We start from the raw sequence: 69,021 nt of genomic DNA, 5'->3' as shown, positions 1-69,021 counted from the left end.
TCTTCCCAAAGGCTTTTAGGTTTCTGATCTGAATTCAACCCAGCTTCCCAGTTCTGAAATTCTGCTTGCAGATCTTTAAGGAAATCGGCTGCAAAAAAGCACAACCACTATGGCCTCAAATTTCCAGTAGAGGCGAAAACATTTTGTTGAACTACACTAAAAAAAAAGCCTTATATCTCATTGGTCTCAAATTTCCAGTGGAGCACTGGAACCTCACTTGACACCTTTTTAGGTCACATCAACGATTTACGATAGCAGAAGAGGAGAGAGATTTCCGTACCAAACCCATAAAACTGCTCTTCTGCAGCAGTTGATTTGCTCTCCCTGGAGCTGGAGGTCCAGGACGAATCGGAACTGCTGTTCGCGTACTTGGACCGGCTCTCCGAGTTCATCAAAGTGTTGTACGCGTGCTTGATGCGCAGAAACTTCTCCTGAGCATCGGCCTGCTTTGACAAAATTGACAAAGTTCACAGTACGCCCAGTCTCCATTGCAACCCCCCATTCCTAGAGGTCGAGTAGAGGCCAAACGGAATGCGAAGGGATAAGATTGCGAGGAAGAAGGAGCGGCCGGCACACCTACCTCCTTGTTGACGTCCGGGTGGTACTTGAGCGCGAGGCGCCGGTACGCGCGCTTGATCTCGTCGGGTGCTGCCGAAGGAGACACGCCGAGCACCTCGTACGGGGACTCCCTCCGCCCTCCGCCGCCAGGCCCCGCGCGCGCCCTCACGCTCGCACGCCGCCAGTTAGGCGCGGGCCCACCACGGAAGAGGAGGTGCGGGAAGGGGCTAGAGCGAGCGGAGGTGACAGTTTGGCGGAGGAGGGGAGGCGGCGCTGGAGTGAGATGGTGTCGGGATGCGGCGAGTTGGAAGGGCGGACGCGGAGTGACGGTCTGCAGCTGTGGCGGTGGCGCCATGGCGTAGCCGGGGAGGCAGAGAAGAGAGCTGGATTTGCTGCCTTTTGAACGGCTCGCGACGAGCCTTCAAGGCTTCGACTCGAACAGGCAGGATCATCAGCCGGGGGAGAATCGGACGGCCATCATCGAAGTTGATAATACATACTCCAAAATTGTACTGGGCTAGTTCAACATCTCCAAAATTGTGAAACTACCACTGCAAATTCAGATAATCTAGAGCAGTCATAAAATCAAATCATCGTGCTAAAGATATATAAGTTGCTTTAAATGGGACGACCATCAGAGAATACAAATACCTATCAGCCTCGTGCAAGCAAACTCTGAAATCAAAATGCAGAGCATATCGGCAGAATACAACTGTAACATTAGGAGCGTACAAGATGTTGCAAGAGAGTTTGCACAGACCAAAAACCAGACTTCCAGCCTTCCACACGGTCTTCACTTTCAGCCTTCCACAAGGTCTTCACTTTCAGCCTTCCACAACCATTACCAAGCCTAAGAACTGGAATTGGCATTAGATGATGGTCCAGGGCCAAGCAGCAACGGTGGATCCTTCTTCCCATCCCCAGAATCAGAATCTTCTTTCGGAGCAGGTCTTGCAGCAGCCCATGCGCGAAGAGGCGGCTCGAACATCTTCCCCGCAACATCTGGTGGTGGCTGTTGGGGTGTGTCCTCTCCAGGAAGCACCACGAGGCCCTTCTCCCTGAGGGACGATGGCTCGTTGTAGCACTCCTTCCAGAGTGAGTCCACCAGCTGTCGCTCCTCGCGAGCAGCATGGAGATCATCTGCGTCCATCGTGCTAATCCCTTCGATTCGGCTCATGAGGACGTCTTTCAGCTTGTCTTGGTCAGGTAGAGCATTGCCAGCATCAGATGTCTTGTCCCGTGCCAACTCAAGAAGACCGCCTAACGCTGCCTCACGGACTAAGGAATCGTCACTGGATGCAAGGTGCATCAAGTGCTTTGGAAGACCAAGCTCTGTAGCCACGCTTCTATCTGTCTTGTTGTTGTGCAGCAGGTATTGTATGAGATTGAGAGCTTTCCTGGAATGATACAGAACTATGTTATGGACATTGCAGTTGAATACTTTGACCAGCAGAAAACTTTGACTCGGTACCAAAATACCAATTGGACTAAAAGTTCAGCAAAATAAACACCGGCACACCGCAACTAAATAAAATTACTCTTTAACACAACACTCAGTGTCAGGGCGCACCTCATACACCAAGCTCTCATGCATGTACACTACAATTAGCAAAGAAAAATTCAATACCGCATGAGTATTATAACCTGATATGATATTATGGTTCTGTTAGTATATGATGACTGCTTGTTCATAGGGTCCTTTCAGGTTCCAGGAATAATTTTTTAGTGAAGTGCCTTGTCAGATCACTCCATTTACCCAAACTCCCCTGCCTTTCAGACACTGAGTTCAACCAATCAAAACCATTTAATTGGAACAAGCATGGGTCTACATGGTCCTAGTGTTTAAGAACATACTGCAAGGTCAACCAAATCATAATTGAGTCTTACAGAATGCTGGGTCCTCTGCTCCTTGTTATCATATAACATACCTCTGAAGTCTGGCATCATCAGAACCAAGAGCATCTTTCAATCCAGCATAGCCATTTCCCAGGCGAAAAGCAGAAATTCCTGGTTGGTTATGACGAACCAGAGCTGCAAACAATTGTATAAAGTATATTGTTAGCAAGAGCAATAGAAGACACTGTGTGCAATTAACCGTACAGGTCCAGCAAAGCATCATACTCCATATGGTACTGAGTGATATCATTACAAAAGCATATGACTTACAAGATATCGCTCCTAAAGCTTTTGTGCGTGCATTTGTACTTGGATCTGATCTGAAGTTTGACAACAGTGGCTCCAGTCCATTGGATTCCATGACAAGTTGCTGGCTCTTGGGATTATTCTGCACAATTGTACTCACAACGTCTGCCGCCTTTGCTCGGATGCCAGCATGTGAATTTTTCAAGTAACCAAGTAGAGGATCTAACCCACCAATACAATGCAGATCTGTTTGGGTAATTGTATGTGTTAGGACTCTTATACAATCATCACCAGAATAAGCATTTACAGGTAAGTCGCTAGTTACAACTATGAATCTTACCATTTGCCATGTCAATGGATTCCACATGCTCTTGTAACTCATCCAACATATCTGAAAAATGAAGCAAGTAAATTGTTATTCTGGGCTCCGCAACCTACTCTAGGACTTAAGGTGAGAAATATGAATGTCCACCGAGGCTGATTATAAGGAGGACACACAAAAAAAACACTGAAAAGTCTGGTTAACTAGCAAGCGGCAACATATAAACACCATCAATGATGAATTCCACAAATGACCATCAACTGCAACAAAATTTGATGACAGACATATAGCTCCGCTGCAAGCAAGCAGATCAGACTTCAACAAGACACCTGGCAGAGGATTAGCTCAATCTGTAAATGTCAACCCCGCCATAACCACATCAATGGCATACTCAAGCCATAAGTTACTATGACCATAAACAATGCACACATAAAGGTAAATGATCCAGAACACTAGACTGTGCCTTTTCATCCGAACAACAATGGAAATCGATTCAGAAAGAATTGGAACACTCCAATCAATACCTTCAATGTTCTCCAGGGTCACACCCTGGGACTGCAAGACATCTTCAGGAGTTTTCATCACCTGAGTGATCTCCTTCATCCTCTTGACAACATCTACTGTGTTCGCTTGCATGGCCTCCATGAACCATCTCTTGTCTTCCTCACTGCAGCCAAAACAATAAAAAATATGAACAACACGACAATTTGACGAGTCCAAGATCGATTGATTAGAGGGGAAAAATTGGGGAGGGGGTTATGTTTGATCACACCCTGATTTTGTTTCGTTGCAATGTCTTATGCTTGATGGGTTGCATCAATTCGCATAAACCAATACAATGGCTGCCGTGACTCTGGTTCACTTAAACTAAACACGGTAGTTTTCGCCACAGGTACTAAAGCTGCTTGCCATACAAACAATAACAAAAACTAAGCACATTGGCCTCCGTTGCAGTAGCCCTAATTTGAGTTCTATTGCATAGCCGAACAGCAAACTCTAAGCATACGAACACGAAGGATCTATTAGGGTTTAGCAACAGAATGATCGCACAGGGATGGAAGGAAGCTGGGGGTCTGGACGCGGGGCACGAACCTGAGAGCGCGCGGCGGGTTGGTGCCGTCGCCGTGGGCGAGGCTCCACTTGAACAAGCCGTTCCAATCGGGGCCCCCGTCCTTCGACATCTCTGCTCCCCGAAGAGGCCCCGCTGTTCCTGCTGCTGCGCACGGTGCGGCGAGAGGAACGGAACGGGCAAAAAGGACTCTTGCTTCAGCCTTCAGGCGACGGTGGAACTTTCCAGATGCTCTCCGTCTCCTTTTATCGGGGGAGCTGCGGCGCGGCGAAGGCTCGGGGGCTTCCCCGTCGACAGGTCAGTCGGGACGGAGGAGCGTGCTGCGGCAGCGGATTCTGGAGTAGTCCGGACTCCGGAGGCTACGGTGGTTGGGGCCGCGGCGCCTCCTCCTGAAAGCATCTTGGGCCGCAAGGAAGCATAGCGCTTTGCGTCTAAGGTTTTGTGGGCCGCCTTGTGCGTTACGGGCGGCGATGAGGGATGCGGAGTGCTGGGCCTCGGTCTTTTAAGCAGCCACCTTGTCAAAGCTGAGCTGGCCCGTTTTCTCTGTTCTGATTGGGCCGTACACGTGGTCACCTGTACTAGGCCGCACTGCTTCGTCCGTCTAGACCGATCGTTCTCGAGCCACGCCGTGCGCCTGATTTTTTTCTTATTTATATATTTTTATTTTTCAATATTTACACAAATGGTAAAACTTGCTACATGACACTTTTGAAGTGTGACTTTTGTTGCAGGACATAATTTTTTATTTTGCTAGTGGATACTAAAAAATGTGAATATTTGCTTAAAAATATCATGAGTATTAAAATAATCGTTTTCGGCTGAATAGGAGAGAGAAACATGTGAAAAGGTCAGATATCCCTTAGCCCCACCAGTCCGATGAGAAAAAATTAGAAAAAATAAAAAAAATAAAAAATCAGGAAAAATTAGGTAAAAATAGGACAAATCATAAAATAGAAAAAGTTCAAAAAACAAGAAATTAGGGAAATAAAAAATAGAAAAAAATCTGACATCAATTGTAACAATGGCTAAATTTTGATTTGGAATTTTGACTTTTTCGAAATAGAACACGCCTTGTATTCTTAATCAGAGAGAATACTTCGCTTTCTTGCTTAGATGTATAGTATAGATGGATTAAAGTGAGTTGGTTAGTAGCTTAGTATGTCATCGCCTGCATTCCTCCTAACGATAATATATGGCATAGACAACATTCGACATATCACTATTCATAGACTAATATATTCTTCTTTTTACTCTTTAGTTTCTACTTGGATTATACTCTTAAAAAGTTAAATCGAGTTTCTACTTAGATTATCCAAAAATAAATAAAGCGGAACTCATGTTTTTCCAGTCCTCTACTTCGTGCAGCTTCTTACTTAGCGTTTTTCATAAGCTCATCCATCACTGTCTAGATAGAAGTAGTGTCCCTCGTCAATTTGAAACCTTAGGATTTTAGTAGAAAGTTTGAAATCTTGGTGCAAAGATGCCAGATTTTTCCTTTTTTATTTTTTTGATTTTTCCTGATTTATTCTGATTCTGTCTTATTTTTCTATTTTTTCTATTTTTTCTTCTATTATCTGATTTTTCTATTTTTTTATTTTTTTTCCTGATTTTTTCTAATTTTTCTTGATTTTTTCTCATCGGTTGGTGGACCTGAGGTACTTCTGACCTTACCCCTGTTTCTCTCTTCTATTCAATCGGAAACGATTATTTTAATACCCGTGATATCTTCAGATAAATATCCATATTTTTTTAGTGTTCACTAGCAAAATAGAAATATTGCACATCTAGGATGTCCTGTAGCAAATTTTGCCTTACACAAATACACATCATTTCAAAAAATTGCACATATAGCCTACCATCACTCATCAGAAGGGTGACACATCCAACGAATGACACCTTATAGAGCCTATAACGCAACGGTTAGAAATTAAATATCCTGATCAATGTGACGTCCACATTAACGTGTCGCACACTACTGAGTGACAATCTTTGATGGCTAGGGGCCACTGAAAAAAGGTGTCACATGCATATGATTTAACAAAATGTGTTTGTTGCATGCATGCATGTGATTAACAAAAGGTGTTGTTGCATGCCACTTGAAAAAAGTGTTGTTGCATACATGCATGATTAACAAAAAGGGGTGACTCCTTTTCCTACATGCATGTGGTTAACAAAATGTGTTGTTGCATGCCCATTGGAAAAGGTGATGTTGCATGCATATATGATTAACAAAAGGTGCTATTACATGCACCGTGTATGTGTAGGAAAAGGTGTCGCCTGATCAACAGACGACACCTTTTCTAGTCGGCCCTAGTAGATCTCTGTCACCCTTCCAATGGATGACAACAAAGATGTCATCTATTGGTAGGGTGACACATTGACGTAGATGCCAAGTCGAGCAGGGTATTTAATTTCTAAATGTTGCACCATGGGACTCACAAGGTGTCGCCCGCAAGATGGGTGCCACCTTGCTGCTGCCCTTTCAATGAGCGGGATGTGCAATATTTTAAAATGAGCGTGTATTTTTTGCAAAGATTGAAAACTAAAAATATATAAATAAAAAAATCTCCCTCTATTTGCGCTTTAATTAGGCGCCTCCATGAACATTCGTAAGAAGAAGGGAAAAAAGTTTGATGCTATACTTTACATGCCTATTTTTTTCTTTTTTTAGCCATTTGATCGGCGGTGGGTGGCGCCGGCAGATCCAGTGACTTGAGCGCTACCAGAGACGAGTGAAAGTGGGAGGTTGAAGAAAAGAGCAACGACGTCGTATGCCGATCCCGGCACTGCCCATCCGATCATCCTCCGCCGCTCATAGCCAGCGAAAGCCTCCACCGCCTCATCACTCACCCGGCTCCTTCACCGGGATGCCCTACAGCCCGCCAACCTCCCGCTAAGCCCAACAACAGACAAATCCCCACCATGAAGTCGTCGTCTCCAACATCAGAGCTTTAACCACGATGGTTGTAGTAGGTTCAAACATATTCACACGGTCACCTAATCGCACCTCCTAAATTTCAAGTATCTGAAAAATAGAAATTGTGAAACAAAAACTAGAATAGCAAAAAAAAAACTAGCAATAGAAGGAGATCACATTTGATTTTGGGCACGAAAGCATCTAAACTTCAAGCAAAATCGAAACTGAACAAATGCGACGATGCGGTACACAAATTGGTGTGCATTTCGGTTTTCACATAGCCAACACAAAATGTTGTCATGAGCAAGGTGAGGTAGGCCAGCACATGTCCCATTTAGGGCCGCTTCAATAGTTAACTCTAACTATTGGAGCTGCCTTTTAGAGCAGATACAACGTTTTTTCTAACTTACATGAGCATTAATTTACGTCACGCTGTGAGGAACTATCCAAACAGCATTTCAATTAATCATTAGGATGATCATTTGCTTAATTTGACCATGATGATAACCAGAATACCATCACAGTAGTCCTAGTACGTGTTTTGTGTTCAAGATCGAAATACATGTCTTTTTAACATATGACATCACGAATAATTAACATTGCATTACAAGTTCTTAAGCTCCTCACCAGAAGTACCTAAAAGAGCAGCGTGAGTACGAAGTTACTCGCAAGACTTAATCCATATAGTGTACATATAGATAACCCGACTCCAAAGATTATGTATTAAGCCATTAGCAAGAAGAAAACCATAAGATTAAGTAGATTCATATATGTAAGCAACCTAAAGACATGTGTGAACACATATAATTAACCAAACAAACTTTTCCAAATCTGTAAACAATATGAACGTTAATGTAAATAGAACCATCTTATGTAAATAACGGCTATTGACAACCATGTTCAACAAAACCATATCAATCATCCCACATTCGTGACTCTACGACTAATGCAAATAGACATGAGCATGCTCATAACTGAGAGTGCGATAATTCAAATTATTTTTACACCCTACATATGGTACAACTTTACCCACACAACATGAGGACCATACTGCTTTAGTGACCACACAAGTCCACCCAAGGGGGTACCCGTGTCAATTTTTCTTATACCCAGAACCACCTACTTGCAATGCCCTTATGACACTGAGGTTACCACAAGCGTGTCTTAGACACCTCCGGCTCCCCGCCACATTACTTCTTCTTTTTTTCTCTTACACGTCATAGGGTCGCAAGGAAAGTGTCGGCACGACGTATGATATTCGGTTTACCTTACCATTAGATCAGCATGTGGTTAGTAAAGAAAGTGCTAGAGCCAACTGCACCGACATGCGGTGCTTAAATGATGAAAGCGGTCTATGCTACCTGGGCTCCTCTCCCGAACTACCCCGAGAAACTCCTCTAGGACAGAAGACATCTCTAGCACCGTCAATATCTCACTTCAACCTCACCACTCATCCAACTATCAATATCATAATCAATATTTGTGAACAATAAGTAAACCCTAAGATCGCGAACAACGAATGAACCATTGCTCGAATTCTACCGAAGATCTATGCATTGCTAAGCATTTCAAATGACTCTTAAGTTACACATCGACAATGTTATTAAGGCTACAAGGATATAGATAATCAACAACTCAAGGTAGAGGTAATGCATCAACATAGATTTAACCCATAGACATCCAACATTGACTCACTGTACATGCAAACTTACATAAAGCATAACTTATCAATTTATACTCCATAATTCAATCAAATGGTACAATATGCTTATATACTTGTCTTGCTGCTCTATGGTTTACCTGATACTTCCCGCACAATATTCTCAAAACTCCTTGAGGTTGGCATCGCATCATTCCCTTGGATTGTCGGTGCAACGCTATCTAAATAGAATAAGAATGCATTGTATAAATAATTAAACAATGTAAAAGTATGCACATGATATATGCTTGAATAATACTAGAGTGTAGTGCTTTGAAACATTTGTAAAAGATCGTTAAGTGATTAAGGCTTCGAAGTTTAAAACCCCGGATAAGCTAACCTAAGTCCATCTAGCTTTCAGAGGTTGGCGGTCAGACCGACATTGAACTAGTGGTTAGACCGCCGGTGTGCAGGAGGTTTTGGTCTCTGGCAGCCATACCGCTGTATAGCGGTTAGACTGGCCCTAGTGACGGTTTGACCCCTGTATAAGGTTTTCAACTCGGACTCTTCGGCCCTAACTGGCAGTTAGACCGGACCTATCGACGGTCAGACCACCAGACCTTGCCAGCAGCGCGCCTTTGGGGGGTCACGAGCGAGGACTCTGGCGAAACCTTCAACGACGAAAAGTACCAAAATGCTCTATGTGACTAGTGGAGTGCTTCTAAAGTAATTTGAACAACATTCACCGAGCTAAACTCAAAATACTCCATGGATTGGATCTAGGCTAGGTTAAACTTGGGTCTAAACAACATGAGGGTCAAATCGAGCTCGAAAACAATGAAGAAACGGTAGGGGATGCCTCACCTTAGTGTATAGCAGCTTCCTAGCGGATCAGCCCAGTTCAGAGAAGCTCCGGTTTGAGGGCTGGTCCATGGTCCACGGTGGATTGATTACACACATGAGTGAAGAGGTATGCGATCTGAGCCACACGATCAAGATTGAATGGCTACTACAGCTTTGCGGTCTTCTATCCACCGTCGGCAGCTTGGGATGGCAGCACCACTGCGAACCTCACCGGAAGCACGCCGGAGACACACTAACAAGCGTGTTCGGCTACGGAACTCGATGGGATCTACCACAAAAGGAAGAGGAGCGCACTAGGTCATTACCGAGGGGTCTTGACGGCCGAGATGCGCTTGGGGACAGTGGGCGACGGAGAACGACAATGGAGGTCAACGGCGATATCGAGGTGCGGCGGGAGGTCCACCGGTGACCCTGCGGTGCTATAGAGGGGAGAAACAGGGTAAAGACATCTCGGTTGCTGAGAAAAATGTGGTGGTGGAGCTCTCATTGGAGGCGGGGACGAAGAAGAACGGTGACGGTGCAAAAGAGAGGGAGAGAGGGCAAGAGCAGTCGGACGGGGTGGAGAATGGGCGCACGGTGCTCTGGATGGGCTTAAATAGGGAGAGAGGAGGAAGAAGGGGAGCCGGACAGAGCGGTTCGGCTACGACACGGCTCGGCTCGGGCCCACATGGTAGAGACATGGGTTGAGAGAGGGAAGCAGCTCAGCACGGGAGATGGTCGGCTCGGACACAGGGCAGGCCGGCTCGATCCAGAGCGCGGAAGAGGGGGCGGGGGAAGTGGCTGGGCCAGGCCCAAGTGGGAGAGGGAGGGAAAGGGCGGCCCAGGAGGGGAGAGAGGGGGGAGGGAGGTGGATTTTAGGCGGGCTTTGGGAAGGAAATTGGTCCGGTTAGGTTTAGGAATTTAGGAAAGTCTTTTCATTTTATTTCTGAACCATTTTCATAAGAGATTTAAAATGAGCGTCTTCTAGCGAACTTTTTGCAAACATTTTTCACCCATAAAAGCCTACTGCAACATGAATGCATCAAATATAGATATAACCTATGGCAAATTAAATTTAGAAATCAATTTCCTTCTAAATTGAACAAAATCTACAACTCCTATTTAATTCTAGCAAAATTTTAAACTATTACGAAAATTAAAAATTTAGGGTGTTAAAAAAACCCGAGTTAACATGGCAATACTACATATAAAGCTCCCCTTGGTTTCTTTGAGAGATGTATGCATCCTCTTACGGGGTTGAATGTTCGTATCTGAAGCTTTGTTCTTTTTCCTGTCAATTTTTTCGTCCATCGATGATGAAAATTGTATAATCTATGAGAGGGCCTTAAGAAAAGATTGCCTAATTATGGGTTATGATTACATAACGTCTAAAAGTGCAAGGATCTGTGCTTACTCACTGTACAATTGACCCACTAATTTACAGTGGTGATGATCCACATCCAATGGAATAACCACAATCACAATCCTCTTAGATCACCTTATTGTAAATATGAGATCTTGATTGTTTCATATTTTTGTTGTAGGTATGGAAGCACAAGGCAGAACAGTATTTGGCAGACAGTGGAGTCCCTTATACAATAATAAGGTACACAGTACACAAAACGTCTAGACCAAAATAAATAAAAAATTATGCTTGTATACTTAGTTAGGTCAATCTCATTTCAGTAGATTTCTCTCTTGTGCTTTGTACATCTAAATCTCGACTATGGGAAGAAGACATCCTCTTGGTTTTGCCTTAAGAGAAGGGAGTACCGAACCTTTTAAGGAGTTACTCACACGACCTACAACAATCCAGGTTCGAGCTCGAGTGGGCGACCTCTCAACTGGAGACTCTATCAACCGAGCTATTGCTAATTTTTCTGCATGTATACTTAGTTATGCTAATTTCATTTTGGTATATTTCTTTCTCTTGTGGTTTGTACATCTAAAGAAACATTTTTTGGATTGTGTGGAATGTTGTGCTAAATCTTTCTTTTCATGACAACTACAAGAAAATTTACTTTGTGTAATATAGTCTTGTGTAAAACATGACAATTTCATTAAGCTAATAAAAAGAAATATACCAATATACCATCTGATGTTCTTTTCTTTTCTGTCCCTTAAATATTAGGCTCGAAGGTCTACAAGACGAAGAGGGGGGAGTGAGGGAGTTGATTGTTGGGAAAGATGATGAGCTTCTCCAGACTAACACCAAGTCAATTCCAAGAGGAGATGTGGCTAAAGTTTGTGTTCAGGTATACCTACTAGTATTGCTAAGATGTATGCATTGAACCACCATCTATACAAATCTGTCTGAAAGGATCAAGTTAATTTGCTATTGCTATGGGTACATTGGACAGGCATGGTAAGATAGCCATTCTAATTTTAAACCTTTTTTTCTGGCAACAGGCTCTGCAGTATGAAGAGGCAAAGTTCAAGGCGTTTGATTTGGCTTCAAAGCCTAAAGGTGTGGAAACACCAACGAAAGACTTCCGGGCACTGTTCTCCCAAATTACTGCTTGGTTTTGAGTGGTCTACTAAGAACCCTACTCACAATTCTAGATTTTTATGGTGTTACATTTCATCGCTTGTGGACTTGTATGACGGAGCTGCAGTTTGGTGTAATTGCAAAAACCGCAGTTTCAAAACTGTTGAATGAAAAAAAAAATCTAGTTGTCAATGTCTACACTGTTAAGAACCAATCAATCAAGCTATTCAAGCGCGACTGTTTGCATAATAGGATAAATTATGCAGGCATTAGCCACTAGTTTGATTTCTTAAATTGCAAGTATTCCCATTGCTTCAAACGACACATAGTAGTAGTTTCTTGTCTGCAACTTGCTGCCTAGTTCTTAGTACAAGGCACATAGTGAGCTTATATTGCTATCTCCATTTTATTGTTCTCATAGCATCATCAAATCAATAATTTTGATGACTATCTCATCACCTAAATATTTTATTTTTATGAAGCAACGATAGCAAACAAAATTTTAATGGTGCTACCGATTCAATGAACAAAATTATTGTCTTCTATGATGGAAGGAACAAAGTAAGTTAGACAAACACTTGTTATTCAATTACATATATATGTTAGGCAGACACCTATGCAGCTTTTATTGCAGTCAAGTTGAATTTGCGAAAAAATGCCACCAGAAGTGTCAGAATTCCTCAACATAAACATCATACAAGATGAGATGGCAAAACAATAAAAAAATGCATAGAATATGTCAGCTAATATGTATAGGTCTAGCTAGTCCATGCCGAAAGAGCAAAAATGACGCGGCCCTTCCAACCTTAGCATCTACTTGTTATCTTCATCAACAAGGACTGCCTGAAGCCTGCCCTGAGGTTCCTCACATGCCATTGTCTGTACATCTCTAGCCTTTCAACCCTCTCTAAGCTCCGAAATTTTGTAACATCACAATTTCAATATATTAATGTAAAATTTATCAAAAGTACTATGCAAATATATAAAAGGTCTTATAAAATCGTAAAATCAACATATAAGTTTGAAATTTGCAAAAAAAATTAATATTAATAGTTCAAATACGAAATAAAATCTTACATAAGTAGAACATTACTATACCACTATAGTACTCTAATTTACGTTTTCTAGTGAGCATAAAAGTCAAAAATACCTTGCTCAATAAATATGACTAAACAGTCCTGCAATAACTTATCACATATATTATTTCAACACTTGCTGTCGATGTGATCAATATCAATTAAAGAATGAAGTAACTGAATCGTAAATAGAGAGCTCACCAAGATTGTTTAGGTCTTTGTATCTATCATATTTTCTCATATCGTAAAAAAAGTTATCAAGTTGGAGGAAACCATATCTTCTTCACCTTCGCTTCATGTGTTTCGAAAAAGTGATGCAATGTCTCTATTCCTCCTCATGTCATAACAATTTTACCTTCACAATTCATAGTGAAAGTAAATCGATCTAATTTCTCAATTCTCCCGATTAATTCATTAAATGAACATTCCACATTGCAACAAAATTTAGAAAAAGAGTACAAATGCCCTATTACCTATCGGCTGATGACGGCTTGCTGCTTGTGGCTTGCCCTCGTGCGACCAATGGGCGACATGCTGCAAAACTGCGCCTCCTTGGACGGCGGGCGACCTGGCATTGTCGTACGGCGCCTCCACGGACAACGGGCGACCGGGGCTGCAGAACGATGCTTCCGTGAATGACGGACGACGATTGGCGTTGGGCGTGGGATAGTCTTGATGTGCGGTAGCTCCGGTGCTGGCTGTCCCCATGCGGAATAGAGAGGGGATGAGGATCGGGAATCGTCGAGGCGTGACTGCGTGCAACCGACGAGCGAAGCGGACGGGGAATCGATGGGCCAGTGGCGATTGGTAATGATGCAGTCTTGTGTGGGCCTTTCTTTCCTTCTTTTTTTTTTCCTTTTTTCTAATGGGCTAGACGCTAGGCTAACTAATAGGAAAAATCGGCGAAAGCTCAGGTAGTCTAGGCCTACCCGAACTACCTATTGGCTCCGCCCAACATGCACAGTCCAAAGCGCAAATAAAATGGGCCCAATAATACTTGCCTCACGCTTTGACGACACGTTTCGTTCTGTTGGCAGCCAGAATTGGCCCATGCAGATCTCCGACGAGGCTACGACTACCAACCGCCCAGCCCACCCCGACGATGCCTTGCTCGGTTGCCCCCGAGCCTTCAGCGCCCACGAAGCAAGGCCCAAACCCAGCACAACGCCGACCCCGTCTCGCCGTCGCAGGCTCGGAGGTCGCACCAGCCTGTGTCCTACGGAAGGGACCGCATGCGAGCGCGAACCCCCACTCCACGATCCGTTTCGCGAACCCCCCCCCCCCCCCCACTCCACCTCGCTCCACGATCCGTTTCGCTCGCTCCCTGGTTGCAAGGCTGCGGCGCCACCGCAGCACGCGTCCAAAGTCCAACCTGACGCGGAGAGACTGGCAAGGCATTGCGACGTGTGCGGCGGGCGGCGTTTGTGCTTGTCCCGACTGGCCCGCCGCGGCTGCTTTCTGGAGCGCGCACACACTAGCAGCGAGTAGTGTGACTCGAGCCGCGTGCTGTGCCTGCGCTGCTGCTCATCGGGTCAATGCAAGCACTCTATGGCAGTATCTGGTTGAGGTCACGGCGGTGATCTGGTCATCATTGGCTATTGGTCAATTCATAGTCGTCCCACCCTGTCCTGGCCCTGCTCGCTCGTCCAACCGAACAAGGAGGTGGCGCCAAATTCCTATTCAGCGATTCTAGGTGCTGGACTGACGGCCACTACGTATGCCAACTTGCAAGCAGCCAGATTGACTACTACCGAGAGAGCAAGGCTGCCTGCTGGAACGACGACGAGAACTCACGGATGACCTCACTGAACTCGGGAGAAAGAATCTCAATCTGTAGAGAGAGAGAGAGAGAGAAGAACTATCTGACGAAGCCATTTTCTGGACTCGATCTGAACTCTCAGGTGTATGAAACTCTGACTCAAGAATCAAGAGCTCAGGTCTGAATAGCATGCGTTTCCATTTCATGTTTGCATGAGCTGGGCTGTTCAGAATGGATAATCAGAAGAATAAACCTCTACCACTGAAGTGGGGCTTTTTTAAAAGAAAAAACCGGAGCAGTCAGGTCAAACCCTTATCAATTTGTCCAGACAGTGGTAAGTAGGAATCGCGACCTAACGCAATCTTAATGAATACAAAAACGACAGGAGATGACGCGCAACCAACCCAGTGTGCCCGGCCGAACGAAAGAAAAAAGAGGAGCCGAGCACATGGCCTCCTCCTGGCGTGAGATTTCGAAGAGACGACGCCTCATGCTCGACCACATGACATTACTTGCAGATTTCGTTGACGTTCTCGATCTGGAGCGTTATCCATTTGTGTTCCAAATATATTAGTGCCAAGTTACTTGTACCTGGCTATTCGATAGTAAATGTTAAGCAGAGCTCTGCAACAGCAAACTTCCTTATACGTGGAAGCAGAACTGAAGAAGCGTCAGCGACTTCTCAATGGAGAGGTCCATGGTTCAGTATGAAACTGGGGAGGGGGCAGTGTGAAACGTCTGAAACTTGGTCGCGTCAGGGCGCGATCATGTGCGATTCTATCTGCATCTGCTAACAGCGTAGCACACTACCACTAATGTGCAACGGATTGGCGTCGGTGCAAATGCAGTTGTCAATTTCACATAGGACTATTGCAAAAGTGCGCTAAAATTCCTCTACGGGATAGCAGCTTGCTGCATCACGAAAGTCACGTAAAGCCGGCTCTTTTTCATACTTGCCGAGATTGGGAATATTTCCGGTCCGTTCCCCTTCTTTCCATCTCGGATCGCAAAAGCACATGATCTGCTTCTGCCTATGTAGATTGAAGCACCGATTGAAGAGAGAGAGAGAGAGAGAGAGAGCGAGAGAGAGAGAGAGAGAGAGCAGCAGCATGTACGTTCTTCGGTTCTTCCCTTTGTCTGAAGATTTGTTCGCCCTTCTGCTTGGCTCGGCATCCTCTTCCTCTGATGTATTCTTCTTGCTGTGAATTTAGGGAGTGGTACAAATATTCCCTCCCTACGCGTTGAGCCGCAAGCCCGCAATTCCTTCTAGCTAGGTAGGGTGTTTTTCACGAAGATATATGTCCATTTTTTCTTTGCTCGGATTCCGAGACGCCGAACCCCTCCACCTTGGTCTGTCCAACGGAACACAGATGAGATCCACAGGAAAAGATCGTGATTTTGTTCAAACTGGCCCTTTTTTACGAGTTTTTTTTGCATATAGACCCCTAATGAAATAATTTTAAAAATGGACACTGAGATCGGCATGCTACTATTACTTTACGTCAAGTATATGGATCAGTGTTATCCCGACCCACATACCTTGCGTAAAGTAAGAGTGGGTTCGGTTGTTTAAATGAATCAATACATATATAAGTTGGTGTACGATGGGAGTAAGTCATAATATTTAATTTGTTGTATCATATCATTCTATTTCGGATGAGATGGTTCAAATTATTAGAATATACTGAGAAGATATTGTACCGAGCTCTGAGGTAAAATCGACCCAATAACCCTATACAAGTCCTGTCAATTCTACTAATCACTTGTGGTTAATGATGATCAGTGGCTATCAATGGTTATTAAAGATTTTTAGTTAAACATTAGTTACAATTAGATGTTATTAACCATAACTAATTGTTATTATATATATATATTTAGTGATGATCATTGATAACTTAAGTTATGATTAATTAAAATTAGTAATGATTAGTGCTGATTAGCATAATTTGTTGATAATAACAAATATAAAAATTATTATTTCTGTAAAATAATTAAGCTATGCATTGATATAATATATGGCTTTTAAACAACTAAACATGTTCTCGTACCATCCAATATATTTAACAAATATATTTATGTATCATCTGTTATATGTAACCAAACAATCTATTTGTAACATATTATTCAATAGCACGCCGATCACGTCCAAATTCAATTTTATTCGACCAATCAAACACACCCTAATAGCACGCCGAGATCAGGGTCCATTTTTAGAATTTGTTTTGTCATGCATCTATTTGCACAAAAAAGTTTGCAAAAAGGGCCAATTTGAAGAAAAAAAATCCGCCGAAAAGATCATAGAAACACCGTGCATGATCTGCTGAGCAGCTTCGTCTGGGATGGGATTATGCTGCAGCACTCGATCCATGTCCATAGTACTCCGTACTACCACGTGTCTACGGCCGTCCGTCAGGTCAAATCGTTACAGCTACGCTGGGAAAGTCCCAAAACAGGTAGTTCTAGCGCCTGCGGTGTGTTTGGCGTATAACTATAACTTAAGTACTACGGATTATCACGTTTAAAGTTAGGTAAGTGTCATAGTTATAATTATAATAAGATTATTATCCTGTTGCTAAGATCTTACACGTTAGTGACAAAAAATATGATCAGGATTCTTTAAATATTACTAAAATATGGCGAAGATTTTAATCAACTAACGAGTATAGCAAAAAAAAATTATGGCATATAAGAACAAAAGTGGTCCTAAATCCGACCAGGTCCCATTGGCGGGAATATCGTCGCAAAGAAACAATGGCTGTACGTGTCAGTGTTGGAGCTTTCTTATATAATATTATTTTATTAGAAAATCACAAAATTAATATATAAAATATGATATTTGCAACATCTAAATAGATTCAAATGCAAAATTGTTTAATTGTAAAGTTTTAGATACCGTGGATAGGTACAATTTTTATATAAAGATCATCTCTATCCAAAATCATATGAAAAATTATAAAAAAATTTATATCATACGCGGGACATTAGACCTGTTGGCGCACGTATATATAACATATCGGCATATGGAGTACCAACGGTTTCATGTACCGATATATATACTTATTTCTGCATATATCAGATTTTAGATATTATTTTTATAATTTTTTAATAAAATAATATAATTAAAAAAAGTTGCGACTCTCGTTTGCTGCTGTACAACGCCGAAATCTCACATGGCTAGCTAGTTTAGCCTTGGAAGTTATGGTCTACTCCTTTCACCTTTACGAGGTAGCAACAACCCTGGTAACCTAGAGCTGACCAACCACACCAATGATTTGAGATCAGCAGCACTCGTACGAGAAGGAGAGTTTAAATCATAGCTCAAAGTTGACTTGTACCCGTGCCGGTGAAACTTGCGTGGAGTAGTGCAGCGTTTGACCTCGCGCCGAAGACGTAGAACCGACGGCACTTGCTGTTGCTGGAGCGAAAATTAACACGCGCGCGAGTGCGGCCAAGGAAACCGTTAGCGATGGCGTGCAGCGGATACGAGACGGGCTCACCCACCCGCCACATGGCCTCCCACGCCCCGCGCCGGGACCGCGCGGCAGCCGGCAAGCGTACCGCACGGCGAGCTAGGCTACGAGCCCGGCCGTCGCCATCGCATTCACGCCGGGCCACGGCCACGGCCACGGCCACGCACCCACCGAACCCAACCAAACCGCACCGCTCCAGCGAACACGAATTTCCTCCGAAAACGACGGACGCGCGAGCGAGGTTCCGTTCGGCCTGTCGCGTCCCCCCGCCCGTCGCGCCGGGAGGTGGGCGTACGTGCCCCGGCCGCGCTTGGCGCGCGGGTGGCAGCGGCCGTGAACCGCTGGCGGCTCACGTACGCCTCTGGTGATTGTTTAACCGTCTTTTTCTTTTGAACGAACATTGTTTATTTAACCGTCGTCCTGCTAGTAAAATCCTGTACGTTTGCCGTGCCAATTTAAGGCCTGGAACCTCCGGCGCCGAACACTTGAGGAGGTGTATCCCGATTGAACTGTGCGTCAGGACCCCTGCCAGCATGGTCCGATTTATGCACGCAGGCATGCGTCACGCAGACGACATAAATAGGGATGGGAAGCCTGGATGAGAAGAGAACGTCGACTTGAATATTGGTGAGGTGCTTTGAAGCGCGGGTGCGAGGCCTGCGTGGCTGCGGGACCAGCCTGATCAGTGCGTGTGAACGGCGGGAAGCGGGCACCGTCGCGGGCGCGCCATGTGTGCGATCAATTTGGTGCGGTTTCGAGGCGATCGGCTCGAGGTGGGACATCCGGCCGTGGACGGGCGTACGGAGAGTAATGGGTCGCCATGGTGGATGCCGCTGAACACGGAGGGATCCGAGGGACGGCTGCTTCATCCTCCACCGTCGCCTGTTTGTTCGGTCTTGCTGCTCTAGCAAACATTTTTTTCGACTGAAAATCCATGGCTGTCCTTATGAATCTTGGGAATTTGACAGCTGAAAAACGATACTATATCTCTTCTGCATCGATCTTTTAGATAGTCATCAACTTCTTTTATCTGGAATGCTGCGACTATATCTTGCCTGGAGTGGTAGTTCACTGCCTGCTAGCACTAGTACTAGCTAGCGTGAAAATTAAGCCATCTTCGCTAGCTAGCTAGAGCGTCTTGTTGGTTGATGAGCACATACGTACAGCCAATAAGCACATGGCATGTCACGTTTATAAGGATGTAAGCACCCCTACACTGGGTACATGAAGTTCGCGCATAACCCCTACCTCCGCACAACGTGTCCATGAACCAAACGAATGGCAGCTACTGCCACTGTTTGCACTTGAGAAACAAGTTGATATATATCATAATTTATATATATAGGAATTATGTTTGGTAGGTGTTTTTATATACGTATCTTATAATATAAATAGTATCTCATACGATAAATAGTATGTACATGTAGCATGTGAGTTATAAGTGACGCGTAAGGACTCGTCACCAATAAGTTCATTGGTACTTGATCTGTCACTTATTACAAGTTATAAATGACGAATCACAGTTATAGTTCGACATTTATGACTGATTTACGTTTTTTGTATTTTTTAGACTGAAAAAAGTCAAAAAAAAATTCACCCGAGCTATCCCAACGTATGCCTATCACCAGTGACATCTCAAATCGAATTTTCTTACGCTTGATCTTGAATGTGACTTATTATGAGCTGTGTATTGGGAGGAAGCTGAAGATTTCTCATTTGAAAGTTTTTTGATGTCGTTGCTTCATCATAAAGCGTGGCAATATTGACAAGTTTGAGTCGTATTCTTCCGATGGGATCTTCTTAGGTTATTCGCTTCATGATCATTTTTATTGGGTTTATAATCTTGACACTAACACCATCATAGAATCCTATGATATGACTTTTGATGAATTAACCCTTTGTTCTAGCCCTGTTCTTGAGTGTGCAGGTGAACAAGAGATGAGAAAAAATATCTTTTTAGATGACGACCTTCCAGCTCTAGGTGATCATGAGGATGATCTACTACTTCCTGCCATCACACCTTCTCCTGAGTTGGTTCCCGCTTCCTCAACACCGACAGAGGGTTCTGCAGCATCTATGTTTACTTCATCTGCTTTCGAGCCTGCACACGCAACGATTGAGGAGGAAGTCATTTCACAGCGCGAGGCTTCACAACACATTCAGCAGAGGCATCCCCTGCAGCTGATGATCGGCGATCTTGGTGAGAGGGTAACGATGTCCAAATCTACTTAACATGCTCATTTAACTGACTCTGCATTTGTTGCATCTTTTGAGTCTCATGATTTTAGACACACTCTTTCTAATTCAAATTGAGTCAATGCCATATACGAATAATTAGAAAATTTTGAGAGAAACGAAGTTTAGATCCATATAGAGCCATCCTCAAATGTTCGCACTATAGACATCAAATGGGTTTTTAAAAACAAATAGGGGAAGGATGAGTCTATAGTGAGAAATAAGGCTAGACTTCTGGCTCAATGTTTTATTCAAATAGAGGGGATAATCTTTGGAGAGACATTTGCTCCAGTAGCTAGACTAGAGACCATTAGGGTCCTCCTAGCATCTGCGGCATTCCAAGGTTTTAAGTTGTACCAAATAGATGTCAAGAGTATTTTCCTAAATGATTTCATAGAGGAAGAGGTATATATTAAGCAACCCATGTATTTTGAGCACCTAAAATACCCATATAGAGTATAAAAACTTTAGAAAACTTTGCATGGGCTTAAACATGCGCATAGGGCTTGATATGATAGGTTTAAGTCTTTGTTGCTAGAACATGGGTATGTGATGAGCTCTGTGGATAAAATTTTGTTTACCTGTAGGCATGGCAATGATTTCCTACTTGTCGGTGTACATAATAGGAATCTTCTATTCTGAGGGCACACACCAGCTAATATCTAGTTGACAGAAGATTCTTTCCCAGATCAGGATCCCACCACGCAACCAGTTTGCATTTTCATGGTCAGGATCCTTACCACATAAGATATTCCTGCGACCAACCTTCGCTGGTCATGGGAGAGGTACTCATCAAACCTATGTATTCTCATTAAATGTATTCCACTCAAGTGTTTTCCTTCCACTCATAGGTGTGTCAGACTACTTCACAGATGCGTGTGCGAGACCGGTGATGGGACAGGGCGTACCAGCTAACCGGGGTGGAGTAGGTGTGAAGGTGTCCAGCGGATAGGATGGGCTCGACTACTTCATCAGAACAAAAAGGGGCACGTGCGCCACCCATTTCAAAGAGCCTAGGGGTTTAGCTATCGTATGGGTAAATATAAAAGAGCTAACTTGTAAGTTCTCATTCTCTCTAGTATATAAAGAGAGAAGGACCGGTTTGTAGAGAGAGAGGGATGGATAACCAGTTAAAAAACTCAGATAACAAAATACGCATGACGTAGCGTTGTTATCCTTAGAAAGACATTAACCTGGATAGTCCCTGTGTTCTTGAGTTCATCACAAACACACGCACACCATACGCGTTGTTCACGCGCCCATCGACCGGTACACGCCAAAATCATTATCAGAAACTAACCCTCGACACTACTTGTACATATATACATAGATGATATTTTTTTTTTTGTCTCTTCTCATGTACTTGTGGCTAAGTTTGCAGATACTATGAGAAGAGAAATTGAAATATCGATAATGGGCTAGCTCAACTTCCTCCTTGAGCTGCAAATTCAACAATGCAATCAAAGTACATTAATCCATCAAACGAAGTACACTAATGATTTGCTGAAAAAGTTTAACATCAGCGATGCAAAGCCCCTAGTGACACCAATGGATATCTCGACTATGCTTGATCCGCATGAAAATGACGAGGAGGTAGACCAGCGGTAGTATAAGAACATGATTAGCTTCCTCCCATACCTCATGATGACAAGACTTGACATCCACTTCGTTGTCCGCTTGTGTGCCATTTTTCAAACTTCACCAAGGATGTCTCATCGCCAAGCAGTGAAGCGCATACTAAGATACCTCAAGCACAACCTTGAGTATGATCTTTGTTTCTCTGCATCATCTTCGCTTTCTCTTCGAGGTTTTTCAGATGTGGATTTTGCTAGTTATAGAATTGACCGGAAGAGTACATCTGATACTTGTCATTATATTAGATACCTCACTTGTTTGTTGGTCTTCTTACAAATAGTCTAGTGTTGCATAGTCAACTGGTGAAGCTGAATACTATATTTTGAGAGACCACAATGAGAAGAGAGATATTGAGGTGAAATACATAGATACCCAAAAATAGTTTGTTGATATCTTCATCAAGCCTCTCGATGCTTCACGATTTGCTTTTCTAAGAGGAGAGCTTGTGTGAGGGGAAGTAGCAATTGTATATACTCTTTCTTGTATTTGTTACATTTGCATTGCATCTTATCTTGTATGATAAACAAAGTAGTTGAGTTTGGCTTATATGTCTTTAGCATTTTTCATTTGTTAGACTTAAATTTGGACTAAGTTGAGTAGTTGTGCGAAACAATCATTCAATCTTATGCTACTCTTGATGCTTTGAAATGAAAATATTTTGAATAAGCTAGCTTTTCTAAATATGGTATTTGATAATTTTATGAATCATATAGACTATAGAATGCTTCAATCTTGATCACCATGTATGTCATTGTTTTGGCTTAGTCAGTGCTCATTTTAAAGCTAGTTTAGTGAATATCTTACTCTAGGCTTCTTGATTCAAGACAGTGGATTGGGGGAATATTGCACTGTACTTTTTATCTTTATCAATTTTAGCTCACGATAGAATCTTATGGGAATATGTGTTCCTTATGTCATAAAGATAATATTTGATTTGTTCTTGTGAAAACTTTATAACTTGTAAAAATTAAAAAATCTTGTAGAATCAAGTTTCTTGTGCTAAAATGTGTTCCAATATGGTTGCCTTGAAGCCTTGATGTCCTTGTTGTACCCAGTCTCGTGACATTTCACTTACATAAGAGGCAACTTGAGAATAAAAATAAAGTAAATAACAAAAAAGTTGTGCCAAAATGATCAACTTTGTTTTGATCACTTAATGTAACTAAGTCTTGGTTTCATATGTGAGCATTTGCAAAGTCTTTTATCCTGTATAATTGTTTACCTAGTTTGATATTAAAATTGGCTAGTTTTTAATGCTTGTATTGTCTCGGCATGAGTGGATGCTTATGTTTTGATCTTATTTAACATGATTCGGTTATGTGAACCTAAACGCACCAATAATTCTTCAGTTTTGCTAGTGTAGCTTTATATTCTTGTGTAACTGCATCTTTCTTTAGTATTTGTGCAATTGGGAGCTCCTCATTTCACTCTTCATAACCCTTTGAAGCTTCTAGCTCTTGCAAATGCTTTGTGGTATACTTGTGAAAGCTCATTTAAGATTGTATGTTTATGCATTATATGTTGTTTTTGTTCTTAATGTTTGCATTACCAAAAGGGAATAATATGCTATACACAAAAAATCTTGCATAAATGACAAAGAGAGAAAATATGTCTAATGAACCTATGCATTCATCAAAGAGGATCATCTGAGTTTCCATGGCGATCTTTGGGCTTTTTCAATCTTCTTATGCAAAGTGATATTTTCTTTTACTCTTTCTTGAGTTCTTGGTCACTTGGATGAGCTTCGTAGGTTTTCTTCAAACCAATTTTTTGTGCTTTGTGAAGTTGTCATTGCACTCATCAAGGAGAAGATTGAGAAATCAAGTTAAAATGTGTCTTGGTTTATATGTGATGAGTGATTTACAATGGTGTTGATTTGGTTTGATGATTTTGAGATTGCATGAACATGATTATGTTCTGTAATTATGATCATAACTAACCAAAGTTACGGAGAAAATAGAGATTGTGTGTTTGTCTCTGAGTCTAGAAAAATTATACACGTCAGATGATCCGATGCTGAAGAAAATAAACTCGCAGATGATCCAACGTTCATATGCAGTACATATCGGATGGTCCGACGTTGGGCATCAGTGAACATCGGAGTTTTTCTTGCAGAGAGGTTTCAAACTGGCTCTGATGAACTTGTATACCTGGATGGTCCGATGTTGGGCAATGTGTACGCCAGATGCTTCGTTAGAGTAATTTTTGCAGAGAGAGTGCAAAATGGGTTTCGGCAAGAATGGATGCACCAAATGGTCCGGCGATGGGCATGAATACATGCCAGATTATTTCTTGCGGAGAGAATTTCATGCGGCCAGTCTGCTGAGTTGAATATGCCAGATGGTTCGACGCTCAGGAGGAGTGAACACCAGATCATCTGGCATTCGCGTCTTTTCAGAGATGTGTTATTTCTGTAGAGATTTTAATTTTGACTAACTTGTGATGGAGTTAAATGGTGTTGGAAGTACATATTTGCTTGTCTCATAATGTGTAGGTGATGGATGCAACTTTGTGGTCGACTGAGGGAAGATCGAGGCTAAGCATGGAGCTCGGTGCTGAACGATCAAGAGAGCAAGGCAGAGTTAAGGGTGATCGTAGCTGTACACGTAGAGGTCAAGCAAAGCATGAGATATATGAGGGAGACAACCTATTGACAAAGTCAAACTAAAATATATGTTGGTGCGAGTAATAAGGCGACTCGTGGGATCAGGAGCGAGAGAAACTTGCCGGTGGTTAAGATCGCAAGACAGAGTATACGCGTTATCATCGGGATGCTTGCATAAGGTGTATGCAAGTGGTTGTGAGTCACGTTTTGAGAAGCGTGCAAAGGCGGTGTCCTGATTTTGCCGTAAAAACTGCAGGTGGATGGAGTGTATGTGGCATCATTGCGAAGTTTGCGTCGAGACGAAGCTAAGTCAGGGAGGCGCTACGGCCATCCGATGGACAGAGAAAAATTCAAACGAAACTATCTCCGATGGTAGGTGGGAGTGCATCATAAGTGAATGTCAGTTTAGGGGCATGATTGCTCAAGGGTTAAGTAAGCCTCCTAGGCTTATAATTAGAGGGGTATGACTGGTGAAAAAGAGTGAGACTTAAAGAGTTTTTGGAGAGTTTTGAGAGCCGTCCATTTGTGTTGTGTGGAGAGAGGGGGGTGGGAGTGTAGCTTGTATTTAAGTCGGAGCTTTTGTGAGAAAAATACTTTATGATTTGCTAAAAGAGGGCATTTCTCTGAGTTTAATGAAGAGAGTGTTTTTGCATATACTTAAATTTATCTCCGTCTAGTCTCCTGCTTTTGGCTCCCTTATTTTGGTGTAACTTTTTGATGTTTTCTTGTTGATTTTTGTTTTTCTTGAGAGCTACTCTTATTGGGTCTTGTAAGAGGTGTTCTTCTTATTGTTAGAGAGTTAATCTTCTGATATAAGTTGGTCTTCAATCATCATAACCCTCTGGATCCATCAACTTAAAAAATCTCTTTTTCGGTGGCTAATTCTCTTGCGTTTATGAGTTTTTCTTTAAGTTGATTGCTTTATTTGATATGACCTTATATGTAACATACGTTCTCATCTATCTCCGATTGCAAATATAAGTCGTTTTAGATTTGTGCACAAGGATTAAAAAAGTAGATCAAATGACTTTGTTGCCCTTCATTTATTCTGCATTGGAAAAGATAACTCATTCATTTGTGAGAGTGTTAGTCTTTATTAAACAAGGGCAAAACGGAAACAAAAGATAAACAAAATGCATAGAAGTTCGAGAATGACTTATATTTAGAGAATAGTTGAGGAGGCTAAACGACTTATATTTGTAACCAGAGTGAGTATCAAAGAGGGGTATTAGTTTTAGAAGTCTTGTAATATGTTCTTATCTTTCTTACTTTAGTATGTGGTTTCGAGGTATGTTAGATTCAAGAATACGAGGAGACCATCAATTCCAAAAGAAAAAGTTATTTAAACATCTATTCACTCACTCTCTGGTCACTAATATTGGTCCTCCTACACTAAACAATGGCATGGTCAAATTTAGTTCAAATATTAACCATATATCTGTTTAATCTGGTCCACTCTACATGGCGAGCCCATAAGGATGATGGCTGATCACAATTTCCCGAGGGGCATACTAAGTTGCAGGCATGTGTTGCAATTGCAATTTGCAACACTGGTTCCAATCATTGTCGATGGCTGTGCATGTGCGGCATACTATGCTACTCTACTAGCGATGCTTCGAATCAGTCTTAGCAAAGTGCTAGTGACAATATGATGGCAGTATTTGTCCAAGCACGGGCTACACTTCTGAACCCTATATAACACTAGCTTAGATACCACAGTTTTGCTGAATAAAAGCGTATATATATACCTGCATTGTAGTTTGATCGTCGATGGTTTTATATGCAGTCCGATGAAAACCAGTGCGCTGCTCGGCTGCTGCTGCACGATCGAGACGGTTCACGACGCCGCGGCAAGCCTGCGGCAAAAGGGTTTCGCCTTGGTTCCCTCCATATTTTTCGGCGCCTTTTATTCAAACCTGGCATTGGCATCGGGACTTTAACGCCGTGGCCAGCTAGGGCGCGAAGCATGGAAGAGGCCGGACCGCCGGACCAAGCAAAAGGATTGGCTGGAACAAAAAGAGAACTCCCATCGGCAGGCCCATCGGACGACGTACCAAGGCCGATCGAATTCACTCGCGCCGTCAGCGCTGGCGAGGCGAAGGCCGGCGGCCGGAACAGAGGCCAGGAGAGAGAACGGGGCACCGCACAACTTGCGATGGACGCAAAGCGAGCGGGCACCCACCCAACCAGCCTCGGTGGCCCGCCCGCCCGTCCGTCTCCCCTGCATGACCGCGTGAGGGTGAGGGAGCCGTGAGCGTGCTCCGCGACCGTGACATCTCGGCCGTCCGCTACCGTCCGGATAGAACCTGGGGCACGGTAGCGCCGTGAGAAAAAGACCGGACCGAATGATGGCTCGGGCAATGCGAATGGTCACGTACAATTGTTCGGGAAAACAATTTCACGTACCATTGGCGGTCTTCAACGAAAACACAGCCTGAATTTGAATGTTTCAGCTCGTACGGTTATCTGTGATATCAGCGGATGTCGCCGATAACAGTAACTTTTGCGATTCCGATTCCTTAAATCCAAAGGATCCGTTAATTTAGTTCCCGTTTGGCAGTATTTTGAATTATTTGGTAAATAAGAATCACTTTATTCCATCGTTTTGCTAGTATGCTGGTTTCGGATTTTGAAAAAGTGTATGTAAATGGGGTGAGTGATTCTCTTGAGAAACCAATTCTAATCGTTTCTCTATTCTAATATAGAAGCAATAAATATTTCTCCTAGTTTCCGATTTGAAACGCTGGCTCGCTGCATCGTTTGGACTATACACAGGATTTATGGAACCAGCCACAGAAATGACCGCTCGAACTTTGTAAACATGATCACGAATTGTTGTACACCTGACGTTTTTTACTCACTCAGCCGCAGCAAACGCAATCAAGCACCGCTGCTACTCCGACCTAGTGCTGGGACTTGCCGTACTATCATGTCCTACTATGTTTACTGTACATCATCTAAACATGTGTTTATCACTTAATAATATTTACATATTTATTTTTTACCATCTCATATCTCCTGTGCTCACTCCATTTCACGGAACATGTCACACAACCGCGGCAAACTCAATCAAGTACCACTGCTAGTCCGACCCATCCAATTCCAAACAGTGCCAGATAGCAAAAAGGAAAAAGAAGAAAAGGAAAGGTCCCAACAGCCCACTGCAGGAGGGAGAGGGAGCGGCACTGTACCTGCACGTACCACACCATCACCAACCAGTTTACCTTCCCGGCATCAGCTGCTAAAACCGGCAATCAATCGCGCATTTTCCTCTGCTTTCCTAGCCATTTTCCCTCGTCCCCGGCCGTCTTGTTTCTTTTTTCACTCGACCTCCCAAGCGCCATTATTTGGTCTGCCTCGTGCCTCCATAAATAGCGAGCGCCCTTCGCCTCCCACCACTGCGCGCCTTTCACTCCTCCGCCCTTTCCTGCAGCTGCTGGTGCTGCCGACTGCTTGCGCACTGACAACGTCCGTCCTGTCGCAAGTGCAACGAGCGAGCGGTGAGAAGTCAAGTGAGGAGGAGGGATGGCGGCAATGCCGGCGCTGTTCGTGGTGGCCGTGGCGCTGCTGGTCTCCCCCGCCGCCGCCCGCATCCCCGGCGTGTACACCGGCGGCGGCTGGCAGAGCGCCCACGCCACGTTCTACGGCGGCAGCGACGCCTCCGGCACCATGGGTACGTGCGTTCAGTCACAACCTTTCCTTGAAGTTCTTTCTCCTATCGCTCTCGTGCGGTCGTCGTCTCAAGAAGCTTTCGCGAATGAACGTGTGTTGCGAGTTGCAGGCGGCGCGTGCGGGTACGGGAACCTGTACAGCCAGGGGTACGGCGTGAACAACGCGGCGCTGAGCACGGCGCTGTTCAACGAGGGGCAGAGCTGCGGCGCGTGCTTCGAGATCAAGTGCGAGAACCAGCCCGGGTGGCGGTGGTGCCACCCAGGGAGCCCCTCCATCCTGGTGACGGCCACCAACTTCTGCCCGCCCAACTACGCGCTCCCTTCAGACGACGGCGGCTGGTGCAACCCGCCACGCCCCCACTTCGACCTCGCCATGCCCATGTTCCTCCACATCGCTGAGTACCGCGCCGGCATCGTCCCCGTCTCCTACCGCCGGTACGTCACTCCAGTCACCATCCCATTCACTCACTACTCCTTGATGAAATCCTTGATGAAATCTCTAGTTTTCAGTAAGAAAACGAAGAAATCCTCGATAGCAATGCGTGACGCTGTCTCTTGGTTTGGTCGTTGGGGACGGCGCAAGTAGTAAAAGAAGACATTCGTGTTGGCCGGAGCACCGGGGTTTATTTTACTCCATTGGAGGGCAGGGCTCTGTGCTCATCTGCATTCAAGATTCCGCTCACGTCTTTTGAGGCGGCATGGTGCATGACCCTCTCCCTCTCCCCGCCTCGCGCTGCACTGTTCGTGCGAAAAGAAGATGCGACGCGTTCCATCGTGGTCACGGTCCAGCAACGTCCTGCTTTTTTTTTTGCCGTCTCACCTTCGTTGATTTGGTTGCACGTACCGGGTCCCAAACCGGCACGGCATGGCGATTTATTCCTCGTCCCTTTGATCACGGCGGCGAAATTACTGCTCCGGTGGAATGGTACTATGCACCGGATCCGGCTGTAAAAGCGGGGCGTGGTGGTGGTGATGGGTAGGAGGCATCCGCAATGCGCGATTCTGTACTCCCAAAGTTGTTTTTGTGCAATGCAAGAAATGGAGGGGTCACTGCATCGGTGCATCCTATGTTAACTGGTGCACCTCTTCCTGTGAGTAGGATTGGAGTCCAGTTCCAAGTTGATGCTAGTCCATCTCTCTACGCAGTGCTTGTCATATTTGGTAGATCTGAGCTTTGGCTATTGCCCGTGCGAATTCAGTGCACCATACACAGGCTACTCCATTGAGCATTCCGGCATGTCACATGTGATGGATGGATGAAGACGAACCACTTGGAGGGTAATTTAACACAGCATAGCAGGAATAAGTACTTTTTAGCACTGCTGAGAGCCAAAAAAGTTTAGGAAATTTGGACACACCATTTCTTCAGTAGATGTATACGCCAGAGGCGGCCACAGCAAAAGGCCCAGAGAAGCCTCCAAAACAACATGGGGGACGTAGGAACAGTAGAACACTATGGTAGGGCAGCAAGCCTTTGACCTTTTTCACTTTGGTGTCCGGGGGACACCCGTGATTCCGGCCGTACCGTGTCCCAACCTTCAACTTCCCCTCGCTGCTTTTCCGTTCTTTCCCCTCCGTCCACGGCTGACACCCCATGTACCCTACTCCCTCCTGAAGAAATGGCCCATTTGCCCTTCATTCCATCCGCGCCTGGTCCCCTCGTGACTTGTAAAGCCCAAGGGCCATTTTGTCCTTCCGTCCTACAGCTCCACCATCACGCGTGAAGGTGGTGTGGTCCTCGTCCGTCTCTGCACTCTCTCTGCCTGCACCCCCTGACAATGGCTGCTGTCCTGTCCTTGCTTTCTACAGCAGCATGTACTGCTATTCACAGTTCTGCCCCTGGGAAAGCTAGCTTCATGTGGCTCGCTAATTGCCGGCTACAATCTGTTGTTTACTGGTTATCTGATAATTCTTTAAAAAAATAGTAGCGTTTCCTGATAGGAATGCGATGATGATCGTTTTGCAGGGTGCCGTGCCGGAAGTCCGGGGGTGTGCGGTTCACGATCAACGGGTTCCGGTACTTCAACCTGGTGCTGATCACGAACGTGGCGGGCGCCGGCGACATCGTGCGCGCGAGCGTGAAGGGCTCGAGCACCGGGTGGATGCCCATGTCGCGCAACTGGGGCCAGAACTGGCAGTCCAACGCCATCCTCGTCGGCCAGGCGCTCTCCTTCCGCGTCGCCGGCAGCGACCGCCGCGCCTCCACCTCCTGGAACGCCGCCCCGCGCAACTGGCAGTTCGGCCAGACCTTCGAGGGCAAGAACTTCAGGGTCTGACACCGCCGGCGTGTCTCGATTCATGCAAGAGAAACAAGTCAAGGTCTTCTTATACGTAATTAGTATAGTCATTAAGCGTGGTTTAGGTTGGGAATGTCCGTTTAAGTTCACCTCTTCCCGCCTTAATTGTTGTCCAAGTCCTCTCTGAACAAGGGACAAAAGGGGAAAGTCTAGAGTTGGTTAGGGTAAATTATCTTCGCTAGCAGTACTCTACTCCATGAGCGTGCTTATGGCTAAGCATGTGTGTTTAAGGTTGGTGTCTGTGCTTTGTAAGCCTTGGGTTGGGTTGGGTAGAGATTTGTGTTGAGAGTGGCTGAAGTGGCTGCCAAGCTGCAGCTTAAATTGGGGAGCGGTGGGTGTAGCCCGCAGCTGCTTGTTCTTCGTCCCGTGTCATTTGTCTCCATGACACGCCGTGTTATCTCTATCATGGACTTGGTTTTAATTACCAGTAAGGTGATTGATCTTGTAAGAAGATTACTAGGACTGTTTTGCCACTGTTCCCTCTTATTGCCGTGATGTTTTGGTTAAGGAACTGAATGGTACGATCGTTGCACGATGATGACGGTGATGATCCATGCCGGTTCCTTTGCGTGAATGTTGGTAGGACCTGCGCTCAAAATGCGTTAAAGGGAAAAGCGAAAGCGCGCCGCGGGCAGGGCTGCTTTGGGGATGATTTTTGTTTGCTTGTTCCGTCGCCTGAGTTTGGTCGGAGAGGGTCGCGCTCGTGACGGCGACGGCGCGACCGACCATGCCGGATCAGGACATGGCATGGCTCCCGGCATGATGCTGCCGGCCTTGGTTGAGTTTCTTCGGAGACGGGAGTTATGCGTCTACGTCGTCGTAGAGAGAGCCAAATGCGCAACTCTTCCATGATAGATGAAGTTGCTGTCACCAGGCGCCATTGTGGGACCGAAATCAGTGGCATGACGAACTGGTAGGTGGCAGTGCCATCTCAACGATGATGCTCATGCCGAAGATTTTAATCGTCAAAGCGCCTATCAACACCATATCAGTGATGTATCCTGGGCTCCTGGCAGCACAACAGTCAACACCACTAAGATATGATAGGTTGATGTATAATATACAGGTTATAACCTGGAACAAAGGCAGTTTGCAAACCGACGAGGTGAACAAGTTGAAACAAAGATTTGGAACATGATCTCTCCCTTGATGTCACGAGTTTCGACATACAAATCCATCCATAGTCAGCTGAAACTGAACAGCCCATGATAAAGAAGAACAGACTTGTTGCCAAAAGCCTGATTACCCTCAATATACACAGCATATTCACAAGCTAAAAGCTAGCTAACCAGCTGATCAAATCATGCTACTAACGAGGATGAATCAGTGGTCTTGGATTCGGGCAAGTCTCTTTCGTCCCTCCCAAGCTTTTTCAGCGAGGCTTACGACTGCTCCTGCTAGCACTTACAGCAGGTGCCTGTTTGATTGCACCCTTGGATTCTTGGTGCTTCTTTGAGTCTTGAAGCTCTTCTAGGATAGTGACCACAGCGTCCATCGAAGGCCTCATCTTTGCATCAAAGGATAGGCACTCAAGAGCAAGGGCGGCAATGGTCTGCGCCCCACTGAGAGAGTATTGACCTTCTAGCCTGTTATCCAGGACACGGAATATCTTGCGCTTATGTGAGAGAAAAGGCTGAGCCCATTCCACAAGATTGTGCTCCCCCTGGGGCTGGTTTTTGTCAATGGAACGGCGACCAGACAGCATCTCCAGAAGCACTACTCCAAAGCTATAGATATCGCTCTTTACGGTTAGGTGACCTGAAAGTATAGCATTGTTAAAGGAGATCCATAACACACTGAATGAGATGTTGGCACAAGGTTATCAAGACAAAGGGGTGCTGTTTGCCTACAGGACAGCATCACAACATGTTGGCACCACAGACCAAACTACAGTGAGATGAATTCAGAAGATAACAGTTAATGCCATGTCATAAAACAATTTATGGAAGAAGAAGGCCATTAAAAAAAGCACCAAACTCCCTAACTTTGTACTAACATGCTCACTCCATTGCACATAAACCATGACACTGAAAGCATTTCTAAAGAATGCATCACAACTAATTAACTCAGTAAAGCAGATGATGCATCAGAAAAGAGATTTCCAAAGCAGGGGATTGATGATTCCAATTATACCTTTTTAAGGTGCTTGGAGTTTAGATCGATTGGCGGTATTTAATGAACAACACTAGTTGGTTTGTGTCACGAAATGCGGTTTCTAGACCAGGATAAGCAAATCTACTGAATATGGATGGACAGTACACTGAGCGGCACTTCAAAGGTTACCTGTTGAAAGATATTCAGGAGCTGCATAACCATATGTTCCCATTACCCTTGTGGACACATGGCTCTTGTCACCAACAGGACCATCCTTTGCCAGTCCAAAATCAGAAAGTTTCGCAGAATAGTCCTGCACATTAATACAATGCATCCATTTCAATAGAGCACACAAGCGTTGAAGTGAAGTACAGTGCATTAAATATTCGCTTTCACTTACTGTATCAAGAAGAATGTTGGAAGTCTTAAAATCTCGGTAAATGACTTTTGCCTCTGCGCTATGAAGGTAAGCTAGTCCTTTTGCAGCTCCAAGTGCAACCTTCATTCTAAGGTTCCATGAAAGAGGTTGAAAGTATGAGCCTCCTACATCAAGGATTCATATAGCAATTTATAAATAAGAAGATATACTACCACAGTATTTATGAAATATGAACCTAAGATAGGAGAACACTAGGTCCTTGGTTAACTTACTCCTAAACAGATGGTTTTCCAAGCTCCCACGGGGCATGAACTCGTACACTAGCAGTTGGTGCTCATCCTCTAAGCAGTACCCAATTAGCTTGACAAGGTTGGGATGACAGAACTGACCTAGGTAATTAACTTCCGCCTATGAACGAAATAATTATCTGTGTTAGTAAAAGATCAGAGTGTATGATTAATATTTCAGATCCTGAAATCAAAACCAGCACAGAAAGGCAGGGGATTCAAACGAACATGAATCAGTCATGAATTAAATGACAACTGCATAAAATAGAATAGCACTGTACTCACCAACCACTCTCGGTGCCCCTGTAAACCCTCCTGGTTGAGTCTTTTCACAGCAACAGAAATTCCAGTACCAGGCCTGCAAGGTGATAACGTATTCTCATCGATCCATCCTTTATAGACAGATCCAAACCCTCCTTCACCTAGCACACTATCAGGACGGAAGTTCCTTGTGGCTGCCTTGAGATTGTTAAAGCTGAAGATCTTAACATTGGCGGATTGCAGGATTTCGCATTCAGTCTTCACATTTGGAGGCATGGAGGCCGAAGAGGCTCGACTACTACAGCCACTAAGCCTACTCCCATCTTTACCACCACTCTTTGAGAACATTCCTGCAGACCATGTATTTGGTAAAGATTCTGCTTAATGAAACATAAAAAAACCAAAAGCTTCATGTTCTCAACAAAAATGTGCTCTGATCAATAAGTTTGTACTGATCTATCCCATGCCCATAAAATCATCATCATGAAGGAACAACCACTTGATTTAAATTTTTAAAAGGAAACCAGGCACAATATTAGGAACAGGATATTGCAGTCATTGATTGGCCATTTCTAGCACTAGGTACAAATGCTAGCAGTAACGGATCGATTGGTGTCCAGGAAGCCGCACCTGCAAACATTTTGACTGCAGGAGCAAGCACATTGGCATGATTAGACTGCCTGAGAATGGTGATATGCTCTGGACTAGACTTAAAATGATGATTTGGGTAGAAATGATGATTTGGGTAGAAAGCAAGTGTTGAAATGTGTGGGGAGGAAACTAGAGTGGTTTCTTTTCATGACGTGGTTACATGCATGCACTACTTAGGAAATATTTGACCTATCTATTTGCAGTAAACAGATGCTTTAAGTTGGTAAGTTGAGATGAATGGAACACGAGGCAGCTATAGAGCAAAGAACCAGATTTTGTACAGTCAACGGACTTTCTAATGGAGCATATGTCAACATTTTAGTAGATTCAAAACACTAAACACGCATCACCAAGAAGTTTCAATTTTCTGTACAGTGCATAAGGTAACACCATAAATGCACATGACTTTTTATCAGGAGATAATATAAGGTGGCATTAATACAACTATCACTAACTGCTGAAAATATGTAATCAATCATTTACAAAATCATACCGATTTTTGGCAGGAAACCAAAATGACAAAAGGAGGTGAGTAAAAATTTGAACGTTGTATCATAACCGATCCAGTGAATTTGAAAATAATACCATAAGTTCAAAACTAACTAGGAAGAAATTAATATTTTTCCTAATCTCATATAGTCATATCAATGTTGTGATCCGAGAACGCGAATAAAAATAAAATAACAATAACTAGTCAACCCCTAAAATATTCTTTTCTTAACAAGTCATCTTCTAAATTCATGTAGTGTATTCTGTAAAGGGGAAAATCTAAATAGTGAAGGTCAAGAAGCATAAACATGTCGAATATTAGCCATTTGATGTACATACATAACTGAATATCACAAGAAAGGCATACTAAGTACTCTACTGTCTACTGTAATCTAAGTCCTGCTTCAATCATATATTACCATGGTCAACAACAGAATCCAGGATGATAGGAATTATACATGTAAGTGGTCAGCACAAAGTACCCTTTAATAACATTTTAATCAACTTGTTTTTTGTCATAAAGTCAACCTCATGACCCTTAGTGGTGCCGTCTCAGAACGACAAGCACTATCCAGCAGACGATAGGAGAAGTACCACACATGGTTCCGGTGAGGTATCATGTGAGGAATGAAACATCTATGTCCCATCCATTACCATACAAAATAAGGTACTACCTATCATCTATAAAGTTGAAGCTCTTTTTCCACAAGTGCAGAATCACCCACAAAGCTTCAGTTTCCAAGCTTGCTTTAGCAAAACCACTCTAACAGTAATTGTGATGCCTTACTTTAGCGCCTTCAACACATTGAAGTTGCCAGGACAGCTGAAACGTTGAAATCATCTGACCGAACAAAACCACTGGAACACCACATCCCCGGTAGTAACCTAACCAACTAGCCAAGACACCTAGTATTATACCAATACAAACATGACCGTTTCCATTTGTTGCTTGGATACTGATATTACTAAATATCCAAACAAAATTCTATCAGGCAAGTAAGTTCAGCCTTTTGCAACAAGTTCCGGCGCAACGGATCCAATTTCGCATCCGAGAACCTTCATCACGAGATTAAAGCCCGCAGCTCGCAAGTGTGGATCATCTCAACACCCCCCCCCCCCCTCGTATCATCATCCCATAAGTCAGCAGCACCAAACAGCAAGGCTTAGCGAGAAGGCCGAACCTGAGGCGCCAGGTTGAGGGCTCCCATCCTTGATCCGCGCGCCCCAGCAGTTCCCCATCCGCGCGTCACGCCACCGGAACGAAGGAGCAGCAAGGACCCGATCCAGCAATCGGATCAAACCAGCCCAGACCAGGCCGCTCGCGTCGCGGTCACCGGAGGGCGCCGCGCGATCCGCAGCGCCATGCTGGGCGCTGGGGCCTGGGTGTTGGAGCCGGGGCTAGGGTTTTGGGGGAGGAGGGCGCGAGCTGCGAAGCGGAGGGCAGATGGATAGAGACGAGAGTTTGTAGAGAGGGAGAGATTGGGAGGTGGCGTGGTGGAGTGCGTGAGGGAGGGAGGGAGGCTCTTGAAATTTGAGAGGGAGCGAGAGGAGCAGAGCAGTTAATGGCGGGCAAGGGAAGCGTGTGTTACTGGGGCGGGGCGGGGGAAGGCAACCCCGCCGCGGGTTCCGCCCCCGGTCCTGCTGCGTCTTCTGGGAAAAAGCCTGGGAAGTTGACGCGCGGCCGGAAAGGTACGGTGCCGGGCGAGACGCTGGAACTGGGGCCGCTTTGGGGAGTGGTGGTTTTTTACCATTTCACCTCGAGGTAACAACCGATGCGGTAGCGGTAGTTTAGCATTTTTTTATATATTTTTTAAAATATTTCAAGATTACATGTCTGTTTAAAAAAATAATGAGGTCTACTTTATCATCGTCTATTCAACGGGTGAAACTTTGTTGATCCTGGCTGTCAGCGAATTTAATAACCAGATAGAGAAAGGTCTCGTCCGTTCAGCGAACGAGAACTTGATCTCGCCTATTGAACGGGTGAGACATTCGTGGTTGTGACGTCGCGCGGGCCCATCTAAAAGGTATCGCTTGTTCAGCGGGTAAGATCTTTTAAGTATTTAGGCTGACGCGATTAGTCCTGCCAACATCAACATCTCATTTTATTCCCATCCAGCTAAGAGAAGAGGAGAGAAGAAAAAAAGGAGGAGATGAGAAAGGGAGAGGAGTGAGATTTGTACGGTGAAACCTTATTGAAAAAAAAGAGGTAATTTTTTTTTGTTTGTTTAACAAAATCAGTATGATAGTAACTAGTGCTAGATTTTGATATATGTTAGATGTTATATCTAGATTTTGTTTTATAAATCTAGTAGGATAACTACTAGACGTATGTTAAAATATAGATCTAGTTTTAGAATTAGCGTTACATATAGTTCAGCAATTAGATCATATTTATATGTATATTTTAGCAATTAGATGTAGTATTTAAACATATGTTAGGTATTAGATGTAGGATTTAGACATAGTGTAGTCATAATTGATACGATAAATGTAGGATTTAGACATGTTTGATGTAGCGAACTGGAAATATGGCGTTACAGTATATATTATATGTTGGGCTACGTTTGTAACAAATTTTGTATTGTAGATGTAGTTTAACATGATTCTTTCTGTTTTGTCACAATAATGTCATAGTTTTTGTCGATGATTGTCAGGTATGTTGTATATGTGATAGTTTAAGATTTTTACGGGGACAATAAAATCTTATATGGTCTGAAAGGAGTAGTATTGTCCATATTTAAGTTAATGGATAAGGGTATATCTAGGCCGATACACAAAAGTGTTGAACACTTATATACTTGTTTGATGCAGGGTTTCAAAATAGACTCTAAGATTGAAGAGATGATCATTAGTATTGTGGATAACCGTTTTAGAGAAAGTGTGTACTAGGAGGTGTTCCTGCTCTGTGAAGATGAAGTGTGAAAGAGGTATATGTAGGATGTTGTGTACAGAGGTTGACCTCTTATTTTCCTTATGCAATGTAAGAATAAGGAGACAGTTGCAGAGATGCAGGGTGGAGGGTACATGGAGGAAGAGGGTGATGACAAAGAGTATGATGAAGATATCGATTCGGATGATGCACATTCATCTGATTATCCGACTGAACCGATCGATGAGGCAGACAATGGGGAATGAATCCATTCTCTAATTGAACAGATAGAGCGAGATGATATTCAGGCTGATGAAACTCCAGAGTATGATATCTCGGATGATGATTTGATTCTCGTGGACTGGAACAATCCAAACTGTCGGTGTATTTAGAACCAGGGGTCCCTAAGTCCCGAGGCCAAACCGGCCGCCCACCACATATCACCACCCTGCAAGGTAAAAGCAGAGACTCGGGAGAGGGTGCTCGGGGCTGCACGTGGCAGCCCGCGAGGACTCGGTGCCCCGAAGGTCTCACTCAAGTACTCGGGAGAGGGTGCTCGGGGCTGCACGTGGCAGCCCGCGAGGACTCGGTGCCCCGAAGGTCTCACTCAAGTACTCGGGAGAGGGTGCTCGGGGCTGCGCGTGGCAGCCCCCGAGGACTCGGTGCCCCGAAGGTCCCTCTAAAGTGCTCGGGAGAGGGTGCTCGGGGCTGCACGTGGCAGCCCGCGAGGACTCGGTGCCCCGAAGGTCTCACTCAAGTACTCGGGAGAGGGTGCTCGGGGCTGCACGTGGCAGCCCGCGAGGACTCGGTGCCCCGAAGGTCTCACTGAAGTACTCGGGAGAGGGTGCTCGGGGCTGCGCGTGGCAGCCCCCGAGGACTCGGTGCCCCGAAGGTCCCTCTAAAGTGCTCGGGAGAGGGTGCTCGGGGCTGCACGTGGCAGCCCGCGGGGACTCGGTCCCCAGAAGGTTCGCGCAAGATCGTTCAAAGACTCAAAGGGCCCCGTCGCCAGAGTGTCATCCAGTCAAGGGCCCGATGCCGCATTTAATAGGCGCGCGTGGCCTGGCATTCTGACATCCTGACATTCTCGGCTGCCCACGCCCCAGTGTCAGACCCGGCCATGCCCTGGCTGGGGGGCGTGGGTTCATTAAATGCACGGGTCCCGTCCCGTTTCCACTTGCGCACCTCGGGATAACGTTACCAGAATCGAAGCACTCGGCCTGCCACCCTGCCCTGGCAGGAGAACAAGACAGAGTGGGCGCACCGGGCACCTCTGAGGCTGTCCGGTGGGCCTTTTTTTTGTGGCACCCCGAAGCTTCCGCAGCGGCTAGTGGTCGAATGCGCGCCGCCTTCCTCCACCGCCCCTGTCACTTCGCCAAAATGAGATGATTAGGCCTTTCTCCGTGGCACCTGGGCATTGGCATCCCCTCTTTCCCATTCAGGATATGTCGAGGTCGGCGCATCTATAAAAGGAAAGGAAGGAGGACGCTAGAGAGGACGGAGAGACGAACAACGAAAAGAGGAGGACAAGAGAAAAACAAGAGGTCAGTCGAAGAACAAGAAATCACCACCCCCGATCACAAGACAATCAAGAAACCAGCTAGCTAGAACATAAGAGCCTCCTGCTCTTTGTAAACAGCTCTCCCTCGAGAACCAGATATACCCTTGAAGGATCTCCTTCAAGGATAGATATAACACTCATACAGGAGTAGGGTGTTACGCCTCCGCGCGGCCCGAACCTGTCCAAAAACCCGGTGTCCCCGCAAGCCATCGCATTTTATTTCCTTTTCCGCTCATTTCCCGTGCAAGCTTTTCTAGGATCATCCCCCCGGCCGAATCTCTAAAAAGGGGTCTCTCGGGATCCCTGCGACAGGAGTTCACTCTCCGACAGCTGGCGCGCCAGGTAGGGGACTCCTTTCTTCCTCGTCTACGGCGCCGAGGCGGTCCTCCCCTCCGAGCTTACTCTAGGCTCCCCTCGAGTGCACGCGTACTCTGAGGGTGAGCAGGAGCATCAAAGGCGCGACGACGTAGACTACCTGGAAGAGCGCCGGCGGCGTTCTGCTGTCCGGGCGGCTCGGTACCAGCAGAGTTTGCGCCGTTATCATCTGCGTCACGTCCGGGCCCGGTCTTTCGAGGTTCTTTCAGGTTGGCAACGGAGGAGGGGCAGCCACTCCCGAATCCGTGGAACATCGAGCATCTCCGACGCTTCTACCCGTAGATGGTCAAGCTCGCGGTTCAGGTTGATAAGGCCGGGGGCTTCTCCTCGCCCGAGCAATCTGGAGGCTTCGCCCCGTATGGTAAATCGCTGTCGCCCAACCTTGTAAATATCGTACATTCAGTATTTTAATAAAGCAATCACTATGGCAAATTATTTCTCTGGATTCCCTATGTTTAACCTGTCTGGTGAGGTGCTCGGTTGTGCGAGAAAAAGTTCGCTCTCTCGTTTTTTTCCCATTGATAAAAGAATCCCAATCGGTATACATGCGGGCAGTCGCCACTGACTTACGTCCGACATGGTAGGCAGTGGTATTCGGTGTCGTAACGGGCTCCCGGGTACTAACCGAGTTTCGGGGCGCTCTGAGTAATCCCATCACTCGAGCTGCTCGAGTAGGCCGGAGCTCAGGCCCCCGGAGCGAGCTGTCGGTGCTCGGTCTGGCCTGTCATACCCGGGTGCCACCGAACCATAGGACCTCTAGGTTATGCCTCTGTCCGCCCTTGTCTTCCGGTTCGGGTATTCGAGAGGTCTCGGGTCGAAAAAACAAGAGCAGTCTAAGGCAAGTACCGCACTAACAGAGCGCACCAGACAAAGAAATTCTACATTTTCTCTATCAAGTCACAGGACAGCAATCACAAGCAGCTCGGCCGCGAGGGCTTCAATGCCCCGGTCTCTGGTCGGCCCCCAGGGTTCTTCGGGTGGTCCTACCGCCTAGGCTTGGGTGGTCGAGATCACCCGACCCTAGGAGCCTCGTATGCCCATGGGCGGTCGGGCGCTCCGTTGAAAGGATCAAGTTCCCGGGCCCCCGGGCTCGGAATCAACCCCTTCTGGGTCGGCTGGCCGGAAGGCCGACGGCTGCCCGGTGAGTGGTTATATTCAAACAAATCTGCTTTCAGTAACTTTATGTTCCCGAGTCATTCTCGGGGGCTCTCGCACTTTAATCTGCTCGGTGAGGTGGTCTCCTGGCCCGTGAACAAACCCTGCCGCGTGTCGGCCTTTTTCTAGAACGACAGAGCGGTTCGTAGAAAGGAGTACCGTGCGTGCGATAACGTTCGACCGAAGCCCTTCGTGGTGGTCGTGGTGGTCGGTCCGCTCTTAAGGACCCCGAGCACTACCGAGTCCTCAGGTGCCCTGGGTAATCCTATCACTCGAGCTGCTCGAGTAGTCCGGAGCTCAGGCCTTGGGGGCAGGCTGTCAGTACTCGGTCCGGCCCTTTCTTGAGCCCGGGCACCACCGGACCGCGAGGACTCTTGGTCACATTCTCGCTCGCACGCGTCTCCCATCTACCGGCTGAGTGGTCGCAAGGCGAAAAGGTGTTCACAGGGCACGGCGTGTTCCGGACAGGGCTGTTCTATCTCCCGAGCAAGGAGTCTATGTCTTTGTTTCTTAAGCTAGGCAGTGCGGACTCACGAGAGCTTAAAAGCTGGCTGCGCCAACACACACCAGCGACTACAACTACTTCGTTTTTCGGGGACGGAAAGGTCGGGAGCGGCCCGACTGAGTACTCCTCGGGACTTCCAGACAGAGCGCCGGAAAGAAACCTCAAGCATACAAAAGAAATTGGAGTTTCGAGCCCAAGGAAAAGCTGCCATTATATTCACAAGACCTGGACAAAGCTTTTTCTAAAGGTTCACTCCTACATCTGCAACAAAAAAGATAAGGGCGCCGACGGCCTAGTCTGCGGCAGAGGCGTCGGCTGAGTCTTCTGAGTCGTCCCCGGGGGCTGGCGATGGTGGCACCTCCCGCCTGAAGCCGGCCGCCACCGCAGAGGCGGTACTGCTAACCGCTGCCCGGGCGGCCTCCTCCTCAGCCTCGACCACTCCCTCCCGCGCCGGCTCCAGCGGGAAGTTCGGGTCCCTGCTTCGGTAGCAGGCCAGGACATGCTCAGCCACGGCATGAGCCAGGCCACGTCCCTCCCGGGCAGCGAGCTCCTGGACTGCCCAGGGCAGGGTCTCGAGGCGCTCGCAGACTTGCTGCAGCTCCAGCACTTGCCGTGCGGGGCCGTCGCCCTTCGTGTCGCCGACAAGCCGCCCAAGGCCGCCTTTCTCCATGGCCCGTCGCATCCGCCGGAGTATATCCTCCAGCATCTGCACCAGGTTAACCCGCGAGACGAAGACCGCCAGCGCCACGACGGAGTTGGGGCTCAGGTGCGCCATCTGGATGCCGTAAGTCTCCAGCACTTGCATGAAGAATGCGGAGAACGGCGGCACCAGCCCCGCCGCCACGAAGGAGGTGAAGAGGACCGTTCGTCCGGGAACGGTCGTCGCCGGCGTCAGAGTTGCCGGCTTCACCACCACAGCGCCTTCCTGACCCTCCGGCACCAGCAGCTTCCTAATTTTGTCCGCCGCCTCCTCATTCCTCAGGCGAGACTCCGGCAAAACGCTGATCGGAGCCCGATCCCGGCGTCCCCCTCCAACCTTCGACATCTCGTCGGAGAAGAGGGTGGTTTTCGGTGGAAGGAGAGAGAAAAGTAGAAGCACGAAAGAAGCAGAAGCGCGAGTGCGAGGGAGCGTGAAAAAAGGGAACGGACCGATCCTTCCCCCCTTTTATATCTCAAAATTCAAAAACTGCCGCCCCGACGGTTCGCTCGGCGAAGTGTCGCCTCGATCGACGCAACTGACAGGCGAATCTCCCGCCGATCGCGCGATGTCAGCATTTTGCCAGGCGTATTTTCCTCAATCTGCGCGGCAACCGCACGGGCCGCCCGTATGATTATCACACCCCTCGGAAGTTGTATGGACACGCGTCCACTCATTTGCCCGTTGGGGTCTGCTTGATGTCTAGCAACCGCAGGGGCCACCTCCGGAAAGCTTGCCGCGTGGCATTCGGCCCGCCTTGACCTCGGTCGCGACGAAGGGCCCATTCGCAGTCTCTGTCCCATCGGCTGCCAAACGGGCCCGGGGGCTACTGTCGGTGTATTTAGAACCAGGGGTCCCTAAGTCCCGAGGCCAAACCGGCCGCCCACCACATATCACCACCCTGCAAGGTAAAAGCAGAGACTCGGGAGAGGGTGCTCGGGGCTGCACGTGGCAGCCCGCGAGGACTCGGTGCCCCGAAGGTCTCACTCAAGTACTCGGGAGAGGGTGCTCGGGGCTGCACGTGGCAGCCCGCGAGGACTCGGTGCCCCGAAGGTCTCACTCAAGTACTCGGGAGAGGGTGCTCGGGGCTGCGCGTGGCAGCCCCCGAGGACTCGGTGCCCCGAAGGTCCCTCTAAAGTGCTCGGGAGAGGGTGCTCGGGGCTGCACGTGGCAGCCCGCGAGGACTCGGTGCCCCGAAGGTCTCACTCAAGTACTCGGGAGAGGGTGCTCGGGGCTGCACGTGGCAGCCCGCGAGGACTCGGTGCCCCGAAGGTCTCACTGAAGTACTCGGGAGAGGGTGCTCGGGGCTGCGCGTGGCAGCCCCCGAGGACTCGGTGCCCCGAAGGTCCCTCTAAAGTGCTCGGGAGAGGGTGCTCGGGGCTGCACGTGGCAGCCCGCGGGGACTCGGTCCCCAGAAGGTTCGCGCAAGATCGTTCAAAGACTCAAAGGGCCCCGTCGCCAGAGTGTCATCCAGTCAAGGGCCCGATGCCGCATTTAATAGGCGCGCGTGGCCTGGCATTCTGACATCCTGACATTCTCGGCTGCCCACGCCCCAGTGTCAGACCCGGCCATGCCCTGGCTGGGGGGCGTGGGTTCATTAAATGCACGGGTCCCGTCCCGTTTCCACTTGCGCACCTCGGGATAACGTTACCAGAATCGAAGCACTCGGCCTGCCACCCTGCCCTGGCAGGAGAACAAGACAGAGTGGGCGCACCGGGCACCTCTGAGGCTGTCCGGTGGGCCTTTTTTTTGTGGCACCCCGAAGCTTCCGCAGCGGCTAGTGGTCGAATGCGCGCCGCCTTCCTCCACCGCCCCTGTCACTTCGCCAAAATGAGATGATTAGGCCTTTCTCCGTGGCACCTGGGCATTGGCATCCCCTCTTTCCCATTCAGGATATGTCGAGGTCGGCGCATCTATAAAAGGAAAGGAAGGAGGACGCTAGAGAGGACGGAGAGACGAACAACGAAAAGAGGAGGACAAGAGAAAAACAAGAGGTCAGTCGAAGAACAAGAAATCACCACCCCCGATCACAAGACAATCAAGAAACCAGCTAGCTAGAACATAAGAGCCTCCTGCTCTTTGTAAACAGCTCTCCCTCGAGAACCAGATATACCCTTGAAGGATCTCCTTCAAGGATAGATATAACACTCATACAGGAGTAGGGTGTTACGCCTCCGCGCGGCCCGAACCTGTCCAAAAACCCGGTGTCCCCGCAAGCCATCGCATTTTATTTCCTTTTCCGCTCATTTCCCGTGCAAGCTTTTCTAGGATCATCCCCCCGGCCGAATCTCTAAAAAGGGGTCTCTCGGGATCCCTGCGACAGGAGTTCACTCTCCGACACAAACTTCAACAACCTTGTGCTGAATGAGGAAAATCAAGTGGATTAGGAGTATACGCAGAATAAGGTGACCCAATGTGCTAGGTATCCTACCAGTCAGACTATGAAGGATGATGTGACTCAATGAGTGATATCGTTTTGATAGCAGTTTTATATTATCAAATCAATCAAGAAGGAATATGATGTGATGTGCGTGAATGAGGATTATCTGTGGCGAGTGCACGGCTTCAAATGGAAGTGGGTTGATTATTGTGAAGTGTCGATTGTGGTCGACCATACTTTCATGATGGACGAATTTGAGCCTAGCTACAGGAACATCACCTCAGCCTTTGTCGCCAATGTGATATACGTCTAGATTGTGAACGAACTGAACTACGAACCGGAGTCTATAATTAGGAAATTGAAGACGAGTACATGTACACTATCAACTACAACAAGGCATGTAGGGCGAAGAGGAGAGCAATTGAGATGAGGTTTGGGACCTACAAGCGTCGTATGACAATCAGCCACATGTGTTGCAGACCATTGCTCGAAGAAACCCAGGGATGTATTACGATATTGATAAGTACATATTGTTGTCTAAACCTGGCAAGTACATCCTAAAGCGATGTTTCTTCGCAATAGGGGCATGTATCGAATCTTTCAAGTATTGCCGGCCTATCCTATGCATCGATGACTCTTTCCTTACTGTTAAGTTTACGGGATATATCCTAACTACTCTTGGGATTCATAGGAACAATCAAGTTCTACTGTTAGCCTTTGTATTTGTGGAGAGTGAAAACAACAACAGTTGATATTAGTTTTTGTACTGTGTGAGGATGATAATTGTTGGTGCTCGACTGAACGTGTGCATAATACATGATCGATTCCACCGGATGGGGCAGCCCTTGTCACGCCAACCTATTTGTTGTCCAGCATTAGTTCAAAAGCGCAAGCCACATGAAGAATTTGCAACGCAACAATGCCCAACATTTCCAAATCCTTTTCCAAAGAGCATATGTTATTGTTCCAACAAAGAATGCCAAGTATGCTAATTTACTTGAATACATCACTGAAGATGATAGCCTCCATGTATGCTGGTTCGGCATGTCTTGCTGGAGCTACACATCAGATACTCGCAACTCTCCCTTTATATGTGGGAGTTTGTTATATAAACACTAACCTTTACGAAATTTCCACTAGTCAAGATCCGAATCAAACAACGATGCTACTCAATGAACAACTTAGATATGCTATGTGTGCTCACATTTATAAAATGGCTATATATATCCTTGACGTCATGTTGGTTTAGAGACCAAAAATATTATTTTATTCATCTAAAAGAAATGTGCTAAGTGACAATTTAGTAATACAAGGAGAACAAGACATGATAGGTAACAAAGATAAATGGATCAAGAAGCTCCAAACATTTTTCTAATTGAAATGTTTGAGTGATGTTTGATGGTTCCTTCCAACTACTAAAATGTGTCTCTACCTAAGGTTGGGATGCCGTTTTCAAGAACATAGTGAACCAACATGTTAGAATCCTATGAAAGATAGGACTCTATTTCCAAACATTACGATCGTTTGGTGATGCTATCTAGCCTAGTAGTAAAGTTTGATTTCGCTCTAGCACATGGTAAATCACTTCAGAATGCCTCCAAATAATCCTGCAACTAGGGATGAAATCAGACAAAAACGGTCGAAATACCCTCTGACTATTTTCACTTTCACATTTTCTCAAATAGACAAAAATGAAAATGGGAAAGCCGAAACAAAAACGAATACGAGATTGCCGGTTATTCAAAAACAAACAAATCTGAATAGAAATATATTGGTATCAGACAAAAACCGGTGATTAAAATGGAGAACCCTGAACCTCAGAAATATGAGTCTATAACTTGAAACATTAAAATAAAAATAACGGTAGTATGAGTCCATACATGAACATGACAATGACATACATATGAGGGCATGACAGTCCATCACACAAACATGCTCACTTAAAAGACAAGTGTTGGTGTTAATAGAAGGCGACGCTGGTGGTGGCGCTAGGAGCAAGCACCTTAAACACAAATACCTCTCCAATAGCCTAGACCCGCTTCCAGAACGGCCTTCTTTAGTGGGCGTGTTGGCAGCTCGAGGTCACGAACTGTTAGGCTTACAACGTGAAGAAACGACCACAACCCACAGGTGAAGTGCAGCATAGGGTGGCAGTCGGTGGTGGGCTAGCCCACATGATCAACCGCTAGCCGAGCAGCGAGGTCGAACTCACGGATGATGGATTGGTCGATTGGGAACGATGGGTCATAGCTCACGGCTAGGGTTGAAGTGAAGAGTGGCTTATGGAGTTAGGTTAGCTTATGACTTAATGAGCTGAGTGGAGTAGAGTTGGGTTTTTAAAAATCTAAAAATGTTCTAAGCGGAAATATCCTGTCTAAGGTCCTCTCTAACAGGATCTGTAAATTTGAGGATTCTAGTGCTACAGTACTTTGCGGGGTACTGTAGCACTAGAAATCCGTCTGGGATGCTGTAATAGTGATAAGGGATGCTGTAATAGTATTTTGAGGATAAAAATTTAAGGTAGCTGTTGGAGATGATCTAATAATGAAATACTAGGAATTTGGACGGAAGGAGAGCTATCCCGTTTTTAGATACTTTCGTCCTGTCTGTTTCGTTCCAAATAACTGAGGAAGCTAAAACGGTAGGAAAAATATGGGATAGGGATCACAAGTTTTTCTTACCGCTTTCAGCCCTACCTGCAACCGCAACCCGGGCCCGGTCGGCTGTGTCCAAGTCCACCCCTGCACCTGCGCGCCTGCAGAACTCCCCCATCTCCGGGACCAGAAACGCACGCGAAGCGAGCGACCGAGCTGTGGGTGGGCTCGACACCGGCCGTCACGATGGCGGTCGCCGCCTGGCCTCTCTCCGCCGTCGCCGGCCTCCTCCCCGCCTCCCTCTCGCTGACCATCCTCCTCGCCACCCTCGTAGTCCCCTCCCCCAAAACCCTGTCCCTTCGTCCTCTCCTCCTCCTCGCCGCGACGCTCACGCCATCTCTCCCTCCCGTCTGCAGGTGGCCGTCGCGGTGCTGGGCGCCGCCGCCGTATTCTTCGAGCACATCCGCAAGATCGGGTGCATGCACTCGTAAGTCGATTCTGTATCCCCGTCTCATCCTTTTCGTCTCTTTTGCGATCTGGCGCGTGTTGTTGACTGGTGTGTCGTTCTGGATCTCGGCCGCAGGCTGGAGAGGACTGCCATCTCGGATGCCTTCTTCGAGGACCCCAACTCGCTCAACAAGGTATTACTAATTGCTCGTGTTGAGTTCCGCTCGGACGGTGACATGGTGTGCACGCTAGGTGTTTGCTGATTTGCTTGTGTTCACTGTTATAGGTTCCCTGCCCGTCAATTTTTGATCCTCCTGCGAAGTACATTTCGTTGATAGTTCCTGCCTACAATGAGGAGCATCGACTTCCCGAGGCTCTTACAGAAACACTCAAGTAAGGTTCTTTTTTCCCCGGAACTGGAAGTTCTCCTAATTTCAGTAAGAAACCTAGTTTATCAATTTCAATAAGAAACCAAGTTTACCAAAATCTGGCAAATGAAAACAGGAGAACGATAAGACCACCACATGTGAGGTCTAACCAGGAGCAAAACGAAGCAACACAGAGCTAATATCCTAGCAACTTTAGGATAAAACTTGAACATAGCTCCTATTACATCTGAGCTGTTGGATGTCACCCTTGAAAACTTCTGTAATAGTTACTTGCCACTCGCCAGAGTTGCTTGGATCCTGCTTGAAGTAGCACGTAAGGCTATGATATGAGCATTTCCTATAATTGTTTGTTTAAAATCACAGGCTCTGTTAGATCGTTATCTTTGAACACTATATCAATCCATGCTAGTAGTTGTCCTACTGCAGCTGTTGCTTTAATCGTAGGGTAATTGTTTTGTTTGTTGTGTTAATTGCTTTGTTCTTTTGTCTGTAATAGTTACCTGAAACAACGTTCAGCTGCCGATAAATCCTTTTCATATGAGGTATGTGGAAAACTGAGCATTATTAGTATTTTCTTTCCTTTTGTAACTCACAGGCGGAATTTAGAATTGTATTGCAAAATATTTTATTTCTTGAAATCTGTATTAATTTAACTAATTTCGGATGTTTCATGTGTTCTTTAATCAATTCTGTTCAGGTCTTGATTGTTGACGACGGAAGTACCGACCGCACCTCTAAAGTTGCCTTCAATTATGTGAAGCAACATAAGATTGACAATGTTAGAGTTCTTCTACTTGGAAGAAATCATGGGAAAGGTGAAGCAGTCAGAAAAGTGAGTGTTGGAACTCCTTGCATATTCCACTGGTTCAAATAAAAACTAATTTGTGCTTTCCATTTTTTTTGGTGGAAGCGTCATCTAACAGGGGATGCTGCATTCGCGTGGTGAACTATTACTCATGCTTGATGCTGATGGGGCAACTAAAGTGACTGATTTGGAAAAGCTTGAAGCTCAGGTCTGTCATAAGCTTAACCGAACAGCATGATGTGAAAAAGTTCATATGGCTGGTTTTTATTATGATGAGTGCAACAACTTCTTGAAATGTACATTTCTTTGGCTCTTAGGTTCATGCATTGGCTAAGAAAATTAAGTCCAGTCCAGGAGCATCTGCTAGTTCATCTCAGAAACTGTCTGAGGTTGAAATTGCTGTTTTTGGTTCCCGTGCTCATCTGGAGAAGCAGGCTCTTGCGACAGTAAATCCCTTCGACCCCAGTTAGCCTCAAGGGCGTGGTTTTCTTTCCTAGTATCTTAAGTGTTCACCTTGTGTTGTTTTCTTCTTTTCCTGGCCTACTGCAGAGGAAATGGTATCGAAACTTTCTTATGAAAGGTTTCCACTTGATAGTTTTGTTGACTGCTGGTCCTGGGATCAGAGATACACAGGTATGCTTTTGCAGACATATAAGATCTTTAAAATAAATGTACGTTCATTTTCATGTGCATTTGCTGCCTCATTTGCTTAGCTATTACAAATTCCAGTGTGGCTTCAAGATGTTCACACGAGCTGCAGCAAAGAAACTCTTTACAAATATTAGATTGAAGAGGTATCTTTGTCTCTTTTCATCCTTTTTTTTATGTCCTATCAAATCCTCTTGCTAGGCATGAAGATATGGTTGATCATTTTATTTGTTCGATTGTTTGGCATGGGCAGGTGGTGTTTTGATGTTGAGCTTGTATACCTGTGCAAGCACCTCAAGATCCCAATGGTAGAAGTATCTGTTAATTGGACTGAAATACCTGGATCCAAAGTGCGCATGACAAGCATCATGCACATGGTATTTGAGCTCCTGCTCATCAAAGTAGGCTATGGACTGGGCATATGGAAAATCTACTCATAGACCCTGACATCCTGTGTTGACAAGTTTTCTGCAGTTTAGTTCATCACTGTAGCTTATACCAAACTTAGTGTGTCACCCGCAAATCCATTTGAAGGGATACTGTTTTTTTAATATATATTTTCACCTGGAGAGAATCCATTCCTCGTGTATCTTAGTGGCCCAACCCATCATAGAGAGATTGTCAGATATTCGAGCTGATAAATTCTCTTATCCTTGCTACTTGTTATACAAGAATTCAAAATGCGACTGACCTTGTTTATCTGGAAAAAGGGTGGCTTATCAGCTTTGTCTTTGACAGAATGCAGAACCAATTGTGCGATGCTGATTTGTATACGGCGATGATACTCGACAAGCAACGAATATTCAGGCTCTGTTCACCGATGGAATTTTGCATGGATTTGATAAAGAAACAGTACAGCCCTCACATGAATTCTTTGAAGTTGTAGAGTTCAATTCTCGCCTTACAAACGTGTCCTCAAATTTCCATACTTCTTGAAAAAATCAGTTTAGTTTCGTTGGACTCCGCTCACGAATGCACGTTGCAGCGTATAAGATGGTCCTTGATGTGTATGAATCAGTGTTAGTTGGACAGCCGTGTCCTTTTTTTAAAATCGGACACTCGAATCTGAATAGGATTTCAACACCCATCCGTGTCAGTAACACTAACACTGTATGAATCGGTTGCGCCGTGCGAATGATCAAAACCGCTCTACCCCGCGCCTGGGCGACGTGCGCTCGACCAAATGCCGCCGCCGCCGCCGCTGCCGCTTCCATCTCCTTTTGTCGCATCCGCGCCGGCCTTGCACAACCCTCCGTCCGCGGGGCGCGCGGCGGACAGAATGAAGCCAACCTGTTGAAACATTCCAAGTCCCCGGTTAAGCTCTTGATGGTATGGACAAAGCTGCGAAGTTTGTTTTCTTCAAGGTCATATTCCGCCGTCATCTTGCCGGTTTTGGTTCTGATGGCGCTGAGGACGGTGCGGCCTTGTTGCCTTGCATCCTGGAGGATAGCCACTCCAGGCCATTGACGTCTCGGATTTTAACGATCTCAACTGACATGTTGATCTTGCCCAAGGCTTCTTGGAACCTTCTCACAAGCAGTGTCATCTACAGGAGCTTTCGATCATCTGGTGGTATAGAAATAAGCCAAGGAAGTATCCATTCTTATCCACTGTGCTGTTCAGCCTCTCCACGTCCTCATCTAATGAGAGCAGCATCTTGGCAACATTGTGAAAGTAATGCACCATACTCGACATAGCAATCTTTGTGTAAGCCAGAAGACAAGGTGCGTGATTGTCGGTGTTCCTACTGGCTCCGTTCAAGGCTCTCCAGTGGAAGGTGAAAAGGACCTCATCGCCATCTGTGGCAGCTTCCTTGAGCTTCTCCTGCCACTTCAGCAGATAGATGTTGGTGATCAGGTGCTTCTCAGATATCTCAACAATGCTATGGATTTTAATACACAGCATCTCCAGCTTCTGCAGCTATCATCAGCAGCCGCCTGCTTGTTGCAGTTGCACTTTTCGATCACCTTGGAGATGACCCTGCTCGTGATCTCAGTGACCACTGCAGAACCAACTTGTCCTGCCATTGCTGAAACAACTTGTATGGATGGTCAGAGTAGCCTGAAGGAGGTTGAGGGATTTTTCTGGAAATACAGTGTTCATCTGTACAATCATCACGCAGAAGATGAAGTGAGTTCTAGCAGAAAATGGACAATCAAAACGGAGTAAAAGAGGTGTCAATTGAGGGAAAATGAGAATTACGAAGTACGCCGAGATATGTGATAGGGGGAAGTCAGATGTGCAGAGTTTTTGTCATCCACTCATCCTAGAGGCCTGCCTGAGTGGGAACAAGGCACTGCTCTACATAGTTCACATCGGGTACAAGCCTGCATGAAAAAGAAAATCGGGGGCTATCTCGTTGCATCTGTAGTTTTTTTCTTTTGGAGATCTCGTTGCATCTGTAGTTGGTTACCCTAGTTTCTCGTTGCATCTGTAGTTTTTCTTTTGGATTATTGTTGCATCTGCAGAAGCTGTTGATGATCTCGTTGCATGGTGAATCGGGGGCTATGTCGGATTTTTCAGAGCTGACGTTTGTGTGTTTTCAAGTCTACAGATCTAGTTCTCGTTTCAAAAAAAAAAAGTCTACAGACCTAGTCACACAAGTTCTGGTTGATCTCGGCAAGTTTTATAAATTTTGTTTTTGACCCCGATTCGTTGATTTAAAGCATATCTAGAGTTGTGTCTTATTCGAAGTCCCGATATTCTTTCAACACGTGCTACCCGATTGGAAATACTCATTGACCTCAAACAAGTCAACAGAGCTAGCTCAGAATCCCACGATCAGTGTGACGCTTCAGAATCTCCCTCTGTCAATATCGCCGGCCTTCCAGCTCCAGGAACGTTGTGAAAAAGGTCGAAAGGCACAAGCCGCACAGCCCATATGAGTCGGCCCGACGTAAGAAACAGGTGGAAGCGCCACGACATGAAGATGGCAAGTCCGAACTCAGTCCTCTGGCCTCGAGGGAAATTAATCCTCGAAGAGGTCTCATCTATTTGGGGTCTGTATATGATTAACAGTGTGATACGTGGTAATTTATTCACATAAGATTTTTTATTTTTATTATAACTTTTATAATATTTTTTTATACGTGCCACGGTATAAATTGGACATAGTCTCTAAATATACGAGCTAAGATGTCGTAGGATTATTTTCCAGCCTGAGGACTTCACACGCTTCACACTGGCACACGGCCAGTCGGCGAGCCGCATCGCCACGGCGGCTCACGGCCGTGCGCCCGGCGGCCATACATCGCCGCGCTCGGTAGTCAAGAGCACCATTCCACATTGCATATAGGCACATCCAGTTGATGTCACCAGAACGAGAAAGGAAATCAGGAACGTGGTAATCATGTCAGAATACTAGTATTATCCTGAAACCCTTCGGTAGATGAGATGAACCGGTCGACGCGCGCGTCAAAGGGCACACCAACACGATGTCGATCATCGAATCGGAATGCGAAAAGTCGCACAGGTTGAACGTCTGGCCCGACCGAATGAGAAGGCCGGAGCCGGCGATTTCAAACCGGCCAGATTTGTCAACGCCGGCCTGTACTTGCCGAAGACAACGGCGCGGAAACACAAACACGGACGACGCACGAGCAGCTCCGAGAGCGACGGCACTCGACGAGACCTCGACGCCCTCCCTGCCGTTTCGGATGGACGTTATGACCGTTTCATCGCAAATCCATCCAAATCCGGGTGAAAATAGTATCCTCCGCTCCACATGCTGAAGCTGAACAGTACACGAAATGGGGATACGAACAATGCTGCCTCCATCATTTATACTAACCATCAATCAATCACGCGTGCAAGCGGCAGAAGAAAACTACAACTTCGAGTCTACGACTGCAAAAAATAAACATTTTTTTAAGTGGAAGAATGAGACAGAAGTCAAAGAAGGCACGCATGAAGTTGGCATCAGTTCAGGGGTTGGTTTTGGAAACCTTAAGGACATGTTCAACAATCCCAAATCAGCTAGCTATAAATCAATTTTATACAATGTAGAGAACAGGAGAGATAAAAATGAATGACTAACTTTTAATTAGTCTATAACGGATTACAAGACAAGTGCAAACTTTTATAATCCTATTATATGTGCACTCATATCAATTTTGAAGAATATGCTATAACTAATCTATTAGAAATGTTATCTATTGTATTATCTAGTAGTGTCATGGACTAAATTATATCTAGCAAAATAATTATATTGTTGCAGACGCACTAAGAGGCAAGCAAAAAAAAAACGATGGATTTGCCAGTCAAATCCGGTGAAAGCTTCACCGAGTTGACTTTTGGGGCTAGTGCTTATACTGATCTGGCCGCTAACAGCTGTACTGATATGAAGTTTTTGGGGGAAGTTTCAACTGTGATGATGCCCGCTTGGTGGAGCAGCTTTGCTTGCTTGTTCTGAAAAGGAAGGTACCGGGTTGACATTTTGATGAGAGATCTATTCTAGTGGTCGGTCGATGCTTCAAGGAACTGGCGATAAAGTCAAAATGTACTTTAGCCTTGCCCTTGAACCAACTGGAATCATGGAGTACTCCTATATGGTAGTATGGTACTACATCGTTTTCGTTTATTCGTCACCATTAGTTTACTGGAGTAATTTCGATTTTACGTTTTGTTCATTTTGATTTTACGTTTTTTCTATGAAAAATTTATAAATACATAAAAATATACAATACTAATGAAGTATATTTTATGATAAATCTAATGATACGAAAGTTTTAGTTAATTATAAACTTTTATAAAAAACACAAGGTCAAAATTGCCATAGTAAACCAATAGTGGTAAGTAAATGAAAACGAATGTAGTATTTGTGGTTCAAGTTTCATTCATAAAATTATAATTTTGGAGCAAAGTCTGGTCAAACATTTGGCTCCTTTTATTGTAACTTATCTCTTGCGGCATACCAAGTTTGGAGCCTCTTCCTTTTGTTTTGGTAAATCACCTTTTTTGTTGTAACGTGTGTGAATAGCTGGATGCTAGAGCATATTTTCATATTGCGTGATACTACCTTATTTGTACTTCAGTCGTTCATAGGCTTTTAAAATTTTCGTATAAAAATATGTTAATTTAAAATATTGAATCAATCAAATATTTTTAGGTGTTTGGGTTTCAAATTTATAATAATTGGTTGCACATGTTGTACTCGGTGCCTATTTAATATATTTTAGCAGGAAGGATGGATTAGTACCTAGTGTTACAGTATAGTACTATAAGATATAATAAGCATTTCCATGTATAAGCCTTTGACTACAATCTAACTAATAGACTGCAATGTATATTAATTGAGTCAGTAGGGAGCCTGCCTGTGTAGACTTTTCATTTTTGTTAAAAAAACTAGCAAGTAACTCATGTTAATAGAATGGCTAGACTTTTTACAATATTTTGTCACGATAATATTTGATTAATTGTATTTTATATGGACTATTTATTTAGGTATTTTATTTTTATAATAATATGATTTTCCCAATACTATTTGATATGGATTCTTCTTTTCTTTCTACTCTAATCCCAATTTCAACTATTATTTATTTTATTTTTTGGACTCCTTATTTAGATATTTTCCTTCCCAGACTGCATGAAAATGGAATTGCTATTTTTTCATAATTTTTAATTATGGATTTAGCTATTTATTAATAATATTTTATATGCCTTTTTAATTTAATCTATAGTGCTAGATGTTCTTAATAATAAGTGTTTAGATTTTTTTCGATTAACGTGATAATTTTATGACCTTAAGAACTAACTTGATGGCTCATTTTAATACTCAAATAATAATATAATAGATGTAACATGTTTTAAATTATTTCCTCCGGTACTTGATTTTGCATGCCTACGTGAGGATCAACCTAATCCATGTTAGCATGATGCATGCAAATACAAGCATCGTGGGTGCTACATTCACTTAAAACCTAAACTTTTTTTAATTAGCCCAACGACCGATACACATTTATCGCCTTAATTATTTGAACTAGTGTGGCGACAAATATGATGTTTTTAAGAGGACAGCACACTAGCCCTTGACTTGTGCAGTTGTGCTATTGCATTGGTTTAGTACTCTGATTATTTTTAATCTTTTGATTTAGTGGTGGTTCTTGGAATAGTGATGGCAAGATATAAATTTTTGAGTTGGTGGGAGATCGAAACTAAACTAATAACACGCTGACGTCGTTTATTGTAATAAAAAATCGAAACGATGTCACGATAATATGATGCATCATATCCTACTCGTACCTTCTTCATTAAAATTCAAACCAAATACAGGTAGTACATCTACTCTACACTGAATATAGGCACTACAAACCTCAGCTGAAGAGAAGAGCGTGAATGTATATATATGAAACAAAATTCCGTAATCCATGTATCTCCTCGACGTCAGATACGAGTATAGAACGCATGAATTTCTTAGGGATTCTCCAAAATTTAGTTCAATTTGCTGTAGGACATATGATTAAAAAAAAAAAATCCGTAGTCCAAACTAGGCCTGAAAAATGTAAAATCCAGCCTTATTATTATTTGGGTTAATGGAGCCACGGAGAGTTGAGATATGCATAATGCCAGGATTTGGTGCACAGCTCGGTTGGCCACCAACATCTGAGATTTGACCAGGAGCAAAGCAAAGTACTTTACACTCCATTCCACAGGGCATCAAAAGGTTCATTCAAGTAAGTAGCCTTTTGCTTAAATCACATGGCTCTTAAACTGCAGCTTGCTCACATGTTAGGTTGAGTTTCCTGCACTGTAAAGTGCCTTTGGTTCTATTGTATTACAGTACTTTGTCAGTAACATGACAAGGAACATTTGTAAAGTACTACTGTTGCATAAAGAAATGTTATGCCTTTTAACCGAGCCTGCCACTGTAATTTCCTACTCGCAGCCTAACAATTTTGCTGTCCTTGTCAGCACTGAGCTCAGTAACAAAGGAAACTAATCTCCCAATTGACTTGCGCTATTGCTTGTCACTCCACTTGATAGATGAAAACACAAGGAAACTGATCTTCCGATTTTGACTTGTCTCTTTTCAGCAGATTAAACATGAATAAAACAAGGAGAGGATATGGAAGGAAGAACTCAAATGGAGCCATCCATCCTTCCATTGCTAGCTAGCCTGATGGCGAGTCGAGCCCTCCGGCCCCTTGTTTTCCTGCGTCGAGCACGGAGTTGATTGATTGTTAGGCCAGCATTTGCACTTCACCGCAGTGATGATGGCGACGGAAAGGGAGGTGACCCAAAAGTTCATCTATGCATACTGTTAGAGCTTTTACGGTAAAATATGTTTATCTGAGTTTGAGTCGTATGGATGCTTGAATTTTTTAACTAAATCTTGAAAAACATTCATATTTAGGTATGTTCAGTGATTAAAGTGTATGCTTATATTAGATTATATCTTGAATCTTGTTTAGACATTTTAGCTAAAATGTATTTATATAAATATGTATGAACATAATTACGTGTGTATGTCTGACTTATATTAAAAAAGGTGTCATTTACAAGTCAACAATAAAGGCGTGCATATGCCTGTCCCGTTGATACAGCTCAGCTAGCGACATTAACATTGATGAAACCTCCGTCGTAATGCTCTTAGAATTCAATTCTATCCTCCGCGTAAACGTGAGAGTCTCCGACCATTTCAAACGGCTTATTTTCGTGAGAGAAACGAGACTTGTGAATAGATTTTCGTTCCTTTTTTGTTTAAAAGCTTTCTTTTACCATTTCTTTATGAAGAGATTATCTTATTCTTTTCATCTGGATATTCTTTTTTTCCTTTATAAATTCTTTTATGAAGTAATCATAAAACAGAACAAGATAAAAAGAATATGGCTGGAGATGTTATTGCGGATCTTTGTTCTAGTGAACTATGCGCAGTTCTGCACGGAGCCGAAGCGCCTGTGCGTCATTTCCCCGTCCGTTTTCTGCTGCGTCTTGGCTTGCTTTCCCGTGACGCAGGGCGAAGACTGTGCAGTTGCTTGTCCCACGACAAAGATTCGGCAAATCTCGCCGTCGGACCTGCACCACTGGATTTGTTATGGTTCTCGTCTACACACACGGCGGCAGTACGGCACACACCTAAAAAGGCTGGAAATTTTTGCGCATAAAAGATCGCCTTCTTTCTCGTGAGTTCTGTTAGATGCGTATTCTAGTGTTGAGCTGGTGTCGACGTATTGACAGTAATGGTGTCACCCTATTGTTTTCCTTCTCGTCAAACTAGTATCCTTTTTTTAAAAGTGGGCAATAATATCGTGAAACATGACGAACACAACCTAAAATTGAGAACATGACATACTCGAGTAGTACACGAGAAATACCGAAGCACAAGAACAGGTCAAAGCATAACTACTGCTGGTCTCGAATGATGACGATGTATACTGCTGGTAAAAGTATCACCATTGACGACTGACGAGGTGTTTAATGTGACAGTTTAGCCGCCGGCGGCGCCAGCTTCGAGAACACATGAAGCTGACGACATGAGCCACAGACTATGTGCCTGTTTTGTTGGATCGATGTTTTCGATTTTTGGTTTTTGGTTTCTGGTCGCTGATTTTTTACTATTTTTTTAGCTTTTTAGTATATTAAAAATTAGAAAATCTTATCTAAACTAACTTTTTAGCTTTTATTTCATTTATTCAAAAGCAAGCTTTTTAGGTTTTAAATAATTAGCTCATACCTGAACTGTTTAGTTCGACTACTGATTTCGAAAAAATAGAAACCAAAACACTAAACCAAACAAGCCCTATAGGCATCCACAGACCCGCTCTCCTCTGCTCCTGCCATATGTTCAGGTCTTTCCACAAACACAGCCGGAACAACACAAGAGCACGGCAGAAGCAGCGTCATTTTGCGCGTTTTCCCTTTCACCCAGGGGAAGCTCGTGTTCTTCTTGTTGCGATGCTGCGGTCCCAGTAGTCCAGTAGAGAGGCTGTCGTTTGTGCCGGACGCTTCTTGTATTTGTCACCTATATACATACGTACGAGCACACACCGTTTTACGACTTGCCACTATAACGAAAGTGAAGTGATGGACCAGCGGTGTTCGTGTGTGCATGCAACAACAGCATCTGCCAAACGACTGACTTGGATCGGATGCCTCTTGGAAAGTTGGAATTGCAGGACCCCGAACAAAAAGCAGTGGAGCCCAATTGGAGCTGCTTAACCTGCAGTGCATTTTGCTGAGATGAGCATGTGCCTACCCTTGACAATTTCCCGAGTACTACTGCTAGTAACCAAACGACTGACTTGGATCGGATGCCTCTTGGAAAGTTGGAATTGCAGGACCCCGAGCAAAAAGAGCAGCGGAGCCCAATTGGAGCTGCTTAACCTGCAGTGCATTTTCCTGAGATGAGCATGTGCCTACCCTTGACAATTTCCTGAGTATACTACTGCTAGTAACCAAAGCTTACTTCCCTCTCCCAAAAGATGGAAAGAGAGAGTGGTAGTACTGAGCTTGAGACGCGAGAGAAGTAAAGGTCTCTGGTAATCCGGGAAGAGTCCCAAACTTCCGATGAAATTCGCCAATTCCAACCACACATGCATGGGGCTGTTTGGTTGTCGGCCCTTCCAAAATTTGATCATACCAACAAGATTTGACTGCTACTTGAATTGCACCTAACATTTAGCCAGCCAATTAAAATGTGGCTGGGTAGTACAAAGTAAGCTAAAAGGTCGGTTGGTTCCCCGGCGAGCAAAACATTCGCCTAGTTTTGGCTTCTGCATGCAAGCTCCTGCTGAGGTGTTAGTAGCTGATTGGAGACATTAAAAACACCTTTAGAGTTTACCAACAAGTTAAACAATTGTATCTTCTAAACCTGATGCACAATTCATGATATGTTTATACCATTATACTCGTAGCAATTAAATCTACAAATCAAAACATATATTGATTATGTTTTTTTAAAAAAAATCAATAACATGTAGGACCCACATATTATACGCACAATTTTAATAAATTTTAGGATAATCATAATCCAAACACTTTCTTTTAGCACCGTACTTATTTTAGTTTAATCACAACCAAACATCACTTTTTTGCCTTAATTTTTTGTTTTATTGTGACTTTGAGCATAGACAATATTTAGCAAAGCTTTCTGAGATAAACAACCAAACAATCCCTAGAGAGCGAGCTCTGACCAACTCAAACACCGGATCTTGTCATCATGTGGACCTCGTTTCCAAAACGGCAGCCTAGCTCCCTCCACTGGTGTGTAGCTGCTGACGGAAAAAATCTACCCGTCCCGCTGACTCGCGTGGCCTGTGGGTCAGTGGGTGGAGCAGGTGAGCCGAGCCGGTGGGTGCGTAGCGTCAGAGGCGGGCCTAATAAGAGGTATGGGTGTATATCTGAACACTTAAATTTTTGTATATTTTTTTATATATCATCTAATTCAAACAGTTTAACAATTAACAGTAAAAATGGAGAAAAAACAGTCCAAATCAAGAAAACAAGCCCACGACCCAAACTACAAATTGTCTGTTAGTGGTCCAAATCAAATATTCAAGTTGTCCAACTTACCCTAACATATGCAGCGAGCTAGCCACACACAAGAGAAGATAGAGGAGGGCGATGGCGCGAGCTGTCGGGCAGGCACGAATGCAGACGCAGAGAGCATGGGTGCAGGCCGCAGGCGTAAGCACAAGCTCAGACGTAGGTACGAGTGCAGGTGGCACGACGGACGCAGGCGCAACGAGTGTGGGCGGCGTTGGCATGGCGGGGTGTGGCAAGCGTGAGAGGCGCACCAGGCACAGGCGCAAGTGTGGGCACGTGTGAGGTGGGCGCAACGAGCACGAAAAACACAGGCGCGGGTGCAGCGAGGTCAGCGCGCGACCGGAGCACGATACTGTTCTCATTTATTATTACCTCTACATGTTGTAGTGTTGCATATGTGTTGTATCTTTTCTGATACGTATATGTCTATTTGATTTCTTGCACTCCTAAAGTGAGTATAAAAATAGTATGCGTATATTTGTTGTCTTTGCTCATTCTCTGTCTCCGGTGAATGCCCCCTTTTCTGTCCATCTTCGCTATCCTCTCTGAGCTTTTTCTTCGATTGTGTCCATATGGACTAAGTAAAATAGAAAATTTAAGAACAAATATATATGGATAAGTTTAGTTTGAACTATGTTTGTGATTCAATTTGCGCTCAATATGATCATAGCGTTGGCTGTACTTTGTCATTAGCACCATGTTCAGAGTGCTGCTGCGGTGGTAAAAAAACTATGAAGATAGAAAGTTTATAGCTTTTGCTGAATCGATGTGCGAGCGAATAATGAACCGCTACGGTGTGATTATGAAGAAGAAGAGAAAAATTTATTCGCAAATGTAATAATAAAAATGACGGTTCAGCTGAAAGAGAAGGATAACAGATCATACAACGACACAGAGCTCAAAGATGTCATCGATCTAGCCTGCGGCGCAGGCGCGAGCGTAAGCCAAGCGGGGCGCGGTGATGGTGGTGACACGGGCACGAGTTAAGATGGGGTGTGGCGGCACTTGTACTAACGCGATAGGTATACATAACATAGTTAAAAATACTAGGACCGCCACTGCGTGTCTGCGTAGCGCGGAGCAGGACGCGCAGCGTTGGCTCGCCCGCCCGCGCCCACGTGAACGGAGGGCTCTGTGCCCCCCCCCCCCCCAACTACTCCACGGGTTGGTTCACCGGAACGGCGTGGCCTCGCTCGCCGAAGGACGTGGCCGATTTCCCCACCTGCCCCGGTGCTCCCACGTAGCGTGCGCTTGTTCCGTGCGGTTTCGGCGCTGGGTGCGGCTTGGGACCTTGGTTTACGCGGCAGCGGCGCACACGGGCGAATGCCGAGTGCGATGCGTGCGCGGCCCCGCGGTCGGCGTCGCGAGGCCCACGGCTGCCGTCGTTTCCAGACTGCCGTTTCGGCCGCCGGCCCGACTCTTCCCGAGCGCGTTGAGGATCGAGACCAGGAGCAGCAAACGTTGTATCCATCTCCAGTACTGTACGAGGCTTAGACCCGCTGGTTGTTTATAAAGGCACGGTTGTTCTCCTTTTCAAAATATAGAGCATATTAATATTCAATAAAGTTAAACTTCTGTAATTTTTGAGTAGCAGTTAGTCAAATTAAATATATATTTAGCGTATAAAAATATATTCAATGATTAATTATACTTCAAAATACTTTCGCAAATTCTAATGCGCCTTACAAAAGAAATAGAGTAAGTACTGCCCCAAACAATCTCAAATCTATGAGGTCATTTGGTTTCTAACTTCCCACCATGCAATATGCAGTAAAACTGAAAATACAGCAGCTGACCATTTGCAAAGGATGCACCAAAGCAATCAGAAACTTTTTTAACCAATCTATCAGATTAAGGACTCAGTGTATGAGTTCATACTACCTCAATTTTGGTTTAAACTATCCACGCGTGAACACTCAAAAATCAGCAGTTGGCCAGTAGTAAACGATGCCCAAAAAACCAGGCCCTTTTTCCAACCAAGCCGAGTAGACAGGACAGGACCACCGGGAAAGACAAGGTGCGGCTCAAACTCGACGCACGGCCGGCCACACAGACGCGGATGCAGAAGGTGGCATCATGTTTCCGCACCGAGGCGCGGGGTGGCCCACCACGCAGAACCAGCAGCTGCCTGGCGGGCTCGGACGCCCACACGAGTCAACGCTTAGATGTGGAAACCACATTAAATTATTAGGGAATTTCAACCCCACCACTCCCCCCAAAACCTCTCCCAAAGTCAACTCTCCTCACCTCCGCTCTCAATGCTCTCCCCATTATAACCACCCAATCCTCCCCCTATCTCCTACCCTTCTCTCCATCCTCCCGCCATGGGTAACTCCCTCGCCTGCTTCTGCTGCGCCGGCGGCGGCGCCGGACGCCGCCGCCACGTGGCCCCGGCCGCGCTCCCCTCCGACCCCGCCTACGACGAGGGGTTGGGCCACTCCTTCTGCTACGTCCGGCCAGAGAAGGTGGTTGTCCCGTTTTCAGCTGACGACCTGGTGGCCGACGCCAAGGCCGCGGCCGCGGCGGAGGAGGCCACCACATTCCGGGCCATCTCGGGGGCCGCGCTCAGCGCCAACGTGTCCACGCCGCTCTCCACCTCCGTGCTCCTGCTGCTGCCGGACGACTCCACCGCCTCGTCCGCCGCCGCAGCGTCGTCCGGGTTCGAGAGCTCGGAGTCGTTCGCCGCCGTGCCGCTGCAGCCGGTCCCAAGGTTCCCGTCCGGCCCGATCTGCGCGCCCGCCGGAGGCGGATTCCTCTCGGGGCCCATAGAAAGGGGGTTCCTTTCCGGGCCCCTGGACGCCGCGCTCATGTCTGGACCTCTCCCCGGCGCCACCACCTCCGGCCGCATGGGAGGCGCCGTGCCTGCGCTCCGCCGGAGTCTCTCTCACGGCGGCCGCCGGCTGCGAAATTTCACCCGCGCGCTTCTCGCACGCACAGATAAGTTTCAGGATTCTATGGATCTTGGCTCGCCGGACGCCGCGGCTGCCGTGGCCGCCTGTGGTGCCGATTCCGGCGGGCTGCAGTGGGCGCTTGGGAAGGCCGGCGAGGACCGCGTCCACATCGTGGTGTCCGAGGAGAGGGGCTGGGTGTTCGTCGGTATCTACGACGGCTTCAACGGCCCCGACGCCACAGACTTCCTCGTCTCCAACCTCTACGCCGCCGTGCACCGCGAGCTCCGCGGCCTGCTCTGGGATCAGCGCGAGCAAGAGGAGCAGCACGACCAACGCCCCGACCAACCGACCAGCACCACGGCCTCAGATCATCAGGACCAGTCCGCCCGCCGCCGCCGCGCCCGCCGCTCAAGACCCCCGCGCGGTGCTGACGATGACCAACGGCGGTGGAGGTGCGAGTGGGAACGTGACTGCTCCAGTCTGAAGCCGCCAACTCAGCGGCCGCCTCGGAGCAACAGCGAGAACGACCACATCGCCGTGCTCAAGGCGCTGGCACGCGCGCTTCGCAAGACTGAGGAGTCTTACCTTGACGTTGCCGACAAGATGGTCGGCGAGTTCCCGGAGCTTGCGCTCATGGGCTCTTGCGTTCTCGCCATGCTTATGAAAGGAGAGGACGTGTACCTCATGAATGTAGGCGACAGCCGCGCTGTCCTGGGAACAATGGACAGTGTTGATCTCGAGCAGATCAGCGAGGGATCATTTGACGGATTGGTTGGGGATTGCTCACCGCTCTTGTCAGCTGTGCAGCTTACAGCGGAACATAGCACGTCAGTGCAAGAGGTAATCGAATTGGTTCACAGATCGATTCAAGTTTAATTGAGTCGTTGAGTGACTGTTCTTTGATTATCTGAGAGTAACTCATATGTGATGCTGCCTGGTTGCAGGAAGTTCGCAGAATACGAAACGAGCATCCTGATGACCCTTCCGCGATCTCCAAGGACCGTGTGAAGGGCTCGCTAAAGGTGACAAGAGCGTTTGGGGCTGGTTTCTTGAAACAGGTTAGCTATGTTCGATAATCTCAATGTTTCAAAGAAACAAATTTGATTACATGATTATGATCATGCAAGTGGCGTAGTTATGTGAGTTTTTCTTCCCTGAGAAAGAAGATCTGAAATTGATGGGAGAGATTTCTATAGTCGAGAAAGCATCAAGTCTAATCTCATCATATCAGGTGCAAAATAGGTCACTTTTGCTGCTATTCTTGGTCAACAAATAATTAAGATCGTGATTAAGGAATGTCAAAGAAAGAAAGCAATATCTGGTATAATTGGTCCAAAGTTTTAAAAAAAGATTAAATCACTCATAATTGTAGCTTCCTTGGAGTGAAAATTATGGCCATCTTGCTCTGAAACAGACTATCTTAACCTTGACTTTAAACCCATATGCTAACATGTACCACAAAATTTTCAACGAATGAATAAATTACTTCAGTTTCTCAGTCACCATGTACCACAAAGTTCGAAAAAGTGAAGGAGAAGCTGCTCCCAGAGAAAATGAAGTTTCTTTTGCTTCTGTCCAAGTACAAAGAATGTGCTTATGCAGTACTGAAATGTGGCCAGCAAGTTAGCGAGTGGAGTGCCTTTGAAGGAAGGCACGTTTCTCTTGTCATGCGAAAGTATTGTCGGTTGTAGTAAAACTATTATCTACAATCATTTTTGCAAATCAATCATGAGCTATGTAAGAGGGAAGTCTCTTTATTGGAACTGAAGTGAGATATAAGATGAAAAATTGCAACGAAATCCATGTAGTTAAGCAAAGTAAAATTTTCAAACGCGAAAGGTAGTCGAGTCAACATGTCTTATAGAGCTGTATGAACCGTGATTGTTCATTCTGCAAGCAAATTCATAGTAGTAGATGATAGAACTGGCTACTAAATTTTGACTTTTAACATGTTCCTTAATATCATACGATCATCTATTCTGCAGCTTATATCATACGCATGTTTTCCTTCTTGCACTCACAATCTTTGCCATGTTTTACAGCCCAAATGGAATGATGCACTGCTGGAGGTGTTCAGAATAGATTATGTTGGGTCCTACCCGTACATCACGTGCAATCCTTCGCTTTTTCACCATAAACTCAGCACAAGGGATAGGTTCTTGATACTATCTTCAGACGGGCTTTACCAATATTTCACCAACGAGGAGGCGGTTGCTCAGGTAGAAATGTTCATCGCTACAACCCCTGAAGGCGACCCTGCCCAGCACCTGGTCGAAGAAGTTCTTTTCCGAGCAGCAAATAAAGCAGGTCATATCGTGTGTGTTTGGAAGTCGTTGCGCAGTTACTTCTGAACTTCTGGAGGGTCAAGCTGAATTAGCTCCGTCACTGACCCTGTTTTTCACATTCCTTTTTGCAGGCATGGACTTTCACGAATTGATCGAGATCCCACATGGCGACCGTCGGCGATATCACGACGATGTATCCGTCATTGTGATCTCTTTGGAGGGCAGGATCTGGAGATCATCTGTGTAAATAGGAGCATTACTAGATAAGAGAAAGAAACGAATTGCAGACCTTGAGCAGTTCTTGCGGCTACTCCACTCTTCCCCAGTTGCCACTGTACAATACCAACGAACCACTGGGTCGGGTTTGGGATCGGCACGTCCAGCTGAATCACGATGAGATCCCTTGGAACATGTCGTGCCGTATAAGTTCCATGTAAAAGAGGATTTGTTCAATTATTAATAGCTAAAATCGCGACCAATTGGTCAGCTTTCTTTGACCTTTTTTTTGCATCTTCTGTGTTCATACGTAGCAGTACGTGTGCATGGGAGACTGATTCAAAGTTGGACTTCCATGATTATGAAATAGAATTTTATGCCAAAATGCAAAGGGTTCTTTGGTCATAAATCATTTGCGGTGTTGACCTCTTAACTGATAGCCCCGTAGCTGCCCCATTTTGAACAATTTCAGCAACCGCTGCACTGCCACGTTGCCAGCCTTATCTGTTGTGATAAACCATGGGTTATCCATGGATTTATGCCATGAATGAACATAAGTTGACCTCTGATCTTATGCCCTACTCACAATCAATCAGGCCTTATGGGCGAACGTGCCTTCACGGTGGTAAGGCTCCGGAGTTGAGCCAAGCCCACCCGGGCTTCAAGTTCGGGTGACGCACGGGGAGTTCCGATTTATTTTGGATTTCTCGATTTCTACGGGATTCTCGTTGGATCCTGGTGATCTTTGGGTGGACGCTATTTTCAAACTGTGTGTAGTTGTAGGGCTAGCATGTGCGTGCGTTAGGTGTGTGTGGAATGGGTGCGTGTGTGTGGAGGGTGAGTGCGCGCGTTCATATTCAGATACTACAGCTGTATTCAGTGGTGAAGAGTCAAAAAAAAAAAAATCAGGCCTTATGGTGTTCATCTTTTATAAACCAAATTAAAATGTATTTTTTTTTATTTGTGATAAGTGATTGATAAGATTGTAGTCTTGTTTTGATAAGTTTTGGATTGCATGATTCGGTGAAAAGAAAATAGAGTTTGTATTTTTATCTCTGAGTGTAGAAAAAAATTGTACTCATTGGATGGTCTGATGTGTAAAAAATTGTACACATCGGATAGTCTGGTGATCAGAGGCAATGCACATAAGAGTTTTTTTATATAAAGGCAAAACTTGAATTGTGCACCGGATGACTCGGTGTTTAAGGGATGTGAACACTAGAACATTTTCAGAGATGTATGTTTATGGTGACAGGTAGAGTTTGACCCACTGGATGGTCCGGCGATAGAGCTCAGTACACACTAGACAATTTTCTAGAGAAGACTATTTTTGATGACAGAGAGAAGATATACTCACCGGATAATCCGGTGATGAGCACTGAACCCCAGAGGGTATATCAGATAATTTATCAGAGTGATTGCAAAATGGGGTTTGATGCAGATGTACCCACCGGTAATTCGGTGATGAGCTTGATACACATTGGAGGGTTTTTCGGAAGGTTTTCAGCAGAGAAATCAATGTACACACCGGATAATTCGGTGTTCAGAGACGGGTACACACTAGAACATCCGGTGTTCGTAATTTTTCATGGATTTGGTGATTCGACATGGATTTTGATGTTGGGCTAATTAGAAATGTTTTTGGAGGCTTGGAGGAACATATTTGCTTATTTAGTATTGTGTAGGTGATGGATGCAACTTTGCGGTCGATAGCGGGATGATAAGGGCCAAACGGGTAGTTTGCTGCCGGATGATAAGGAGATCGGACGGAGTCAAGGGTGAACCTAGTTGTGTATATGGAGGTCAAGTAAAGCATTAAAGGAAGAATAAAGGCGATGTGATGATAAAGTCAAGTGAAAGGGATACCGGTGCAAGTGACAAGACGCCCGATGGATCGGAGCGGGGAGATTTACCGGCGGTTAAGATCACAAGCCGGAGTACACGTCTCGACATCGGGATGCTTGCTTGGGGTCAAAGAAAGTTGCAGTGAGTCACATTTGAAAAGCGTGTGAGACGGTTTCGCGGTTTGCCTTAAAAGCGTGAAGGGATGGAGTGTACGTGGTATCATTGTGAAGCAAGCAGCGAGGCGAAGCTAAGTTGTGAAGATGTCATGGCTGTTTGATCAACGGAGGAGAAAATGGACAAAAATACCTTGATGGTAGGTATGAGACCATTGTAAGTGAGGTGCATTTTTGGAATAAGAAAACATAAGGGCTAAGGCACCTTACTAGATCTGTAAATAAAATGATAGAGCTATAAGGGAGACTTGAGCCAACCATTTGATAGTATAGTGATAGATTTTGGAGGAGATAAGAGGATAGACTTAGCCTTTGTGATATGTTAGAGTTTTTATGAGAAGAAAATATTTTATAATCTTTCTAAAATAGGTATGATCTCTGTACTTAATGAAGTCAATTTTCTTGTATGAACTTGTGTTTATCTTCTTCTAGTCTCATTTTTTTTCCTTGCTTCCCTTGCAAGTTTTTTTTTCCAGTTGTGATTTTTATTTTCCTTTTTAAGCTACAAATTTTTCACCTTTATGAAGTTGATATCTTTGTTGCTAGGGTATAAAATACACGCATAATAGTATAATTTGGGTCTCGCATTCCTTTGCCTCTATGTCATCAACTTGAAGAGTTTCTTCACACAGTGACCATCTTCTTGAGTTTATTTTAAAGTTACTAGCTTTTTATAACTAAGGTCATGGAATGATCTTATATGGGTCCTTATGTTCATATCTTATCTATGGAGTCACATGTTATTAGTTTTTTTTTATCTCTATTTGCTTCCACTTAAATTTTTTAGATATGTTAAGTGAAATAAAGGAAAAGTACATCCAATTTGAAAGAATTTAGTAATATAACTATTCACCTATTTAGTCGTCATCCTCAGTTCTACAAACTTTATCGCTGGGATCCAGCACTTTCTTAAAATTCAAATATCTGATGAGCTTGATTGGAGTTGCCTTGCATTTCTAGTCTACTCCCACTTGCACGATACTACTCATTTTCTATTTTTTTTTGTTTAAAAGAATTGCTCTACCTGGTAAAGAAATATATTTATAAACAAAAGGAGGATAGACCATGGCGTATAGCAATTTTTTTTCACTCAAGTTGTGGGAGTGAGACACAGCAATCTGCCTATCTTCAAATGTATCTTTTCCTGCGATAGATAGCACTAATCTTAAGCAAGGGAAAGCAGGAGCAGGTGCTTTCCTGTAAGAAATGCATACTTTTTCGGGCGAGTGGTTGCTAGTGCGAAAAGAAAGCCCATCGTGCCGGGTCATTTCTCCGTTCTATTTCTCCCACTATGCATCCTGACGTTGGACGCAATTTTCCGTGCGTGGTTATGAATTCATTTCCAAGCAAACCCTTTTATACTTTGCAAGGGAGCTATGTTTCTTTTAGAGTAAAATTCACTAGCAATCTATAAATTTATGCCGAGTTCTTATATACGCCACAAACTCTCAAAATACACAGTTAAATACTTAAATTTATTCTAATATGTCATCTAAGTTCAAAATCCCTTTAACCGCTCCAAGCGCTGATGTGACATGCCAAGTGGAGAAAATGTAGACTTTGGAATGACCTGAGGCGCTATCCTACTTCAAAATACCTAACCTACCCTTACCTCTTCTTTCAACCGTTGGTTTGTTGCAGCTCAATTGGCGGTGGAGCATCCAGGTCCGGCAGGGAGCAGGGCGCGACGCATCCAAGCTCGGCCTCGGCGTGCAGGGCGGCAGGGAGCAGGGTGGCAGTGCGCGAGTGAATTTTACTCTTTCTTTTAAGTACAAATAGTTGGGGGTAGCACCTGCCTTCAGATATACTCTATTCTC

The 69,021-nt window shown here is 45.3% G+C and overlaps 7 protein-coding genes across 7 annotated transcripts in view; 4 read left to right on the top strand and 3 right to left on the bottom strand.

Moving 5' to 3' along the window:
- LOC133913670 (uncharacterized) overlaps positions 1 to 914 on the bottom strand; it is a 1,288-nt gene extending 374 nt beyond the window's left edge. Inside the window, exons 1-3 of the mRNA XM_062356883.1 lie at positions 581 to 914; positions 281 to 443; positions 1 to 88 (exon numbers count right to left, since the gene is read on the bottom strand). The exon at positions 1 to 88 is cut by the window's left edge and continues 7 nt beyond it. Coding sequence (XP_062212867.1) covers positions 1 to 88; positions 281 to 443; positions 581 to 913 — 584 coding nt within the window. The 5' untranslated portion in view covers position 914. The remainder of the gene's footprint in view (positions 89 to 280; positions 444 to 580) is intronic.
- Positions 915 to 1,133: 219 nt separating this feature from the next.
- Positions 1,134 to 4,466, bottom strand: LOC133913668 (uncharacterized). Its single transcript, XM_062356882.1, has 6 exons — positions 4,115 to 4,466; positions 3,547 to 3,689; positions 3,041 to 3,091; positions 2,725 to 2,946; positions 2,487 to 2,589; positions 1,134 to 1,955 (listed from the first exon to the last, which is right to left on the bottom strand). Exons 1-6 carry the CDS (start codon positions 4,201 to 4,203, stop codon positions 1,409 to 1,411), a joined length of 1,155 nt encoding a protein of 384 aa, XP_062212866.1. The 5' UTR covers positions 4,204 to 4,466; the 3' UTR covers positions 1,134 to 1,408.
- A 5,406-nt stretch (positions 4,467 to 9,872) lies between these two features.
- On the top strand, positions 9,873 to 12,019 carry LOC133910822 (uncharacterized protein At5g02240-like). The gene is made up of 4 exons (XM_062353072.1): positions 9,873 to 9,896; positions 11,035 to 11,096; positions 11,622 to 11,745; positions 11,900 to 12,019. The coding sequence occupies exons 1-4, from the start codon at positions 9,873 to 9,875 to the stop codon at positions 12,017 to 12,019; spliced, it is 330 nt and encodes a 109-aa protein (XP_062209056.1).
- A 15,845-nt stretch (positions 12,020 to 27,864) lies between these two features.
- Positions 27,865 to 31,177, top strand: LOC133913666 (expansin-A7). Its single transcript, XM_062356878.1, has 3 exons — positions 27,865 to 28,431; positions 28,540 to 28,864; positions 30,396 to 31,177. The coding sequence occupies exons 1-3, from the start codon at positions 28,284 to 28,286 to the stop codon at positions 30,703 to 30,705; spliced, it is 783 nt and encodes a 260-aa protein (XP_062212862.1). The 5' UTR covers positions 27,865 to 28,283; the 3' UTR covers positions 30,706 to 31,177.
- A 663-nt stretch (positions 31,178 to 31,840) lies between these two features.
- On the bottom strand, positions 31,841 to 36,526 carry LOC133913665 (receptor-like cytoplasmic kinase 176). Its single transcript, XM_062356877.1, has 6 exons — positions 36,069 to 36,526; positions 33,772 to 34,097; positions 33,472 to 33,607; positions 33,221 to 33,363; positions 33,010 to 33,133; positions 31,841 to 32,484 (listed from the first exon to the last, which is right to left on the bottom strand). The coding sequence occupies exons 1-6, from the start codon at positions 36,124 to 36,126 to the stop codon at positions 32,099 to 32,101; spliced, it is 1,173 nt and encodes a 390-aa protein (XP_062212861.1). The 5' UTR covers positions 36,127 to 36,526; the 3' UTR covers positions 31,841 to 32,098.
- A 10,625-nt stretch (positions 36,527 to 47,151) lies between these two features.
- LOC133913664 (uncharacterized) lies at positions 47,152 to 49,996 on the top strand. The gene is made up of 11 exons (XM_062356876.1): positions 47,152 to 47,353; positions 47,440 to 47,510; positions 47,607 to 47,664; positions 47,757 to 47,863; positions 48,356 to 48,401; positions 48,557 to 48,691; positions 48,783 to 48,872; positions 48,982 to 49,110; positions 49,214 to 49,297; positions 49,394 to 49,458; positions 49,566 to 49,996. Exons 1-11 carry the CDS (start codon positions 47,270 to 47,272, stop codon positions 49,750 to 49,752), a joined length of 1,056 nt encoding a protein of 351 aa, XP_062212860.1. The 5' UTR covers positions 47,152 to 47,269; the 3' UTR covers positions 49,753 to 49,996.
- A 12,013-nt stretch (positions 49,997 to 62,009) lies between these two features.
- On the top strand, positions 62,010 to 65,467 carry LOC133913663 (protein phosphatase 2C 35). The gene is made up of 4 exons (XM_062356874.1): positions 62,010 to 63,525; positions 63,630 to 63,743; positions 64,728 to 64,992; positions 65,102 to 65,467. The coding sequence occupies exons 1-4, from the start codon at positions 62,119 to 62,121 to the stop codon at positions 65,215 to 65,217; spliced, it is 1,902 nt and encodes a 633-aa protein (XP_062212858.1). The 5' UTR covers positions 62,010 to 62,118; the 3' UTR covers positions 65,218 to 65,467.
- Positions 65,468 to 69,021: the final 3,554 nt, after the last annotated feature.

The sequence above is a fragment of the Phragmites australis genome, chromosome 3 (assembly GCF_958298935.1).
Source record: "Phragmites australis chromosome 3, lpPhrAust1.1, whole genome shotgun sequence".
Taxonomy (NCBI): domain Eukaryota; kingdom Viridiplantae; phylum Streptophyta; class Magnoliopsida; order Poales; family Poaceae; genus Phragmites; species Phragmites australis.
Note: the sequence above shows the minus strand (reverse complement) of the source record. Positions and strands in the feature narration are given on the sequence as shown.

Bases quoted from the DNA above. Each gene is read 5' to 3' on its own strand.
- LOC133913664 (XM_062356876.1), top strand. From the start codon at position 47,270: ATGGCGGTCGCCGCCTGGCCTCTCTCCGCCGTCGCCGGCCTCCTCCCC. The intron at 48,402-48,556 runs GTATGTGGAAAA...AATTCTGTTCAG, and splicing joins ATAAATCCTTTTCATATGAG to GTCTTGATTGTTGACGACGG. The intron at 49,298-49,393 runs GTATGCTTTTGC...TACAAATTCCAG, and splicing joins CTGGGATCAGAGATACACAG to TGTGGCTTCAAGATGTTCAC.
- LOC133913663 (XM_062356874.1), top strand. From the start codon at position 62,119: ATGGGTAACTCCCTCGCCTGCTTCTGCTGCGCCGGCGGCGGCGCCGGA. The intron at 63,744-64,727 runs GTTAGCTATGTT...CATGTTTTACAG, and splicing joins GGGCTGGTTTCTTGAAACAG to CCCAAATGGAATGATGCACT. The intron at 64,993-65,101 runs GTCATATCGTGT...TCCTTTTTGCAG, and splicing joins CCGAGCAGCAAATAAAGCAG to GCATGGACTTTCACGAATTG.
- LOC133913668 (XM_062356882.1), bottom strand. From the start codon at position 4,203: ATGTCGAAGGACGGGGGCCCCGATTGGAACGGCTTGTTCAAGTGGAGC. The intron at 3,690-4,114 runs GTTCGTGCCCCG...TTTTGGCTGCAG, and splicing joins AACCCGCCGCGCGCTCTCAG to TGAGGAAGACAAGAGATGGT. The intron at 1,956-2,486 runs GTATGTTATATG...GTATCATTCCAG, and splicing joins GATGATGCCAGACTTCAGAG to GAAAGCTCTCAATCTCATAC.
- LOC133913665 (XM_062356877.1), bottom strand. From the start codon at position 36,126: ATGGGGAACTGCTGGGGCGCGCGGATCAAGGATGGGAGCCCTCAACCT. The intron at 33,364-33,471 runs GTAAGTTAACCA...TCCTTGATGTAG, and splicing joins GGAAAACCATCTGTTTAGGA to GAGGCTCATACTTTCAACCT. The intron at 33,134-33,220 runs GTAAGTGAAAGC...ATTAATGTGCAG, and splicing joins CCAACATTCTTCTTGATACA to GACTATTCTGCGAAACTTTC.
- LOC133913666 (XM_062356878.1), top strand. From the start codon at position 28,284: ATGGCGGCAATGCCGGCGCTGTTCGTGGTGGCCGTGGCGCTGCTGGTC. The intron at 28,432-28,539 runs GTACGTGCGTTC...TGCGAGTTGCAG, and splicing joins CGACGCCTCCGGCACCATGG to GCGGCGCGTGCGGGTACGGG. The intron at 28,865-30,395 runs GTACGTCACTCC...ATCGTTTTGCAG, and splicing joins GTCCCCGTCTCCTACCGCCG to GGTGCCGTGCCGGAAGTCCG.
- LOC133910822 (XM_062353072.1), top strand. From the start codon at position 9,873: ATGGAGGTCAACGGCGATATCGAG. The intron at 9,897-11,034 runs GTGCGGCGGGAG...TTTTTGTTGTAG, and splicing joins AGGTCAACGGCGATATCGAG to GTATGGAAGCACAAGGCAGA. The intron at 11,097-11,621 runs GTACACAGTACA...CTTAAATATTAG, and splicing joins GTCCCTTATACAATAATAAG to GCTCGAAGGTCTACAAGACG.